At 39.6% G+C, this 60,753-nt stretch overlaps 1 protein-coding gene and 1 pseudogene across 1 annotated transcript; one reads left to right on the forward strand and one right to left on the reverse strand.

Moving 5' to 3' along the window:
* Window positions 1-7,061: 7,061 nt before the first annotated feature.
* Window positions 7,062-41,629, reverse strand: Dctn4 (dynactin subunit 4). Its single transcript, XM_042691913.1, has 13 exons — window positions 41,418-41,629; window positions 38,242-38,312; window positions 35,256-35,434; window positions 32,436-32,479; window positions 28,206-28,313; window positions 26,342-26,415; window positions 25,993-26,105; window positions 25,629-25,738; window positions 23,187-23,260; window positions 16,820-16,874; window positions 14,693-14,800; window positions 11,518-11,615; window positions 7,062-8,294 (listed from the first exon to the last, which is right to left on the reverse strand). Exons 1-13 carry the CDS (start codon window positions 41,550-41,552, stop codon window positions 8,081-8,083), a joined length of 1,383 nt encoding a protein of 460 aa, XP_042547847.1. The 5' UTR covers window positions 41,553-41,629; the 3' UTR covers window positions 7,062-8,080.
* On the forward strand, window positions 15,178-15,596 carry LOC122118067 (annotated as a pseudogene).
* Window positions 41,630-60,753: the final 19,124 nt, after the last annotated feature.

The raw sequence follows: 60,753 nt of genomic DNA on the forward strand, positions 1-60,753 counted from the left end.
GTCACGAGTCTCACCTAATTCTTGAATAATTTTCTAAGATTGACAAAACATGTACTTGAATTCCAATTAAAAAATGCTTTCCCCTCCAGCATAAGTGTGTTTACTGTGCAAATTACACCATAGAGGATTCTACCAAATTCACATTCAAGGCAGCATCCTGTTTTTTTTCCTCCTTAAATGACAACCCTAAGCCCTAGGCAAGTATGTGGAACCCTCTTAAAATTGTTTAAAATTATCTTTAAGTAGTCGTAAAAAAAGTTGCCATTCGGCTGCCGGGCGCTGGTGGCTCACGCCTGTAATCCTAGCTACTCAGGAGGCTGAGATCTGAGGATCGCGGTTCAAAGCCAGCCCGAGACTCCTATCTCCAATAAACCACCAGAAAACCGGAAGTGGCGCTGTAGCTCAAGTGGTAGAGCGCTTGCCTTGCGCTGAAGAGCCGAGGGACAGCGCCCAGGCCCAGAGTTCAAGCCCCACAACCGACAAAAAAAAAAAAAAAAAAAGTTGCCATTCGGGCTGGGAAGGTGGCTCAGTGGTAGAGTACTTGGCTTGCATGCTTGACGCCCTGGGTTCGACTCCTCAGCACCACACAGGCAGAAAAAGCCAGAAGTGGTGCTATGGCTCAAGTGGTAGAGCGCTAGCCTTGAGCTGAAGAGCTGAGAGACAGCGCCCAGGCCCAGAGTTCAGGCCCAGGACCGACCAAAACACAAAACAAAACAAAAAGTTGCCATTCAACAAAGCAGTTTATGAATACAATGTACCTTGGTCAAAGCTGGGGTGGCTCATACAAGTAATCCTGGGATGGCTCCTACAAGTAATCCTATCTACTCAGGAGGATGAGATTTGAGGATTACAGCCTCAAGGCAGTTGAGGCGTGAAAGTCCCTGAGACTAATCCAATTATCAAGCTAAAGTCAGAATGGAGGCGTCTGAACGAGTTTAGGAAGAGGTGGGTGATGAGTTTAGGAAGAGGTGGGTGCGCACATCTTGTAATCCCCTAGCTACTCAGGAGGCTGAGATCTGAGCCAGCCCCAAGAAGGAAAGTCGGTGAGACCCTTTATCTCCAGTAAACTACCACCTCCACCCCCACCTCCACCCCCCCCCCCCCCCAAAAAGCTGTAAATGGAACTGTGTCTCAAGTAATAGTGCTCTATCTGAAGCTGCACAGACTAGGGAAAAATGAGATGTGGTAAATTTACAGCAAATACAGGAGACATACCTTCATTTACACCCCTTAAGATTGAGGGAACAAAGTCATTTAGAGGAAAATGAAAAAGGATAACTTAAGGAAACTGAGGCCTGGGGAAGGCAACTCAGAAACCTGGTATTTAGAAATACAAAAGTGCCATCTTTGCTTTAAAGAGAGTGAACAGAATGCATCCCAAGAATGAACACTTGTGACAGGATGTATGCCTTCCTGAGAAAAATGCTCCTCCAAACTTAAGCCACTTCCTACCCCAAAGTGCAGATAGGAGAGTACCTCCTATCTTCCTATCCTCTCAAGGATAAAGATGTTTTATAGCAGGATGCATTCTGGAACCTCTGAAAGTAAAACCGGTGTGGTTAGAGCAAAGACAAAGCACCTATTTTTATACAGATTTGAAGCCAGACCCCCTGCCTTTACCCTATAAATACCCCAACAGCCCAAGGAGCTGTGTGTGTGTCTCTTTCCCACTGTCTCCCCAGAGAACACCCATACTCTGCTGGCCTGTGCCATTGCCCTTCTGTCTGTCTGCTTGCCTGCAAACTCCAGCAAATTTTCTTACCATTGTGACTTGTCCAGAAATTCTTATTTTATTTATTTATTTTTGGGTCGGGTCGTGGGGCCTGAACTCTGGGCCTGGGCACTGTCCCTCAGCTCTTCAGCTCAAGGCTAGTGCTCTACCACTTGAGCCACAGCGCCACTTCCTGCTTTTTTCTTTTTGCTTATGTGGTGCTGAGGAATCGAACCCAGGGCCTTGAGCATGCAAGGCAAGCGCTCTACCACTGAGCCACCTTCCCAGCCCCAATTGTCCAGAAATTCTTATTCTGTAATTAAAGTCAAGGATCCTAGATGAAGAGTTTCTACCGTTAAAAGGAAAACCGCACCAAATCTCATTTTTGTGTGGTGACATACTCTTGAGCAAAAGAAGCTCAGGGATAGTGCCCAGGCCCCAAGTTTAAGTCCTAGGACCAAATCTGCGCCTGCTCCCCCCCTCTCCCCCCCACACTCTAAGGGATAGCACTCTGGTCTTGAATTCAAGCCTCAGTACCTGCATGGGGAAAAGAAAAATGGAAATTGAAGTTTAGAGAAATTCAGTTACCTCCTTTTGGTTGGAAATCTAAAAAATGATAAAGCCAGAGAGTCCAAAATGAAGATTTTTTTTAACCTGACAAAGAAAGGGTCTTATGGAATAACACATCTTTGTAAAACCCCAATAACACTGCCAATATTTTAAGAATTTCATTCTAACATTACTTTCATATTTGACCTATCATCAAACTTCTTAATATATTTCTTTAAAATGTCTCATTAAATAAATTTATATAAAGCATACTTTGCAAATAGTTAAGAATTTTAAAGCTGGGAACAGGTGATTCACACTTGTAATCCTAGCTATTCAGAGATCTGAGGGTCAATGTTCAAAGCTATCCTGGGCAGAAAAGTCCCATGAGACGCTTATCTCCAATTAATTAGCAAAAAGTCCGTAGTGGAGGTGTGGCTCAAGTGGAAGAGTGACAGCCTTAAGCAGAGAAAGCCAACTGAGACTGATAGGTCTAAGTGCAAACCCCAATCATGGTGTACAAGTGCAAGTGTGAGCGCACACGTGCACACACACAAATTTTACTTTTTAGTTATCAGGAATTTTTGCATACGTTTTCCATATATATAGAATATTTCCATCATCTCAAAGAAGTTCTCTTATGCCAACAGACAATTTGCCTTCCTTACTCTCAGTACATAGCAACTACTCATTTGTGTCCTGTCCCCTATGGAAGCTTCTGGGCTTATGATGGTGTTATGCTTTACTAAACCCACTGCATGGGGAAATTAAGCTGGGGTTTGTTACTGCCATGATTGTCTTTAATGCATCTCAAATATACTATATTCTAACATTGTTTTGGGCATTAGGTTGGGGCCAAAAAACTTTTCTCAAATATTCATGGTTCACCTTCAGTTTATACCTGTCCCGCATATCTGCACAGTGAAGTCAGTCTCTTTCTGTACCTTCCACATCCTCTAGCAACTTGTATTTGTTACTAGCTGCTTGCTAGTCTGTAATAGAGGAGGAATGAAAGGTTCTGTTATAATTCAGTTCAGTTTCAGGCTTTAGTAGATCCTACTAAAGCCTAGGCTTTAGGAATTATTTTTAGTATTCTTTCCTTCTTTTCATGTACCAGTTAAATTTTACTTGTCTTTGGTTTTATCAGGGAGCATTTCCCATCTGAGAAGTACACAACAGTTATGAATAATTAAACTATGGGCTGTGGCTAGTAATGTGGCAGTAGCAAGTGATATGCTGCTATCTATGGCATGTTGATAGTTGGAGTGAGGCACTACATGTGTAGAAGCAAGGAGCAAATAGAAAATCTCTATGCCTTCCACTCAGTTTTGATGTGAAGCACTTTATGTTCTAAAAGAACTATTGAAAATATCAACATGAGATCTAAAGGTCACAGTTCAAAACCAGCTCAGGTAAAAAAGTCCCTGAGACTCTTATCTTCACTTAACCACCAGAAAACCAGAAGTGGCATTGTGGCTCCAAGTGGTAGAATGCTAGTATTGAGCAAAAGAGCTCAGGGATGGCACCTAGGTCCCAAGTTCAAGCCCCAGGGTAGAAAAAAATCAACAAGTATGTAAAGGAAAAGGATGTGAATGTGAACTTATTCAACAAAGATAGGGAGCCTATTATTTGCCAGACATGGTTGTGAGTTTGGCAGATATAGCAATGTAAAAACAAGCTAGGCATGGGGGCACACACCAGCTGTGTGATGGGGCATATCCCAGCTACTTGGAAAGTGGATATAGGATTTTAAGTTTGAGGCTAATGTGTGCAGTTAGTAAGATGCTATAATTCTAAATAAACTAATAAATAAAAGCTAGGCATGTGTCTCAAGTGATGGAATGCTTGCCCAGCAAGCATGAGGCCCTGGGTTTAACCCATAGTACCACCAGAAGTGGGGATAAAATACGCCTGCCCCACAAAAAAGCTTATGTTCTAGAATGATGACTCAGAAAATAAAATGTACAGTAAGTTGGATGGGAAGAAATGATTGACAAGTGCTGTGGAGGTAAAATGAAGCAACAAGGGGTAGGGAATGTGTATGATAGGGAAGGGCAGTTAACAGGGAGTAGTTGGTCAGAAAAAACACACACAAAGGCACTGTGTGTGTGTGTGTGTGTGTGTGTGTGCGCGTGCGCTGATCCTGGGGCTTGAACCCCTGGTACTGTCTCTTAAGCTTTTTCTTTTTTTTTTTTGCTCAAGACTACCACTCTATTACTACTTGAGCCACAGCTCTACTTCTGGCTTCTTAAGAGTCTAAGCGACTTCTCTCTTTGAGCTGGCTTTGAACCATCAGGTATCAAACCTCCTGAATAGCTAGAATTACAGGCATGAGCCACCAGTGCTTGGCAGAAAGGCAACATTTGAGCAAAGACCTAATTGTGGTGTAGTGAGCTATGTAGAGAGCTTTCCAAGCAGAGGGGACAGCTAGTGCAAAGGCCAGAGACAGCTGCATGGGAAGGCCAAGGAAGAGCAGGGAGGCTAGAGTGGCACAGAGGAGGGGGTGGTTAGATGAATTTGGTGAGGCAGAGCTTGGGGAAGCTTCAGGTCCTGTAGGACCTTATATACAAAGGCTGACAGAGCCATGCAGGTGAGGGGAGAGAGGATGTGATGGCTTTGAAAAGGTAAAAGGATGAGGGTGGGTGTCAAGAGGTGGGCCTGGATTAGACAGGAGCATCAAGAAGGCATCTCTAGCCACAGGAGGGGTGGGGTGTGAGTACAGAGGGAGGTGGATGAATGGCTGCTTGTAAAGGTTGGACCACTTTGTATATTTGAAAGGACATGTTTTCAAAAATGACCCAGAAAGAAGTATAACAACATTTATATAATGGTTCTGAGAATATATATAGAAGGAACTCTAACACACTCTACCTATAATACTGTTTAAAGTAAACTAATCTGGTATGATCCTTGGATCATGTAAAGAAATGGAAAAGAACCTGCCTGTTGATTTTCACATACCAAATTTTAAAACTCAAACTGTGATCAGATTTTGAGCCAACCTAGTTCCAAGAAAGTTTTGTGAAACAAAACCAAAGACACAGTCAAGTTTTGTCTGCTTTATTTCACTACATTAGGCAATAAGGCAAAACAGTAACTTGTTACTCAGAAAGATCAAGGAGTATCTTTCATTCCAAAAAGAGACCAAAAATGATGTGTCTTCACAAGTATGCATAACATTTAGCTCATTATACTTGTAATATGCACTTTGGTCAAAAGACAACTTTGGTGTGATCAAATCACAAATCCAAATTAACTTAGCCTTAAGTTTCCACAATTATAGTTTCAAGTGTTACAGCCTCTAAGTCTCCTGTCATAGAGCACACCGACTAGCACTTTGTCTAATACAAAAAAAAAAAAAAAGGGCAACAGATACAATTCCTAATTCACTAGCTGCAGGTGCTGAACCATTCCTACAAATACATATAATACCAGTTTGCACTAAAACCTATCTGGAGGAAACATCAGACCAGCAGCTCTGTTATTCTGTTAGTTCATTTGGTTTCTGGAGAAAAAAGTTATGACTTTTGAAAGTGTTTCGTATTTCTGTTATCCCATGGGAGTGATGAGACCTATTACTTCAACATTATTATTATTATTTTTGGAAACAAAATACCATGCCATAAAGGTATGCAGACACACAACCGAATGCACACCCACAATGTGACACACAAGGCTGTTCTCTACTCTGATCCCTCCTTCCTCCACTGGCAAATATGGAGCAGTGGTTTCATAGAAGGCTCTGGCAGTAGTGAATAAAAATTAATTTGATACTTTGTGGGGTCACAAAAAGTTAAGCTATCTTAATAGTCTGAAAACTATTTTCCTGCTGGAAAGGTTATATCTTAGTTACCATTACCATTATATTAGAGTTGTCCATCTTACATTGCAGCATATATATAACATTGTGGGAATATTGCTTCATAAAACTGGCTTGACCTTAATAATACAACTTAGTGTCTTTCAAAAGCTTCTTATAGTCTCATCTTTCAAGGAAATTGACAAGGACTACATCTTATCTGTACTCTAGATTACATATCTAATTTTTTTAAATTGGACTTAAACAAAAAATCAAGTTAAACAGGAAAGTTGTCTTTTCCTCCAAAGTCAGTTGGCCACTTCCTAAAAATACTTTTAAATAAAAGTGGAGCAGCCGAGTGCCAGTGGTTCATGCCTGTAATCCTAGCTACTCAGGAGGCTGAGATCTGAGGATCAAGGTTCATAGCCAGCCTGGGCAGGAAAGTCCTATGAGACTCATATCCAAATAACCACCAGAAAAACTGGAAGTGGTGCTGTGGTTCAAGTGGTAGAGCACCAGCCTTGAGCTGAAGAGCTGAGGGACAGCTCCCAGGCCAAGTTCAAGCCCCATAACTAACAAACAAACAAAAGTGGTGCAGCTGGTGGTCTACTTTTTTCATTTTAGAAAACTTCACAGAAATAAAGGTTAGCAACTTAGCTCCTGCATCTAAGCATATGTGGTATATCAGCATTCTGGGGTTCCTGCTGAATTCTCACTGTTTACAATCAAAATGGTCTTATTTATACACTGCACAGAAGTCTTAATCTCAGTCAGGGGAAAAGTTCTTTTTGTTACTACCCAGTTGTTTTTTTTGCCAGTCCTGGGGCCTGAACTCAGGGCCTGAGCACTGTTTCTGAGCTTCTTTTGCTCAAGGATAGCACTGTACCACTTGAGCCACTGTGACACTTCTGGCCTTTTTTGTTTATGTGGTGCTAAGCAATTGAACCCAGGGCTTCATGCATGCTAGGCAAGCACGCTACCACTAAACCACATTCCCAGCCCTACTACCCAGGTTTGAAGTCAGGAGATTACAATAATTAATTTCACCTTCAAATAGTGGAAAAAACATTAGTTCAGATCATGTTAAAAATTGAACCTTTACTATGTTTTCCAAATTCCAGAAGTAAATTTGTCCACTTAGGTTTTCTTTGGGCTCTTTCCAGGTCCCAAATACTCAGAACAATTTCTTGAATTAAACAGAGCAAGGCTAGGGAGTGAGATATATAGTCTGCCTCCCTGTGGCATCATTAGCCCCAGATATTGTGGCAATGTTTAAAGTAAATGGAATGTGATGTAACATGTCATTACTTGCTTCTCAAATTAATCTTCAAAGTTCCATATTCTATTGAGGAAAAGTTTAAGAGAACTGGTAAATAAGTGTCCTATACTTACTTAGAAGAAAAGGGCAAAGAGTGTGCCTTAAGATTTTTACAGGTCTCCCCCACCTTAAGACAACACCTGAAGACAACAATTCTATTTTCTGTTAAGCAGAAATCTATGCCAAAATGAGGACCATAAGGGCAAGTGAAGGGACGTGTTCCAGAATGCTAGTTTATATTTAATGGAACACAGAGAGCAGTGTACACCGACACTGAGGGTGTATCATTTACAACAGTTCCAAGTTCAGATTATCACTTAACGTTTCATCTGTTAGACTGTGTGAGATCAGAGATACAGAGAGAGAGAGAGCGAGAGAGAGAATGGTTTCTCAGGTGGTATCTAATGCTACTCTGAGGAACAGCCATCTCTTTCCTGGGATGGAGCTATGGTATTATTGAACGTGCAGGGCTGAGTGAGAGACACAGACTTATTGGTGTAAACAGAGTGAGAGCAAGAGCAAGAGGAACAAAAGTCTTACTGCATTTCCAGTACCTGGCCTATGCTTCACTCGAAGGAACGGGATTCAGTAGTGCATGAGTACATCATTATAAACAAGGCCTAACGAAGCACAAGCTTCCGTGTTTTAACACAGGGTTGTGGTGCCACAGATGCGGTTGAGATCTGTTCACCAAGGGAATCTTTTAAGGAAGAAGTGGGCCCAAGCTGAGTTCCACATGCTGGATGAGCCAGATGACTTCCGTGCCCTGGTCACTTTCCTCAATAGGGCGGATGTGGGCAGCCAGGTTTTTGAAATCATGCTTCATCTTGAAGCACACGGTCACTTCGCCCTCCTCATGCTGTGGGGTAACTTTGATGAAAATGCCCACTTTGTTGGCTTTTCTGAAGGCTATAATGCTGTGGAAGGTAAGCATAGTGTTATATAAGTCACAAGTCTGCCAAGCCACTAAGACTAAGTCATTTTATAATACAATGGTAAATCTGTGACATGACTACATTCTTGTTTCATCAGCAATGGATTTTTTTTTTTAACATTACAAAAATAAAATATAGTCATAAAAAGTAAGTGGGAAAAAGTTAAGACCTTTCCTTGTTCTATACAGCACATAAACTGTAAGGACTCTGGTTCTAAACCTGCCAGGTATTTTCCTATGAGCTTATTTTTTTCTCAATTGTAACCAACATGATTGAGACCTCCTATTCTGTAATGTGACTCTGTTTATTCTATCATAAACAACCTTTACACATTAGTGTATACAAATCTTGTTCATTCTACTTAATGGCTACATAGTATTTAATTATGAATTTAACAAAACTGGTAAGGCTGAGGTCTCTGCCAACTTTTCACTACTACAACTGTGGGCTGCAAACTTCCCTTTACATTTGCCATTGTGTGCCTGTGAAAGCTTGTAATAAAATTCAGATTTCCAGTCCCTGGTGGCCTTGCTAGACATCCTCTGGGAATGGGTCTGGAAATGTACAAAATAACAAAGCTACCAATTGCCCTGGTACCTCTTAAGGTTAACTGAAGTTCAGTAACCACTAATTTTACCTTTGTCTTCACTTTACATTTCTACCCCATCATAAAAGGACCAGTGTAATGAACTATTGCTTTTCTGCTCCAACCCCACTTCTTTTGCTTTGTGACACTGGATTCTGCTAAACCCACATCTGCTTTGGACACTGGCTTCTTGTTAGGTTTGCAACAGGGGACTCTAAAGGTAGACAACCTAAAGGAAGAAGAGCATTGTTCCTCTTTTTTCAGCTTCCTGTTGGTTTGTAATTTGCTTGGGCATCACTCTGGCTTTTCTCCCAGCAAGGGGCAGAATCCAGGATGAGCAGTCCAGTTCTTTTTTTATTTGTTGGTCATAGGGCTTGAACTCTGGCTTGGGCGCTGTCCCTGTGCTCTTCAGCTCAAGGTGAGCGCTCTACTGCTTTGAGCCACAGTGCCACTTCAGGTTTTCTAGTGGTTTATTGGAGATAAGAGTCTCACAGACTTTCCTGCCCGGGCTGGCTTTGAACCGTGATCCTCAGATCTCAGCCTCCTGAGAAGCTAGGATTACAGGAGTGAGCCACCAGCACCCGGCTATCATTCCAGTTCTTGTATGACCTGCTTCACCTTCCCCTGCCGCCCTTAGAGGCCATAGTCAGGTATCCTCTTCCTCATTGCACTGGAGGCCTGAGTTTCAGCCCCATGGGGCTCTTCCTTCAAGCATTTGAATTTTGACAATCCTTTTTTCTTCATTAATTATTAGCTGTGTATTTTATAAGGAGCAGAATAATGACACAAATATACAATGTATAATAATGATCAAGTCAGTATAGCAAGAATTTTGATCTCCAATACTTTAGGAAGTTTTACTACTTCATAGTTTTAACTTTTTAAAGTCTTCAGCTAACAATTCTTCATAGTAATTTCTCTCTGTTTAAATTATGAATATAATTTCTGTTCTTAGAGTGGAAGGTAGCTAATTCCCTGTGCAAGGAAAAGTTTGTGTGTTTTACTTCTTAGATATTAAGTATGAGACTGTGCAATCTACTAATGATAAATCTATAGGGTAGAATCCTCTATGCTGTCTACAGCAGTTAAAAGGAATATACTGGGGCTGGGAATGTGGCTCTGTGGTAGAGTACTTGACTCGCATGCATGAAGCCTGGGGTTCAATTCCTCAGTACCACATATATAGAAGAAGCTGGAAGTGATGCTGTGGCTCAAGTGGTAGAGTGCTATCCTTGAGTAAAAGGAAGCTCAAAGTCAGTGCTCAGGTCCAGAGTTCAAGCCTCAGGACTGGCAAAAAAAAAAAAAAAAAAAGGAATGAGCCGGGCACCCGTGGCTCACTCCTGTAATCCTAGCTTCTCAGGAGGTTGAGATCGAGGATCATGGTTCAAAGCCAGCCCAGTCAGGAAAGTCTGTGAGACTCTTATCTCCAATAAATCACTAGAAAACTGGAAGTAGCGCTGTGGCTCAAGCGGTAGAGCGCTCACCTTGAGCTGAAGAGCGCAGGGACAGTGCCCAAGCTCAGAGTTCAAGCCTCACGACGGACTCAAAAAAAAAAAAAAAAAAATGTACTCAAAACAAAAACCTAAAGCCAAAAAATTCAATCACATACTTGCGAAAATACATATAAGTAAAAAATAAAGGCTAAAAAATTACTTGCAGCCAGGTGCCAGTGGCTCAAGCCTGTAATCCTAGTTATTGAAGCTGGGATCTGAGCATCATGATTCAAAGCCAGACTGGGAGAAAGTCTGAGAGACTCTCATCTCCAATGAACAATCAGGAAACTGGAAGTGGTGCTGTGGCTCAAGTGGTAGAGTGCTAGCCTTGAGCTGAAGAGCTCAGGGACAATGCCCAGGCCCAGAGTTCAAGCCCCACAACTGGTCCCCCAACCAAAAAAAAGAAAAATTACTTGCAGAGTGATCCTAATGATGGATGAAATACCAAAATACTAATAGTGTTTATCTTTGATGATAGGATAATTTTATATTCCTCTTTCTGGTTTTAGATATTCCCAAATTTAGGCAATAATTATTTTTATAAATAGAAAGAAAAAACTATTTAAAAAAGTCTAGATAAGTACCAGGACATAATAAATTATACAGCTCTCTAGGCATTCACACACAGTGGGAGCAAAGGAGAATGCTCTTAGAAGAGGAAAAGAAAGGCACAATGTTTATGTGCATCTGACCATACCAAATAATATCAATCAAAATGAACTTCAGGATGGATATGAGGTTTTTTCTTGATTTTCTTCTCTTTTTGATCTGTTTGTTCATTTATATGTCTTTTAGGGAGTGTAAGAGGAGGCACAGAAATGGAGGTGCAAAGGGTAAACAAATGTAGCCATGGTACTTACTGGACACTATGTTTAAAATGAACTATACAACTTAGGGATAGGGATAGAAGGGAAAAACTAGGGGATAGTGAGGGAAGGGGTGACACTGTCCAAAAAAAAAAATGTACTCTTTACCTGACTTATATAATTGTAACCCCTCTGTACATCACCTTTATAATAACACTTAAAAAAATTACCCCCCAATCTAGATTAGAAAACTGAGATATATATACACAGGCATCCTTAATCAATCAACTGTGGCCTGAAGTCACAAAAAGATCACTCACTCAGGGTCGTCTTGAAAGTCCTGGGGTTCTGCCAACTCATCATACTCTGCTGCTGCATCCTTGCCAGCTAGAACCAGCTCTTTGGGAGGCACCACCACCTGGAGAGCACAGAGAGGCCTGCTTCAGAAGGGATCATGTGTGGTCGGACCATGTCTTCAAAATACACCCAAGTAAAGCTAGCTTCAGGACACATACAGCATCATACTCCTTCCATAGAGTTTAAAAACACTGCTTGGTAATGTAATATAGACATTCCTGACTAAAGTATAAGACCAAAGAAATTTATGGAAAGAATAAAGTCAAGTGATTCCTTTAGCTCACCAAGGCTGCAATGGGAAATTCAACCAGTGAGAAAGAATAACATTCCAATTGTATCTTTAATATATTTTTTTCTTATCTTTTGCTTTGTTTTATTTTCTTATGTGAAGAACACATGAGTGTTTGCTATATTTAGAAAGTATCTTTGGAAAGTCAGGTACTGGTGGGTTATGTCTGTAATCCTAGGTACTCAGAAAACAGATCTGAGGATTACAATTTCAAGCCAGTTTGGATAGGAAAGTCTGTGTGACTCTTATCCTCAGTTAGCCACCAAAAAGCCAGAAGTGATGTGTGGCTCAAGTGGAAAAGTACCATCCTTAAGCAAAAAATCTAAGGGATAACCTTTAGGCCCTAAGTTCAATCTCCTGGTACTGGAACAAACAAATCTTTATAGCTGGGTGTTAGTGGTTGATCTCTGTAATACTAACTACGCAGGAAGCTAAGATCAGAGGATCACAGTTCAAAGCCAGCCAGGACAGATAAAATTTAAGAGATTCCATTTCCAATTGACCAACAAAAAGTCAGACCAGCAGTCTGGCTCAAGTAGTAGACCACTAGGTGTGAACAAGAAAACCCAATGACAGCATGAGGCCTAATACCAGCACATACATCCACAATTTTCTTTGGAGTACTTAAAACTATTCACTTTTCTTTCTTTTTTTTCTTTTTTTAAGAAAATATAAGAGAGGGCTGGGAAGGTAGCTCAGTGTAGAGGTCTTGCCTTGCACACGCATGAGGCTCTGGGTTCGATTCCTCAGCACCACATAAGCAAAAAGAAAAAAAAAGCCGGAAGTGGCACTGTGGCTCAAGTGGTAGAGCACTAGCCTTGAGCTGAAGAGCTGAGGAACAGCAGCCAGGCCCAGAGTTCAGGTCCCATGACCAGACTCTTCCCCCCCCCCCCCCCCAAAAAAAAAAAAAAAAAAAGAAAAGAGAAATGGCAGTTCTAACATAAATATATAGTTTTCCAGCGATACTGAGGTTTGAACGCATGGCTTCACACTTGAGCCACACTTCCAGCCCTTTTAATTTTAGGTTATTTTTCAGATAGGGTAACATACTTTTTGCCCAGACTGGCCCCCAATCATGATCCTCCTACCTATGCCTCTCATGTGTCTAGGATTGCAGGTATGCACCATCAGGCCCTGCTTGTTTGAGATGGTTCTCATTAACTTTTTGCCTAGGCTGGGCCTCAAACTGCTGTCCTTACTATCTCTGCCTCCTTCCTGAGTATCTGGGATTACAGGCTTGAGCCACCACATCCAGTCTCCTTATCTCCTTTTAAAAATTCATATGGCTCTTCTCAATTCCCTCTGACACAGAATATAAGAGACATTAATTAAATATTAAGATGGTGACTTTGTGTTAGTTGAATAAATAAAACACGGCCTGAATATTGTGCCAGTCAATGATTCCTCTAGTACTGGGAATTTTAGAACAAGAACTTTGCTCTATAGATCATGTATTACTGATACATAATTCAGCATGGTACTCATAACAAATATATATCCAAAGAGATAAAACACTTACCCTCTTCTGACTCTTTTCAAAAAATATAGCACTCATAAGCAGTTCCAGTTAGGACAGAGACAGAATAAATAATTTCTGATGCATAGACCTAGCTTAAAGAATTTGCTATCTTTCTCTTCCCACTGCTTTGTCTTACATCTGGATCTGTAACAGGTGTGGTTGATATTCCTATTAGTCTTTCAGGTAACAAAAACCAAGGGCTATTGCAACATAAGGGTCTAAAGAATATGTAACTATTTTCAATGATCACAAGTACATCTAGTGTTCCTATGTCATTATATAGTATATAGTATATAACATTCCTTTTTTTTTTGTCGGTTGGGGGGCTTGAACTCTGGGCCTGGGCGCTGTCCCTCAGCTCTTCAGCTAAAGGCGAGCGCTCTACCACTTGAGCTACAGCGCCACTTCCGGTTTTCTGGTGGTTTATTGGAGATAGGAGTCTCATGGTCTTTCCTGCCCGGGCTGGCTTTGAACCGCGATCCTCAGATCTCAGCCTCCTGAGTAGCTAGGATTACAGGCGTGAGCCACCAGCGCCCAGCAGTATATAACATTCCTAAGCACAAACATTTATAACTGTGTGTGTGTGTGTGTGTGTGTGTGTGTGTGTGTGTGTGTGTGTGTGTGTGTGTGTGTGTGTGTGTGTGTGTGTGTGTGTGTGTGTGTGTGTGTGTGTGTGTGTGTGTGTGTGTGTGGCCAGTTCTAGGGCTTGAACTCAAGGCCTGGGCGTTGTCCTTGAGCTTTTGTGCTCAAGGCTAGTGCTCTACCATTTAAGCCACAGCTTCATTTCCTCGTTAGTTATTGGAGATCAGAGTCTCACAAACTGCTGCTTGGGCTAGCTTTGAACTGCAATCCTCAGATCTTAGCCTCCTGAGTAGCTAGGATTACAGGTATGAGCCACTGGCACTTAGCTTCTTTTACAACTATTGATACAGCAGCATATGGAGAATGCTACATCTGAGAATCTGAAGAATACAGAAATCTTCGATAGGGAGCTCTTAGGTCATGCCTAGGAATTTGGGCTTTTATGCTGAACACAGGAGAGATGATAAATGATTGACATGCTGTGCAAAGTTAGATTTAGATCAGCCACCTTGGTAGCCACAGAGATGAGAGGCTGAAATGGAGATGGGGCTATTCCAGAAACAATGAGGTCAGGTAGGAAGTTACTGTCAAGAGACTGTGGAAGAAATAATGAGACTTTCTAACAGGGTGGGGGTAATATACTTAGGGAAAAAATAAAGCTTAAGAGGTGAAGAGATGAGAGATGGTATGACATCATTTAAGCTAGGTCAAATGAGGCAAAGGCTGGATCTGGGATAAATGCCCCTACCTTAGCAGTGCTGTTGACATTATCAGGGTCCCCCTCTTCACACTCCAACAGAGTCACATGGGTGAGGTTTTCCACGGGATTCGTAAGAGTCAGGAGAACCTGGCTCTCCTGGAGAATAAGCAAAGACTCTCTTAGACATGTTCCAAGCAGCATCCCAATTAGCTGCTATACCAAATATTTCACAAAACCCTCCTTTCATTCCTCCAGAGCAATGACACCTATCTGTACCTCTACACCACTGTACTTCCAGTGTTCACTGAACACTATTCTTTTCTATTTTAAGTTATACATTCTCCGAGGTTATTATTGCACTAAGGAAATAAAACAGATCCCATAAAAAGACTCAGTTTTTAAATCTAGAAATTCTGGGGAATGTGTATTGTATTATCTAAGCAACTCTATTTAAAGTTTGTAGTTCTTTTTCCTTTAGGGTTACCACTTAAGAAATAAAAAGAAGGGTGTGTTGCCTGTCAGCGAGTGGAGTGTCGCTCGTGGTCAGAGCAGTGTAGCCTCTGGTGAAGCATGGCTAAAAGTTTACGGAGTAAGTGGAAAAGGAAAATGCGTGCTGAGAAGAGAAAGAAGAATGCCCCAAAGGAATTAAACAGACTTAAAAGTATTCTCAAAGTCAATGGTGATGTTTTAATGAAAGATGTTGAAGAAATAGCAACTGTGGTGGCACCCAAACATTGCCAAGAGAAAATGGATTGTGTGGAGAAGGGTGAAAATGATGACATGAAGACTGAAATTAAAGAGAAACAAAAAAACTCTTTTAGACCAGCATGGACAGTACCCACTATGGATGAACCAGAGGCAGAGCAAACGGCTGAAGGCAAAGCAAGAGAAAGGAAAGGGATAAAACAAAGCAAAAGCAGCAAAGGGTCTGGCCTGATAGCCTCTTAAAAACTTGAAAATGTATCAATGGGACAGATGTTTGATTAAAATGTATACCTTGATTTCATAGAGTGAAAACTATTTGTTTTTTAACTGGGTTTATTTTCTTCACTTACATCCTCAAATAACTTCTTGAATTTCCTTTGATGCGTCAAAGCTATATTGATGTTTCCAGTGTCCAGGTATTGTAAGACATCACAGTTCAACATGGTTGAAATCATTTTGACAATTTGGTAACATCAGTGAAGATCAAACAAATGATATACTGTTGAACTGACTGAACTCATGTATTTAAAAGGGTATTATAATATTTAAAAGTATGACACCAGATTGTATGAACAGTACTTGCTTGATGGTTTTAATTTATATAATTCAGAATAAAGTATTTTCTATGTAAGAAATAAAAAGGAAACCCTTGTAAACAAAATATATGATCTATGTGCTAGCCTCAATGTGTTAACATACATAAAAAATGAAACATAAAGACTAAAATTTTTTCAAGACTTTTCTTTTTTCTTTTTATTTAGGTCTGAGATTGGGACTCAAACTCAGTACCTGCCACTTTTGCTCACTGGCTAGCTCTATCAACTGAGCCACACCTCCAATCCCTTTTCAAGAATTCTAAAAGCATAATTTACTTTAGTTTGATACTATTGAGACTAGTAAAATACTCTTTCAAATGTACATTTATTCTTTTTTTATTTTTTAATTGTGAAAATACTGTACAGAGGGGTTACAAAGTGTACATTTATTCTTATAAAGTATTCCCTTGAGATTAGAAAATACTCCTGCAAATAAAGAGGGACTATATTATTTTCTAACATGAAAGGAAAGAGCTAAAGAGATTGCCACAGAGCAGTCTACAATTCACTGGTATGCATGTGTGTACAGGAGGAAGGAGCATGAATGATGTCCCAAGGAAGAGAGGGACTATGGTAAGGAGACAAGTTGATTCTTCGTACTGATGCACAGACATGCCTGACACCATGGGACTTCCCTTTTCCCACTTACTGCTGCATCTTTACAGGATGTGCATCCTGCTTCTACATACATTTCAAAAGTGCTCTTGGCAAGATTCCCAGATTAAAATGTATGTCACAGTTCTTTTATCCTTCTAAAAGGCTGTCTTTTCTATACCTTGCTCACTGCATCCCACGGGGAAATAAACATACACAGCCACCCATATCTATATGTTTGGACCAGACAGTTTTTTCTGTTGATAAGCAAAGTACTAACCTTCATGTAGCGAAGGTTTGGAATTGACATGATTCTCACTTCTGGAATATAATTGCTGCCAATAAGTAAAAAAAACAAAAACAAAAACAAAACCATTAATTTCACTGAAATCTCTTGAAATTACTACTTTTAAAAAGCAAGTATGAGGGTGTGGGGGGAGGGGAGTATGGGAAGGGATGGGAAGGGGAAACAACGAGGAGGCAACAATGCTAGATAAGAAATGTACTTGTTATCTTGTCCATGTAATTGTAACTCCTCTGTATGGTATTCTCATACACACACACACAAAGAATCTATATGGAAGAAATAGTTAAGTATTGTCAAAGCTCATAGAATTCACAAACTTTATTGACCATGATAATGACAATTTGCCTTGTGAAGGTTAAAATGTGTTTGTAACTATCACTATCCCACAATACTGTGAAATATGTGAAATTTATGTAATCACCTAATCTCAAAAAAAAAAAACAAAAACAAGTATGACAAAGAATTTATGTGAGACTATGTAGGGACTATGTTTTTGTTTTTTTGGTTTTTTTTTTGGAGGTCCGGTCATGGGGCCTGAACTCTGGACCTGGGCGCTGTCCCTCAGCTCTTCAGCTCAAGGCTAGCGCCCTACCACTTGAGCCACAGCGCCACTTCCGGCTTTTTTCTTTTTGCGTATGTGGTGCTGAGGAATCGAACCCAGGGCCTCATGCATGCAAGGCAAGTGCTCTACCACTGAGCCACCTTCCCAGCTCCTTTATTGTTTTTCATTTGTAGGTCGTGGGTCTTGAACTCTGGGCCTGGGCACTGTCCCTCAGCTCTTCAGCTCAAGGCAAGTGCTCTACCTGAGCTACAGCGCCACTTCCGGTTTTCTGGTGGTTTATTGGAGATTGGAGTCTCACAGTCTTTCCTGCCTGGGCTGAGTTTGAACTGCAATTCTCAGATCTCAGCCTCCTGAGTAGCTAGGATTACAGGTGTGAGCCACCAGCGCCTGGCTATGTTTTTTTTTTTTTTCTTCAGGGCTGTACTCTACCTTTTGAGCCACAGCTCCACTTCTGGCTTTTTCAGTAGTTAATTGGAGGTAAGTGTATCTCGGGCTTTCCTGCCTGGGCTGGCTTCAAACTGTGATTAGGTTTTAGCCTCTTGAGTAGCTAAGATTACAGACATGAGCCACTGGTACCAATGAAAAAAAGAATTTTAAAGAATAGTATCACCACAGTGAGATACAAGACATGAAATCAACTGACAATGGATTCTTTCTGAAATCTTTGGCATAGAACCTATAAGGTATAGAGCTAATTTAGGGCCTTTGACATCATGACATATATTTTCCTTATACATTTATCTGACATATTTTGGGGGGCTCTTATTTAGTTAATATTGTCATTCTAGAAGGTAATTGATTATGGGATGCAATCTTATTTAAAAATAAGTTGTAGACAAACACTAATATAAGTAGCACTACTATGTGCCAGGAAGGTATTGATTAATTAAATGATTGACTGAGCCGGGACTGAATCTAATTTTAACTTAAAACTAGATGCTTTTTGTGGTGTACTACAGAATTATCTTCATAAATGAAATGAAATGCAAGCTTAAGACTCAGTCAGGGCATCTGTATTGAGACTGTACCAGTAGCGTCAGAAAAAAAACACTATTTTTTTTTTTTTTTAAAGTAAGCTAAGAAACTGCAGCTGAGCACAGTCTACCATATAGGATTTTTGTAATGAGCAAAAGAGAGTTTAACCTAGAGTTACTTTCATTTCAGAGATGAGGGAAATAAACGTAGACAATACAGTAAGTGACAGACTCATATCTGACTTTCCTTGCTCCAACTTGCCAGATCCAAGTTTTTTTCTTCTTAATGGTATTTATTTATTTGTTGGTTGTGGGGTTTGAACTCTGGCCCTGGGCGCTGTTCCTCAGCTCTTCAGCTCAAGATGAGCGCTCTCTACCAACTGAACCACAGCACCACTTCTGGTTTTCTGAATGGTTTATTGGAGATGAGAGTCTTAAGGACTTTCTTGTCTAGGCTGGCTTTGAACCGTGATCCTCAGATCTCAGTCTCTTGAGTGGCTAGGATTACAGGCAAGAGCCACCACACCTGACCTTTTAATGCTTTTTAATTGCTACATAATATTCTATAGTAAGACTACAAGTTGACTCCTGAATGCAATCAACAATTTTCCTTGTTAACAGTTAATCAATTTGACAATGAAATTGCTTCTACCTTTTTTCATTACAATATAGTAATATACCTCCTTATAAATGTATATTTAGGGCTAGGAATATGGCTCTGTGTGAGAGCACTTGCCTATGTATGTGAGTAAGTGAGGTCTGGTTTCAATCCCAGCACTATGAAAATAAAATTGAGCCTACTTTTTTTTTTTTTAGAACAATGTATTTTTATCTATTTGTGCTTTTATTTATAGAGAATAGACTTTTAAAACAGACCTCTGAGTAAAAAAGGCCTATATAATTTATCTTGACATTCCCAGACCACTCTCCACAAAGATTCTGGCATTCATGATCCAATAAACCATATATTGAAATATGTCTCATGAGCACTAGATGTTATTTCTTTTCTTTTTTTAACTTTTCTATCAATGCTCAGTATCTTTTCATACCTTCTGGCCAATCAGAACTTCATTTCTTAAGTTGCATGTTCAACTCCTCTGCTCCATACTTCACCAACACTTCCTTTTATTTTTCTACCTGGTGGGAATTCTATAAATCAGGCCATCAAACTTTTGTCTTGAGTGCCAAACATTTTTTCCTGGTCTAAGGTCTGTCTCTGGACTTTGTTGTTAATTTAATCATGCTTCATTTTGACAAGGTCAAAGATTTTTTTTTTTCTCCCTTAATGTATTCACTTTTAGGCTTCTTGCCTTGCTTATGAAGGGATCCTTTACTCTCAAGCAGAAAGGATTTTCCAAAATTTTCAAAATATTTTCCTTAGTAAAACGGGCTCAGATGTGTGTATGTGGGGGGTAATCAGTAGGATGGAAGGATGGAGGAGGACCAACAAAAGAGGTGAAAGAGGACAAACATAATGTAGTTTATTTACATGTGTGAAAATGAAACAGTAAAACCTGTTAAAATTGTTTTAAAATAAACACCTTCAGAACGGCAGAAGGATATAAAATCAATACTCAAAAAAATTAGTAGCTTTCTTATATACCAATGAACAGGGTGAGAAAGAAATCAGAAAAACAATTCTATTCACAACAGCCTCACAAACAATAAAATACCTAGATATTAACCAAGCAAATGAAAGACTTCTATTATAAAAACTATGGCCATACTGTCAAAAGCAATCTGGAGATTCAATGTACTAACAATCAAAATTCCAATATTATTCTTCACAGAATTAAGAGAAATCAGTCTAAAAGTTCATTGGCACCATAAAAGACACTGAATAGCTAAAGCAATTCTAAATAGAGATCACTGTTGGAGTTATCATAACAACAGACTTCAAATTATACTACAGAGATATATTAACAAAAATAGCTTGGTAGTGGCACAAACACAGAACCAAAGATCAATGAAACAGTACAGAAGACCCAGGAATAAAACCACATACGCCAACTAATTCAACAAGGAGCCAAAACATACAGAGGAGGAAAGACTACCTCTTTAACAAATGGTTCTGGGAAAAATGATTATCTACTTGCAAGAGTCTGATACTGGACCTCTGTGTCTGGCTTTTTTTTTAAATGAACTCTACCTGGATCAAAGTGCTCAAGTAAGATCCGATACTTTGCGCCTACTATAGGAAAATGGAGGGCAAACCCTAAAAATTACAGGCAAAGGTAATTGTTTTTGAAATAGGACTCTAATTACCCAGAGGATAGAAGCAAGAACTGACAAATGGTACTACATTTAAAAATATTTTTGCACAGAAAAAAAAGTCACCATAACCAACAGACATCCGGCAGAATGGGGGAAAAAAATCTGTCAGCTATTCAAATAAAGAATATCAAGAAAATATGAAAAGCTCAGAAATCTAGGAAGCAGAATAACACAATTAATAAATGGGCCAGTGAACTGGACAGTCCTCAGAAGAAAAAAAGACAAATGGTTAATAGATACACGAAGAAATGTTCAACATCTTTTTTTGTTGTTGTTGGTCATGGGCTTTGAACTCTGCACCTTGGAGCTGCCCCTCAGCTCTTCAGCTCAAGGTGAGCACTCTACCACTTGAGCCACAGTGCCACTTCTGGTTTTCTGGTGGTTTATTGGAAGTAAGTCTCATGGACTTTCCTGCCCAGGCTGGCTTTGAATCATGATCCTCAGATCTCAGCCTCCTGAGTAGCTAAGATTACAGGTGTGAGCCACCAGCAGCTGGGTTGTTTTAATATCTTTATCCATAAGAGAAATGCAAGTCAAAACCAAGATTCCATCTCAGCTGAGTCAGAATGGAACCCATCAAGAAAATAAGTAATGACAAATGCTGGTGCGCATACAGGAAAAGAGAATGGAAGGCCCAGCGCTGGTGGCTCACACCTGCAATCCTAGCTATTCAGGAGGCTGAGATCTGAGGATTGCAGTTCAAAGCCAGTCCAGGCAGGAAAGACGGTGAGACGCTTATCTCCAATAACACACCAGAAAACTGGAAGTGGTGCTGTAGCTCAAGTGGGAGAGTGCTAGCCTTGAGCTGAAGAGCTGAGGGACAGCACCAGGCCCCTAGTTCAAGCCCCACCACTGACAAAAAAAAAAAAGAGAATGGAATGGTGGGAATGTAAACTGGTGGAACAATTATGGAAATTCCTCAAAAAACTAAAAGCAGACCTTCCCTAGGACCCTCCCATACCATTACTGGGCATATAGCCAAAGGAGACTAAATTAATATATAAAAAGTACACCTTCATATCTATGTTTTCTGTAGCAATTTCAGAATAACCAAATGATGTGATCAACTAAGGTGGGAACTAGGGAAAAGAAAATTGGACTAATGAGGGTGAAAGAGGATAGATATATCAGCAAGTATGAAAACAGAACAATGAAACTTCTTCAAGTTGTATCTGGAAGCAGGGAGGGGATGGAGCACTAATTGGAATACAATGTATACATTGTGTACATGCCTTTGTACAATTAATGTATGCTAATGAGATACTTTTCTTATTCAGTATGTGATTTTTTTTATACTTGAAACTCCCGTCTACTGAAGACCTCCAGTCAGCTGCCACTACATTGATAACTTTTATGCCACTCAATGAGATGTTACCAAAACACAGGTAAATAAAATGAACACTGTTTCACAGATAGGCTTTAAATTTGTTATAGTTAGTTAGTTAATAATTTATTGTGCTGTTACTAGGGCTTACACTCAGGGCTTCAGCATTATCCCTAAGGTTTTTCAAAGTTCATTGTAGCACTTAACTACTGAGACAGAGGTCTACTTTCCACTTTTTGCAGGCTAATTAGAGTTAAATCTCTTGGGCTTTCTACCCTGGCTGGCTTTGAACTGAGATCATTAGATCTCAGTCTTCTGTACAGCTAGGATTACAGGTGTGAGCTATTGGTGCCTGGCTACTTTAATACTTACTAAGATTTTTTGATGTGTGTCTGGTTCAGGGCTTGAATTCAGAGCCTGGGCTCTGTCCCTGAGCTTTTGTGCTCAAGGGTAGTGCTCCAGCTCCACTTCTTGCTTTTTTTTTTTTTTTTTTTTTAAATCAGTCCTGGAGCATGAACTCAGGGCCTGGGCACTGTCCTTAAGCTTCTTGCATCACTTCTGGCCTTCTCTGTTTATGTGGTACTGAGGAATAAAACCCAGGGCTTCATGCATGCTAGGCAAGTACTCTATCACTAAGGCACATTCCAAGCCCAATTTCTGGATTTTTTTGAAAGTTAACTGGAGTCTCACAAACTTTCCTGCCTGGGCTGGCTTTGAACTGTGATCCTCAGGTCTTTGCCTTCTGAGTAGCTAAAATTACAAGCATGAGCCACCAGTAAGAGTTTTTCTCAACTTAGGTACTTAATAATTGTAATAAACAAGTAATGATTCTCTACTTAATGACCAACATACATACTCCACTGGCATAGACCACATACACTCTTTTTTTTTTTTTTTTAATATTTCTTAAGATAAGTCTTTACTTGTTTGTTCTGAGATGAGGTATACCTTTGTAAAACAGGCTGGCCCCAGATTCTCCTGCATCAGTCTCCTGAGTAGTAGGAACTACAGAAGCAGACTGAATACCTTGATTCTATATTTACAGATTTACTTTAAACTTCATGGGATGGGACAAAATTCAAAAGCCCCCAATGGCAACAGAATAGTATAATTGTTCTGACATAGGTTTTGCTTTCCTTTTTGGGACAGAAGTAAATATATGTTATACAAAGTCAATAGCCCAAACATCAACCCAAAGGTACTCACACAGCAACCAATTGGATTTTGAATTTGATGGATGTTGGATTAAATTCTGGCTTGCTCAAATTATGTTCACATTTCTGAAAAGAAAAAGCATGTATCAGAGGAAAACAAGACATACTTTGCTGACCCATATAGCTACTAAATTTAATACGGCATTTACTGTGTGTGTGTGTGTGTGTGTGTGTGTGTGTGCGTGTGTGTGTGTGCGTGCGTGTGCGCGCGCGTGCGTGCGTGTGCGCGCGCGCTAAAAGACCATGTTTTGAAATAGAACACATATTACTGGTAACCAAAATTTATAAAAGATGACATTCAACTTCTAGATATATGCAGCTACACCCTCCATTACTGCTATATCCCTGTGGTGTTTAAAAAATGTCATAGAGTACTGTCTTATATGGATTTAAACATCACAATGACTTTATGAAGGAGCTATTTATTTTTCCATTTTCTGGATGATGAAAATGGGACAACACAAGGGCAAATAAGTTGTGGAATTCATGGAGCTAGAAACTAGGATTTAAATCTACATAGTATAATTCCAAGTTCCATGCTTCAACATATAATAAAAATTATTTACTACATTCTTTTTCATTTTTTTTGGTGCTATTTACACTGGAAAGAATTGGACAAATTGCTAAACAATTACTTTAGCAAAAACACTAAATAAACTGACTACTCCAGCAGCCTCCTGGAATAGTTAGCTAAACAAAAACTACAAGGAAGGAAGCAAAGATTTATTCATTTTTCTAAGAGAAGAAAGAAGCACAGAGCATAAGTAGGGTCAGCTCTGACTGGGGTTAATAAACATCCAAGAAGTAGAGGAAAGGCATTGCAATATGTCAAAATATCCCAGAATTATTTTTCTATTTATTAAAATTTTCTCAAAAGTTTTATGTTTTAAGCCTATGTTATTTGGTATATGAAAATCTAGACTGTGTTATATCTTCCTTTTTGAACCTCTGAGTTATCATTATTTTAAAAAAATTAGTATTTGTATAACATCATTTTTCTGCATAAAATTTTTTAATTTTTTTTTGTCAGTCATCAGGCCTGAACTCTGGGCCTGGGCACTGTCCCTCAGCTCTTCAGCTCAAGGCTAGCGCTCTACCACTTGAGCCACAGTACCACTTCTGGCTTTTTCTGCTTATGTGGTACTGAGGAATGGAACCCAGGGCCTCATGCATGCAAGGCAAGCACTCTACTACTGAGCCAACTTCCAAGCCCAAACTTTTATTTTTATTTTCTCTCTCTTTTTTTTTTTGTGTAATTGAAATAAGGGCTTTACACATGTGAGTCAAGTGTTGTACAACTGAACAACATGTCCAGACCTTAGCTTTTGGAGATAGGGTCTCACTGTAGAGCTCAGGATAGTCTTGAGCTTGTTATGTAATCCAAGCTGAAGCTCAAGATCCTCAAGCTTCTGTTTCCCAGGTGCTGAGATTACAGGTATGACCATCATGCTTGGGTTAGTTTGAAGCTATTTAATGTAAATACTGAAATACTATACTTTTAATCCACGATATTACATGGTAGAAAGCATCTGGAACCACCTGGCCTATGTTCCTTTGCCTCTTATTTTCCTTCCCTAAAGCTGTGCTATTTGGTAATATTGGCTCCTAGAGACATGAAACTTTTTAAATGAGTTAAAGATTTAGTATTGTAGTCATGATATGCATTTTAAGTGTTCAATAGCCACATGTGACTAGTGGATACTATATTGGACTGTTCACATACAAAACACATTCACATTGTGCGTAGTTCTGTAGGATAAGACTAATCTAAAAGGTTTCTTTCCATTCTCTTATTGTTTTTACAATTTCTGTACTGATGAGCCAGAATTTTGCTGATTTTTCTTCTTTCTTGTTTTCTCTTAAATTGTTCCTCCTCATGCTCTACCACTTGAGCCACAGCTTTACTTCTGGCTTTTTGGTAGTATACTTGAGATTGGAGTCTCATGGACTTTCTAGCTTGGGCTGGCTCTGAACCTGGATCCTCAGATCTCAGCTCCTGAGAAGCTAGGATTACAGTTGTGAGTCCCAGTGCCTAACTTTTGTTTTTTGTTTAAAAAAAAACTATCTTACTGGCCTAAAAGCTAGGGACTCTATCATTCTTTTTGGGGCTCTACATTATGCATTTTACCTTTAGATAACTTTCTTTCCACATTTGTAGCATAGAGTTAACAGTAGTTACATCTACAGAGCTATTGAAGCTGGAGTTTAGATGTTTTTTCCAGCAGTACTGGTGTTTGAACCTAGGGTTGTCAATGCTCTACTACTTGAGTAGTCATGCCTCCAGTTTTGAGGCTGAATATAGACAAAATATTTTATAGTACCTGAGTATCTGGCACACTCCTTGTGCTTTCTAAATTTGCTACACTGGTCACAAACTAATCTGTTTATTTGTTTTTCTTACACAAATGGCAACTCTACAGGAAAAAATACTTACCCGGCAACGCAGGGACCGTTTGATGAGAAGATGCTTGTGTCGAGGATAGAGCTGTGAAGCACAGATTGGCTGGAAGTCAGGCTGTAAGAGGCGCTGCTGAAGGGTGGTCACTAGTGTGAAAGGCAAAACCAAATTTAGGTGATAGTGACTTTCAAAATCACATTTATGTGTGGGCAATAATTATATAGAGTAATATATTGTTATTAATATTTCTTTAAAAGTATGAAGTTCTATCACATCCATTTTTCAGCATATTTTACTACTAGCAACTATTCCACACACACAAAAAAATCTCAAATCACAAGGCAAGTAAGCAACAAAAATAGAGTAGATGTAGACTAGAAAGTAGAATGTAGACAATCACCTTCTGTTAAATTTACTGGTCTTGTGTAATAGTCTTCGGGTAGAGGTTCCACTTCATCCACAGCCTGAGCTGGCTCAATCTTTATCTCTTTCTGATCCTCACCTTCTTTAAGGCTTAAAAAGATAAAAAAAAACCAAAATCAGTAACTTCCCAAAGGCCATTCTGATTAACCTCAAGTTTATGAATCACTGAAATATTCTTCCACTGTAGAATATTCATTCAGTTTAGGTCTTGTCTAAGAACTTTTTCCCTATCAACAACTATTCTTTCTCTTTAAAAAATAATTGCTTTTGTTAAACATTTGTTTTGATACTTGCTTCTCTCAAAGTCATTTAATGTCAAAACTTACGAAAGTCCAGCAAGGGTACTAATGGATGCACCCGCTCGTGGCCGTTGAAGCCTGGTTCCAAGACCATATTTGTCCTAAAAAAAAGTTCAGAAATTTTTATTACAAAGTCCATTTTATACTTTCTATTTATTGAAAGAAACAACTTGGGGTGGGATAGCAGGAGAAGCTTAGGGAAATAAGCAAAACAAACAAAAACAGAACCAAAGCAAGAACAAAACATCCCCCAAACCAAAAAGCTATTTGAGGCTACTTTTTACTTGTAGTCTCACATCACTAGTGATTCTGGTCCTAAAATAAAACAACATGGAGACTGAAACTATATAATACAGTAAAAGTGATCCAAGTGTGAGCTTTTCCTACTACCCTAAAACCATCCAAGCTTTAGTCTAGGCAGGAACTGTGTGGAGGGTCTGAGATACACCACGACTTTCCTTTTGGAACACCAATGACCATCTGCTAACTTCTTCAGGGTTAGCAAAAATCATAAAAAAATAACTTACCACTACATGAATAGTATGTTGCTGTAGAGCCCCAAAATAGCAGCAGGTTGCAACAGAGACAAAAAAATGCAGCATAAGATAGAAGCAAACTCATACAGCAGGCAGGTATATGGGAAAGTTGGCAGGATAAAGCATTTAGTTCACATTCCTCTTTTAGAACTATCATACAGTATAGCATATGCTTATTATACCAGTGGGCTGTTTAGGAAAACTTATTTCGCTGGTGAATGTAGTTGCTTTGTAAGTGTTAATAGTTTATTAAATTCAAATCTAGATATTCTTATATGGATCTTACTAAGGCTTAGAGTTTCTATGGCTTAACTCATTCTCATATGGAGGCAAAATGAAAAGTTATTCAGTCTTTCCAGACATGGGAAAGAATTCGGTATCTGTCCCCACAGGCTGGTTGTTAGGATTAAATAATTCTTTAATATTGAAATTATAATATATAATATCATTTTGTAATATTATAAAGTATTTAGCACAGTGCTCAATATGTCATTGTCATTGAATAAATTTGTTTGTTAGATGTCACCCTCTTGGGGCACAAACAAGCACAAAGAAAATTTCTATGAGGGCAAACAGAACTTGGGGACAATAACAAAAACTCAAAGTCCTAATCTTTTGCTTCTGCCTAGTGTATGTAAACTGGTAGAGAACAACACCCACAGATAATTCTCATCAAAAATTCTACTTGAAGCCAAGCACTGATGGCTCATACCTGTAATCCTAACTACTCAGGAGGCTGAGATCTGAGGATTGAGGTTTGAAGCCAGCCTGGGCAAGAAAAATCTGTGAGACTCTTATGTCCAATAAAGTACTGAGAAAAGCTGGAAGTGGTGCTGTGGCTCAAGTGGTAGAGTGCTAGCCTTGAGCCAAAGAAGTTAAGGGACAGTACTCAGGCCCTGAGTTCTAGCTCTAGGACCGGCAAAAATAATTCTACTTGCATGTGTCACCACCTACTTAACCACACAAATGCACTGTGTTAAAGGTCAGAGTTCTCATCTTGAGGAGCTATGGAAAGGTGTCAAAAAAAGAAAAGATGACTACAGTTGGGAAACCTCTGCTACTAGGTTGCGAATGGCAGACTATATTGACAATATGCGTACTATCTACCACTACTTATTTACTTCTTCTTTTTAGACTTTCTGTAACGTGCAAAACCTGTAAACAGGTGTCTGCAGTGCTGATAAAATTAAATTTGTGAGGAATAGTAATAATAATAAAAAATAATTAACAATGTGCAGATTTCCTTGCTCTGTTACCCACAAGTCAGGAATCTGGGAAAATGGCTACTTTCTGAAATAGTCACTGCTCTTAAGCCCCAAAGGGCTCACAAATTCCTTTTTGTATCAAATCCTCACCGAAAAAGCCAGAGGCATGTAGTTTCTACGTCGTGCCAGTTTCTTCCGATCTCGTTCAACCTTTTCTTTCTGGGCAAGTTGCTGGTAATATTCAATTAGCTTGTTCATCTGCAAGAAACCAAAGACTCAGTATTTGTTTCATGAAAAAGCTAACAGAGAATATATAAAATTAATCAATCACGTTGACTAGAAACAAAGCAAGTGTTAAAGTGAGCAAGTTTCCCTTTTTTCTTTAAAGGGAACTTCTCTTCATTACATGGTCTGTTTTCAGAATTAAAAGGAAACAATTAAGTTCAGAAATGGGCAATGAAAAAACTGAAATTACATGGTTTTAGTTCATTGTTTCTCTTTGGAACTGCTCCTAGTTTTGTCTGCAATGCCACAGGACTACAGGTGTTACAACTATGACATTGTATATTTCTCTCCATTCTGCGGCACTTTTTCAATCATAAAAGTCATGTTAGTTATAAAATCCCAATGATAATATGAAGAAAAACAAAACTTTTCCTTTATTGTTTGTGCTTGACCTCAGAGGTATCCACTAGTACAAAGTTAGATGTCTTTCTTATATTCCTTAGAAATATGAGTATATTTTGCATACTCCTGTGTATAGACACATAAAATAAATAGTTCTCTTTTTCATGTGAAGAGAACAAAAATTATAAATCTCTTTAATGCTAGTCCTGGGTCTTGACCTCAGGGTGTTGTACTCGTTTAGCTTGTTTAACAGCTTGCACTCTACTATGTGAGCTACACCTTCAGACTGTCTTTCTGATGGTTAATTAAAAACAAAGGCTTGACAGACTATTCGGCCTAGGCCAGCATCAAATCTCAATGCTCCAGGTATCAACCTCCTGAGGAGACAAGATAGAGGTATGAGGAACTAGTCACCACTAGTTAACTGTAAGGTCCACTCCTGGATGGCAAGCAGACTCTGCCCTCCTCGCAGATAAGTCTCTGCTCAGTACCTGACCTAAGCAACTGGCACACCTAGATCTTCTAGGTCACATCTGTATCCGTTGAGTTCACATCTGGATTCGATGTGGTCACACCTTTCCCTGCCCCTACCCTAGATAAGGCCTAGCCCAGGACCAGATGCCCCTTTTCCCAGCTGCTTTGAGTGCCAATATGGCCTGGTGCCAGCCAGAATGATGAATAAACCTACCCCTTACCTGAATACCACGTGTGTGGTGTTGTTCTTACTCAGCCTCTTAACTGTATAGACTTTGCACAAATACAAAACCATAATAAATAAATCATCGTCCATCTAGTACAAACAGATTTACCTGTTGTTTTTTGGTGCCAGTACTGGGGCTTGAACTCATCAGGGCCTAGGTGCTGTCCCTGAGATCTTTTGCTCAAGATGAGGGCTCTATCACTTGGCCCACAGTTCCAGTTCCATCTTTTTTTTTTTTTAAACTGGAGAAAGGAGGTAAGAGTCTGTCAGACTCTTCTGCCCAAGCTGGCTTCAAACCCTCAGACCTAGGTTTCCTGAGTAGCCAAGACTATAGGTCTGATCTACTGGTACCTGGCTCTACCTGTTTGTTTTTATTTTTTTTTGTCGGTCATAGGGCTTGAACTCTGGTCCTGGGCGCTGTCCCTCAGCGCTCTACCTCTTGAGCCACTTCCTACCTGTTAGTTTTTAAAGGCTGTCCTTTATTGAATTCAACAGAAGTCAAATAAAGAATTTATCTTACAGTAGGACTTATATGGTCTTCTAAAATGTCTTTTTTGTTGTTGTTGTTACTGTTGATTCTAAAGCCAGAACTCAGGGTCTTCTACCCGCTTGCTTGGCTCTCTTGTTCATGGCCAGCACTCTACTACCTGAGCTACAACTCCAGTTTTGCTTTTGCTGCTTCTTTTAGAGATGTAATATTTCTGCCTGGGCTGACTTTGAACCATGATCCTCCAGACCTCAGGCTTCCCGGGTTGGTAGGATTATAGGTGTGAGTCCCTGGCGCCCTGCCCTAGTGTCACCCTTGCACTCTCAGTTTAGCAGCCATTGATTTTAGGAAAACTGAATTGATACTATCATCCATCTATCTGCTTAATTTAAAGGCTTCTCATATTTTTCAGTCTACATAGTCTGCATGGTCATATCCTCCCTCAATTTTTTTCTCCATTTGGCTACTACCACATCCCACTATAATCTCCCTCCCTCCCTTACTACTACATGCTCTGCTTCCTCCATTTATTGCTCTTTGCATATACAGTCCCCGTCTTGAATCATTTCTCCTTTCATTCTCAGATCTCAGTATAATCCTTACATGTGGTCCTATCTAGTTGAAATTCCCCAATGTTCACATGGCACGATTCATCTCACTTTCATATTATTTAATCAGTTTTTATTTTATCTCAGGATTTTTTTTCTTCTAGCAGACTTAAGCTCTATGCTCTATATTTTATTTAGCATAAATGCACATAGGTGCGTTCTCCACCCTCATCATTTATGCATACATGTAGGTGTTTCTGTAAGTGAAAAATCAAAGCAGCAAATATAGTCAAGAGCTTAAGAAGTCTGTACCAAGGTTGAGGGTATGACTTGCTAGGAAAATGCTAGAGCACTTTCCTAGCAAGTATGGGTCCTTGAGTTCAAACTCCAATAGACCACTTGCCTCATATGTACAAGGCCCTGTGTTCAACCCTCAATACCAGACACAAAAACATTGAACAAACAAACGAAAGAGCTGGGTATGGTGGTACAAGCCTGCTAGGCTAGCACAGATGAAGGCAGAGATTTAACCGTATCTCAAAAACAAATTAAAAAGACTCAAAAGGGGCTGGGAATGTGGCTCAGTGTTAAGAGTGCTTGCCTTGCATGCAAAAGGCCCTGGGTTCAATTCCTCATCACCACATAAGCAGAAAAAGCCATAAGTAGTGTTGTGGATCAAGTGGTAGAGCGTTAATCTTGAGTTGAAGAGCTGAGGGACAGCACCCAGGCTCAGAATTCAGGCTCCACAACTGGCAAAAAAAAAAAAAAAAAGACTCAAAAGAACTGGGGACATAGCTCAAGTGTTAGAAGACTTATGTAGCATATACGAAGGTCCTGGGTTCAAGAGTTCAGGTCCCATGACCAAAAAAAAAAAAAAAAAAAAAAAAAAAGACTCAAAAGGATCAGGGACATAGCTCAAGTGTTACAAGGCTTACGTAGCAAGCACAAAGGTCCTGGATTCAACCTCTAGTACTGTTCAAAACAACAACAAAAACCAAAACACAGATAAAGCTGTACCATTCAAAGTAAGAATGGACATTTGAGAAAATTCATTTCCTCCACTATCTTACCTCATAAATAGTACTTCGAATTTTTGCTGATGTCATAGATGAGTAATGTTAAATCACCATTTAATTTCATTTCCATAGCAGTTCATTACTTTGTCTTATTATTCAAGTTTAAGGGGTAAAAAACCCACAAAAACTCAGCTATAACATATACTGTAGAAAACAACTTATAATGAGCACAATGGACACTCCAGTCATCATTCTATAAGCAGCCACTACTGAGGAAGAAATGTCTACATGTTAATGTTTCCAGGAGTACTTGAGAACAAATAGTATGCGTATAGAGAAAAAAACAAAAATTATCTTCTTTCATTTTCTGGTATAATTCAAATACAGTCATATTCAATATAAATTATGTTAAGATGAACTATATAACTTGAAGGTATGGTTGGGAGGGGGAAAAATAGGAGGAGAATGATGGAAGGGGTGACACCTGTGAAGAGGAATTAAAATCTCTACCTATATACAACTACTTAAAAATAAAAATAACAAATAAATAACAATATCAACAAAGAAACTACATGTACACTTTGTGGGGGGAGTGGCTCTAAGATTTGAATTCAGGGCCTTATACCTGCCAGACAGACAGTGTACCATTTGAGCCTTACCCCTAGCCCTGTTTATGTTTTAGTGATTTTTTTCAGGCAGGTTCTCCTGCTGTTTTGCTTGGTCAGGCTCTGACTAAAGTTCTCTTAGCTATGTTCCCAAGTAGCTGGGACCACCTGGCATGCCTGCTAAGACAAGGTCTTGCTAACTTATTTCCCCTTAGGCTGGCCTCAAAACAGATCCCCGTAATCTCAGCTTCCTGAGTAGTTGGGATTACAGTATGCATTATAAGGTGTAGCCTTACATTTTTGATTAACTTAATAGAAAAGAAATGACACTGTGATTTGATGTCTTATAAATTATATTGTTTATTTAATTCTCTATGTCCTATGATCTTTAACTTACCCGTTGTGTGTGAGGATTTTCTGGCTCCTGCCAACCTCCACTAGCTAGAAAATAAAGAAACATTAAACAAAAATATTATCATCTTTTTTCATAAAAGTTGTCTGAAGGCCATGGAATATAACTTTAAAACAAAAGTAATAGAATTTCCAAAATAATTCTAAAAATTTTCTAGTAACCCCCTGCTTAAAACAACTTTTTTCTTTAAATAAATTTGATAATAATAATAATAATCACCATGACTACTACCCACTACTACCACCACCAACAGCATATGGACAGCCTTGTGTCAGGTACTTGATATGTAGAGTGTTAGCCTTGAGCAAAAGAAACTCAGGGAGAGTGCCCAGGCCCTGAGTTCGAGCCACAGGACTGGCAAAACAAACAATGATCCTCTCTGGATCTTTGCCTTCTGAGCAGAGAAAAACTGGGGTTTGAATTTAGTTAGGCCCTCTCCCTTCCTAGGTAAATGCTCTACCATTGGAGACATATTAGGCCCCAAAATGAGACTACCTTGTTGAAAATAGTATTTTTCTTCTTGTAAGATATGGCTGAATTAGCATCTTTATAATTACATTCATAGTTAAATAGATCCATATGCCCATTTATATTAATATGAATACATCTTATATTACACAAAGCCATACGGCCTTAAGGCAACATCTGAATCTTTTACCTAATTGTTTCTTTAGAACCGGTAATTTATTCTAAAATGCAATTTGGGAAACTAATGATCTTACTACAGTTTTCTCTATACATTATGGGAAAGTGCTTATAAATAAGGAAACAGATCTAACTGAAATGGTTTCAGGGCTTCTTATACAACAATGACATCATGGAGGAAATGGAAAATTATCTGTGTTCCCGATATTCAATTATTAGTTGGAAGATACCCTTGGGGAGACAGGTTTTTAGAAGCCACAGTAAGTTTTAAAATTCAGAAGTATAAATTTTTAGTCTTATGGTTCATAATCCAAAAGATATAAAATATTCAGTTATAGAGTAACCAACTATGACATCTATCTGGATTCTGAGCTTTACTTCTTTTACTTGGTAAACGAAACAAAGTATAAATATAGAAAAACACTGCCTTAACTCATGGTATATACTATACACCACTGAGGTTGTTCTTAACATAAACTTAAATTCTTGGCAAATCGTAACAACTTATCTGCTATATTCAAGTTAACACATTCAAACACATTTGTTGGTACTCTAAAAACATGGAATCCTTATTCTAATAAAAATCATAAAGGCTCTGGGCACCAGTGGCTCTTGCCTGTAATCCTAGCTACTTAGGAGGCTGAGATCTGAGGATCAAGGTCCTGAAGCCAGACCAAGCAGAAAAGTATGTGAGACTCTTATTTCCAATTAACTACTAAAAAAGCTAGAAGTAGAGCAGTGGCTTAAATGGTAAAGTGCTAGCTATGAGCATCAAAATTTGGGGACAATGCTCAGGCACGTAGTTTAAGCCCCAAGACTGGCACACAAAAGGAAAAAACAAAATCTCAAGGACTAGGGTTATAGCTCAGTGGTAGAATACTTGCCTAATATCTAGTATGAATGAGGTCCTGAATTTGATTTGCTATACTTCACAAGAAGAAAAAAAAATTCATCAACAAACTTTTTTTTTTTTAAGCTGACTCCCTTCCTCCCTCCCTTTCTTGTTATTTTTGTGTGTGTGCCAATACTGAGGCTTGAATTCAGGTCCTGGGCACTGTTCTTAGCTTTTTCACTCAAGGCTGGTGTTCTACTATGCACAGCTCCAGTTTGGCTTTTTGGTGGTTAACTGGAGAGAAGAGTTTCATGGACTTTCTGCCTCTGAGTAGCTAGGGTTACAGACATGAGCCCCAGAAAACTGGCAAACTCTGTTTTCAAAAGAAATACAACTAAATGTACAAAGCCAAAAAAATTAATCAAGAGGACAAGTACTCTAAACTAAAAGGAAACAGCAAAATCAATGATTAAAGATGAATGTATTTTTATATATATTACACACACACACACACACACACACACACACATCACATCACATGTTAATTCTCAGGAATAGGTAATTAAACATGGAATTGCTAGGCAAAAGATGAAAACATTTAGAGGTCTTCAAAATGATAATGTATAAAGAAAGCTATGATCTGAATTTTAGCTAGCATGCAATATAACCAGAGTTTCCCAACAGATCAAGTTGAACATAATTCAGCATATTTACAGAACATTTTTATTTCTAGTTATGAGAACTGCTGCTCATACCCTTTGTAATTTTCCTTCTGATTCTTTTCCATATTGATTTATAAATGTTCCTCAGTTTTTTTTTTTGTTTTGTCAGTCTTGGGGCTTGAACTCTGGGCCTGTGTGTTGTCCCGGAGTTCTTCAGCTGAAGGCAAGCACTCTACCACTTGAGTCACAGTGCCACTTCCAGTTTTCTGGTGGTTAACTGGAGATAAGAGTCTCATGGACTTTTCAGCACAGGAGCTATGAACTGCGATCCTCAGATCTCAGCCTCCTGAGTAGCCAGGATTATAGGTGTGAGCAACTGGAGCCCGACCCTCACTTTTGCCTATTCATCTTTAGTCTGTTATACATGATCCAACCTTTTCCTTAATTTGTCATTTTTATCTCCTAATTTTGTTCATGTTCCACATCAATAATGACAAGTTTTTATGAAGAGTATTAGCAGTTACAATTTTAGCAAAGTATCAGGAGTGTTAATAGTAACAACGCATTTTGAATTTCGGTCCCACTACTGTAACTGGTTACAGAAACAACAGTCTAGGGACAGTTGCAGCACGGATTACAACACATGCCCAACTCCACCTCACTCACCTGCAGATTTGTCTGCCACGCCCACATCTCTAGATGTCCAGCGACAAAACCCACAGGCAAGGTAATAAGCTTTCTTCATGGTGGTTTTAGCTGGGTCATCTGGAAGCGGTGTGGAGATGCTCGTTGCACGGGTAGAGAGAGTATGCGTGCAGCCAGGACAGTCAAAGCAGTTGGCGCACCTGTGACATGACAGACACAGCACTTGTTCAACGAATACTTACTAAGTACCTCACATGTGACAAGCCATTGTTCTACAAGTTAGAAATTCAATAGATAAGGGTGACTTGCAAAATGTTCCTGGGGTACAAGTTGTCATGTCCAAAATGAGCTTTACAACGTCGGTGCGCTGGGGGGGGGGGGGGGGGGGGAAGAAGGATTAGGGGGGAGGGCGGAGGCTGGGAAGGGATGTGAAGGGTAAACCAAAGGAGGAGGCTGCAATGCTTGGTAAGAAATGTATGCATTATCCTGCCCATGTAATTATAACCCCTCTGTACAGTATGTTCACAAATAAAATTAAATTAAAAAAAAAAAAATGCAAAATGTTCCTGGGTACTCAACAGTTTGAACATTTCAAAAATATTTTTGTTTATCTTAAAAAAAAAAAAAGCAATTGCCACCAAAGCTCAAGAAGAATTGGAACCCAATTTCATAGAGGGTCACTCTTTTAACAAGTGAAGTTTACTAGTAAACTTTAGAATCCTAATATGTAGGGCAAAGATTTCTAAGAAAAAGATATCATATCTGATGCCTTTGGAGAGGACTGACCGATGATAAAATGAGAGACGGATTCAGGAACGTAAGAAACTATGAAACTGGATTTGTGTAACAGTTACTTTAATTGCTGTCTCAGAGTTGAAATAGATACCAAAATGTTGTCAAAATGAAGTGGTTTAGAAGTGGTATACTTTCAGGGTTTTTGTTTTCTTCTCAGATGCTACTTTTCCTATCCTTCAGCTAACACTTCCCTCTTAGGCACTCTGTCCTGGTGCTTTTAATTCTCCTACCATCTCAGATGTTCAAGCTTTTACTTCAGACTTAAAATATTTCCCATCTGGGTGTTTTTTGTTTGTCATCTGGATATTATCCTCAAATGGAGGTAGTAATAGTAACCACCCCAAGGAGATAAGTCTGAGGATTAAATGATAAAATTAATGTGTAGAAAACATACAAAACAGTATATGGTTATCAGAAGGTGTATTTGGGGCAGGAAAAACAAATAATAGTGGTACATCCATGAAGACGTTGGGGTGTGACTGGAAGCAAAAATGACTTTCACACCAAGCTAAAATGCAAATGACATCCAGTAGCAATGAGCCCATCTTGAAGCCAGATCTTGGCTTCTAATACCATTCTCCAGCAAATGGAACCATGGCTTCTTTGAAAAATAGCTACTTCTAAGACTGAGTCAGAAAAATGTACTAACCAAGTATGGAGTATCTTACAGTACTGAAATAATCAAGTGCTCAAATTAACGAGAATACTACCACCTTCTGACCCACAATATTAGAGGTATATTTAAGGGCTTCAGGAATAAACTGAAAGGGCTCCCAATGTCCAAATCTGGAATCCTACGAGCAAAAATAAGTAAATAAATAAGGTGGTATTAAATAATAACAAAGTAAATGTATTGAACTTGGGAGGCTGAGTCAGGATGATTCTGAGTTCAGGACCAACCTGGGCCATATAGCAAGACCCTGTTTCAAAACAAAAACACTTGACAGAAACAATCCCAATTTCCCCATATATACATATGTTCATGAGTCCATAGTCTTTTTTTTTTTTTTGGTGGGTTGTGGGGCCTGAACTCTGGGCCTGGGTGCTGTCCCTCAGCTCTTCAGCTCAAGGCTAGTGCTCTACCACTTGAGCCACAGTGCCACTTCTGGCTTTTTTCTGCTTATGTGGTGCTGAGGAATCGAACCCAGGGCCTTATGCATGCGAGGCAAGCACTCTACCACTAAGCCACCTTCCCAGCACTAGTCCAGTCTTATAAGTAATTAAAGAAATAATTAGATCTTCCATGAAAAAATCAACCTAAATAATTTATGCAGAAAGCCTTCAAGGAGAGGAGAGTCTAACTCCCTCTCTAAGTATGGACTTTGATGGTGATTTTTCTTTTCAAGACTATGGCTCAGAAAAGGAGGTGAAAAGCTATGCATGGTGGCCCTGGTCTGTAATGCCAGCATACAGGATGTTCAGACAGGAAGATCTGAGGATTCATGCCAGCCAAACCCTGTCTCAAAAAACCAGGAAAAGAGGGAGACAGAATATAAACCACAGAAAACAAAGGAGATGGCACTTTATCTCTGTGGCCCTCTTTCCCAAACTCTCTGGTCTGATGAGAAAAACACCATGCAAATACTTATTGAGGGATATTCTATAAAATACCAGTACACCTGAAAACCATCAAAGACATCAAAATCAAAGAAAGTCTAAGAAGCTGTTGCAGCCAAGAGAGGCTAGGGAGACACGACTAATACAATGTAGATTCTTAACAAATAGGGAGAATGTGGGGTAAATGGGAACTCTGCATGATCTTCACAAGTCTTACTTGTAAACCAGTTATGAATTTATTAACCAATACTGGTTAATACAGAAAATTTATTTTAACAATTCAAAGGTACTTTGGCACTGATGATGCTAAAAAATGAAAAGAGGTGTTGTTGGTTTTTTTGTAAAGAGTCAACTCCATGTGTCTTATTAACAGCTATTAAAAAACAGACAAGAGCAGGGCATCAGTGGTGTCTCACACCTATAGTCCAAGCTACTCAGAAGGCTGAGAGCTAAGGATCGGGCAAGAAACTCTGTAACACTCTTAAGTCCAATAAACTACCAGAAAACTGGAAGTGGCACTGTGGCTCAAGTGGTACAGTGCTAGCCTTGAGCTGAAGAACTGAGGGACAGCACCCAAGCCCAGAGTTCAAGCCCTACCACCACCACCACCAAAAACAGTAAGGAAGGAAAACAGTAAAATTGATCCTGTTCTTACCTATTTTTCTTTAATTTAGCTTCAGCTGATGGCATATTCTCTAAGCAACTGGGACAATAATGGGAGTCCACCTAGGAAGAAATAAGGGGGGAAAAAATCAGTGAAGACGTCAAGTTTAACTTGTGTAAATGACAAGCAGTGAAAGGTAAAATATGTTAAATCTCAGCAGAAGGTGAGAAATCACTTATGGGGGTAAAAAAAACCCAAGTGAACTGTTTTAGGCTTATGGTTTATTTTTCAGTTACCTTTTGTTTTGTTGTAGTTTTTTTTTTTTTTTTTTTTGGGTCCAGTCGTGGAGCCTGAACTCTGGGCCTGGGCACTGTCCCTCAGCTCTTCAGTTCAAGGCTAGTGCTCTACCACTTGAGCCACAGCGCCACTTCCAGCTTTTTTTTTTTTTTTTTTTTTGCTTATGTGGTACTGAGGAATCGAACTCAGGGCCTCATGCATGCAAGACAAGCGCTCTACCACTGAGCCACTTTCCCAGCCCTGCTTTGTTGTTGTTTGTTTTTGACTCTGCATTTAAATTTTTCCTACATATTTCCTATCTGATATTTTTTGTGTATCTCTCCTTGATAGGTCTTTTGTCTTTTAGATGGTTACCTACTCCTGCTCTACCCCTAGAACTTGCTGGACTAGTGACTTATTGCTAGGGTTTTATATGCTAGCTGTGTTAAAAGTTGTCTATATAACTTAAAGTTTCCAACTGAAGTGCTCTATAATCTAATGAGTAGATGAATAACCCATAAGTAAAACTGTATCAAGTATCTTCCTGTGTAGTTCAGCTTTGGGCAGTACTGGGGATTGGATTCAGCACTTTTCTCTCCTTTGTGAGCACTGAGTCACACTCCCTATTCCTAAAGGAAGATACCAAGAAGTTTTCTCATTAATGAGCTAAAATATTTACTAAGCCTAAGTTAATATAATTACAATGGCAAGCTACGGCCAACCAATCAGAGATTTTTAAACAACAAACTAACAACATAATTTTCCTTTGTTGTTGTTGTGCTGGTCCTGAGACTTGAACTTAGGGCTTCGGGACCATTTTGCTTAAGACTAGCACTCTACCACTTAAGCAACTGCTCCACTTTCAGGTTTGTTTTTTATTTTTTTATTTTTGGTAGCTAATTGGGAGATAGGAGTCTCACAGTCTTTCCTGCCTGGACTGGCTTCAAAACGTGATCCTCTGCACTTCTCAGACTCCTGAGTTGTTAACATCACAGGTGTGAACTACCAGCATCAGCAATTTTACTATCTGTAATAAAAACACAGTCTAAAAGTTAAATTTACTGCATTTTTAAAGGTCTGAACAATCCAGGCAGATAATCCTTAATAGTCTTTAATCCTATTTATAGTATTCTAATCACGTGCATAAATACTATGGTGGACACTGGCTTCTTTGTCATCTGCTATAAACAGGACCAATTTGAAAAGATGAATAAAGTTGCTATGCAAAAGTAACACAGTATTGCTAACTAATATTTTCATTGACAAACATAAAATGTAAAAAATATAGTTCATTCCTTCTTACTTTTCAAATTGTTTCTACTTTCATGTGTGGCTTAAGAACCAGGTTTTCCATTAGAGCTTTCTGCACTGCTCTAGTTCTCAGAAGCCTCATCTTTTGCAAGATTTAATAGACTACATATTATTGATACAAACCAGGCTGTAAAAGATGCTGGTACAGGGCTGGGAAGGTGGCTCAGTGGTAGAGCGCTTGCCTTGCATGCATGAGGCCCTGGGTTCGATTCCTCAGCACCACATAAGCAGAAAAAAAAAGCTGGAAGTGGCACTGTGGCTCCAGTGGTAGAGCGCTAGCCTTGAGCTGAAGAGCTGAGGGACAGCACCCAGGCCCAGAGTTCAGGCCCCATGACTGGCAAAAAAAAAAAAAAAAAGATGCTGGCACAGACAAGAGTTATAGTGGAAGAGGTCCTCAGAGATCACAGAGATTCAACTCCACAATGCCCACCCACATCTAAAAGAGAAAAGACCTGCAAAAAGATATACTTCAAGTGCTAATGGAGAGTACAAGAAAAAACATATTGAGAGAATATGTATATATTTGGTATATATTCTGATATATACACTTACATATAGTGCATATATAAGCATGGCATTGATTTTTCATGTATCATTTGCTTTCCTTGACTATCTCTAATATTCTGAAAAGTATTGCCAATAAAATAATTATTGTGTAAATGGGTTATTGTATAGGATGTTTTCACAAGTGCTTTTAACGTTCTATAGGATCTTTGGTAAAATTTCCTGAGTCAGACTGTTTAAACTAAAAATCTGATCCACCCTCTCCCCCCCAAACTTCTGTTTCTTTCTTTCCCTGTATTTTTTGGGAAGGATAAAGAGCATTAAAAAGCCCTACCGCAAGCAATGAATACTCCCGTTATTACGGTAAGTTTCAGCTTCCCTAGACTGTGAGTTAGTCAGCAGGAGTAAATGCTGTTTCTCGACATCAGCAGTAACTCAACACTTATCTTTTAATCAGTGAAACGAACGAGTTGTGTCAGGTGCTTACGTTCCGAGGTTCTGTTAATTTGCTGCTTTCTTGCCGACTTGGGTGATCTCAATTTTGAGCACTCCTATTTGCACGCGCGTTTGTGCCTGTGAACACGGCGCCAGTATACCCCGGGGAGCGCTGTGCAGGTAACCCTGAGGGTCCTCCTTGACAGACAGTTCCAGGCCGGGTTTACCCCCCACCCAGCCCCGCCCTGCCCTGCCCCTTCCCGCAGCAAGACGAGGGCCCAGTTCGGGGCAAGTCGAGGCACAACTTCCAAGAAAGGCAGGCCAGGAATGGGGAATGCCTGCCCCTTCCTTCCACCAATTCTGGAAAGTCAGACATTTTGGCCCTCCAGCGGCCTTTCTCCCGAGCCCACCCCGATGAGCAAGCCCCACAGCAGGCGGCCGGAGAAGAAGTGCAATCCGCCCACCCAGTCGCAGCAGTGGGACCGGAGCCTCCCAGTCCCACACAGGCCGCCTCTCTCTCCAAGTGACAAGTCATTAGCAAATTAAATCCCAGGCACAGTTGAGTGACGGGAGCCACAGCCAGTCAGCAAGCTAGGAAAGTGACTCCCCGCCTCTGGCAGGCGGGACTTCCCCACCGGTCGCAGTGACTAGGGCGAACCCCCCACAGCGACACACACCCTTTCCAGGAGACGCCCCCTTACCTCGTGAGACACACATTCCAGCGACCGTAGCTCGCTACAGTAACGGCAGAAGTAGAGCTGCGACAGCGGCGCCCGAACTTTCTTCTCTCCCTGAACCAGGTAGAGAACTCGCTCCGACTGCAGCAGAGACGCCATCTTGGGGAGGGAGGAGCCAACGGCGCTCCCGCCGCATCACGTGATTCAGATCTCCCATTCCACGCCGCCTTCCGTACGTCTTTTACGCAGACGTTGACGTAAGATTCCTGATTTGGTGGGGCTCCGCTCAGGGTTAAAATCAAACTGCTCATGCGCAGTTGGGTTAGAAGGTATGTATGTATGTATGTATGTATGTATGTATCTGTATGTGTGTGCGCGTGTATATGTATGTATGTGTGCGCAGGTATGTGTGCATGTATATATGTATGCATGTATGTGTGGGTGTATGTATGTGTGCACGTATATGAATGTATGCATGTGTATGTATGTGTGGGGTTATGTATGTGTGCATGTATATATGTATGCATGTATGTGTGGGTGTATGTATGTGTGCACATATATGAATGTATGCATGTGTATGCATATGTGGGGTTATGTATGTGTGTATGTATTTTCTCCTACCCTCGGCGGATCCTCCAGCATTTTAGCAGGGCCAAACTCAGTCCTTTCTAAAATATAGATTCATCGGTCAGACCCAGAGGATTAGTGCCCGCCCTTTCTTGGTTTCTTACAGAAAGGAAAGTTGGTCTTTTATTTACTCCCACCTTCTAGGCAAAATTCAGACAGAGGGGAGGTCTCCATAAAGCTGACTCACCCCAACACTTTCTTCCAACTGTCTTGCCTGTGACTCTTGCTCCCCCCCCCAAAAAAAACCCTTTCATGTATACCTCATTTGAAATGTCCTAGTGAGTTCCTGCACACAAAGGCAGTATGTCATTCATTCATTTCCAGGTTTTGCATTAAGTGTAAGTCTATATTGTTGGCCTACAGTAAGTGTAATTGGATGGTGAAAGGAAATTAATGCAGGGAACAATGTTGGTAGGGGTCATTCATATTTTGCTAATGCATAAACTAAGGCTTACAAATACGCAATGATGGTCTGAAGTAACAGGAACTAGATTCCATGTTGCCTGCCATCATGTGTGAGCCTTTCCTTTTTGCCAGTCTTGGGGCTTGAACTCAGGGCCTGGGCTCTATCCTTGAGCTTCTTTTGCTTGACACTAGTGCTCTACCACTTGAGCTGCAGCTCCACTTCTGGCTTCTTCTGGTGAGATAAGAGAGTCTCCTAGACCTTCCTGCCTGGACTGGCTTTGAACCGTGTTCCTCAGATCTCAGTCTCCTGAGTAACTAGGATTATAGACCTAAGCCACCAGCATCCTGCTTGGGTTGTTGTTGTTGTTATTTTTTAACTGTATATATGTTTTTCTTTTCTTATTTGGTACTGGGGATTGAACCCAGGATGTTACACTTACTTGCTAGGCAAGCACTTTGCCATTGAGCTTCCTCCCAGCCTGTGCCTTTCCTTTTGTACTGGTGTTGTATTATTTCTGACATCTGACATTGGTGATCCAGCAGAAAGGGAACAAAATATTTCATCCCAGCTACCATGGAATCAGAGAACTGTGATCTGAGGCTGCCTATCTTGCAAAGGTGCAAGAGGCCCTATCTAACAATTGGAAGAGAGCTTGCCCCAGTGAACACATACATACAAGAACTGAAAGCTATGAATAAACATTTACTGAGAACTTGTTAACTTAAGGAAACTGTCAAAATTTTACAGATATTGTCTCATTTAATTATCACAAAATTCCAAAAGACAAGTAGTAGCATCATTTCAATTTTGCAGGAAGAGAAACCATGGTTCAAGCGGGTGCTAGTGGCTCATGGTTGTAATCCTAGTTACTCAGGAGGCTGAGATCTGAGTATTACAGTTCAAAGCCAGCCTGGTTAAGGAACTTCCTTGAGACTCTTTAAATTTTTTTTTATTATTATCATTAAGCCATGAGACTCTTATCTCCAATTAACTGGAAGTGGCACTGTGGCTCAAGTGATAGAGCAATAGCCTTGAGCTGAAGAGCTCAGGGACAGCACCCAAGCCCAGAGTTCAAGACTCATGACCACCAAAAAAAAAAAAAAACCCAAAAAACCATGGTCCAGAAAAGTAGTGACTTTTCCTAAGGTTTCTAGAGACTCCAGAACTTACACATGTTGCCCATATATAATGCCTTCAGCATGTTTACAAATAGGATGATATTATACATTGCTTTCATATGAATTGTCTCACAAATTATGTCACTTTAACAATTTAAGCCTAAAAGTTGTTAAATTTTATTTACTTTGATTTCTTGTTTCCCAAGCAAACAGCCTAATATTTAGTTTCATAGGGACTTTGTACTTATGAATTAATATATTATTATATAGTACATTCGAAGTTATTTCCTTCGAATGAATTCCTTGGCCTAATGCTTTATAAGTTAGCCTCTACTAAGTGAATAGCTTTTCCTACCTTAATCTCCCATAGTAAAATTAAGTTCTATCCTGTAGTTAGAGAAGCTGTAGTCTTGAACTAACCCCATGTAAAACAGATTTTTTTGGGGCGGGGGGGGGGGAAGGAGGACTGATTTCGAACAATTCAATGGACAATTAACTGGCCCTATGATGTATCAGATATGGGGAAGTGACTAGGGATAAATAAAACACTTTGTCTGGGCTGGGAAGGTGGCTCAGTGGTAAGAGAGCTTGCCTTGCATTCATGAGGCCCTGGATTCAATTCTTTAGCACCACATAAGTAGAAAAAGCTGGAAGTGGCGCTGTGGCTCAAGTGGTAGAGCGCTAGCCTTGAGCTGAAGAGCTGAGGGACAGTGCCCAGGCCCAGAGTCCAAGCCCCACGACCAACAAAAAAAAACCAAACAAACCAAAAAACCCCCACTTTGTCTTCTCTCAGGGATCAGTCTAGGCCCAGAGGAAGTGTTCTTCAATTGTGGTTGCAGATCAGGAATTAACTTGACTTTACAATATTCCCTGTAATATAAGTTACCATATTTTTGCGGCTTCTCATATAAATCTTGAGTGCAATACACCAGAGCAGAAAAGTTGGCATTCACAGCTTGATCAATAGTGGAACCAGCAACTATATCTGTCTTTGGGGCCTGTTTTCTACATACCTGTATGAATCCTTTGAACAGTTCTGAATTTGGCCCACAGAAGTTCTGAGCAGACTCTGACTGGGCAAAATCAAGGAGAAAATGCCAGCAAGAATCGTCAGGGATTTTCTTAAGCTGGGAACAGGCTATAAATGCAGATTAAAGAAAAATCCAAGTTGGAATTGCCAAGGGAAGACCTAAGGAATGTAAATTTATAGCAAATTTGCTGGTAAATTTCCTATTCATTAAATTGGACAGCTTCTTTTTGGTAATCATTTGTTTAATTTACTGTCTTTGACCTTGAGTCTTGTCTTTGCTTCTCTTTGTAGACCTACATCAGGCATTCTGTGGCCATTTTGCTATGGAATGTGAAGAGTCCCATGGCAGAAAACTAATCACTTTAAAAAGTGATCACTTTAAAAAGCAAAAGAGATCTCTTGCCAAGCTCCTCTTCCCACCTCCAAGAGGCCTGGATTTTGTTCTTTTTTTTATTGTGAAAATACTGTACAGAGGGGTTACAATTACATGGGCAAGATAATGAGTACATTTCTTTTTCTTTTTTTTTTATTGTGAAAATGCTGTACAGAGGAGTTACAATTACATGGGCAAGATAATGAGTACATTTCTTATCAAGCATTGTAGCCTCCTCCTTTGTTCCCCTTCCCATCCCTTCCCATCCTCCCCCTGCCCCCCCAATCCTCCCGGGGGGGGGGGGGGGGGGGGGAGGGCCACGAAAGTTGTAAAGTTCGTTTTCAACATAACAAACATTTCTCATTGATTTCTCATTGTTGCAATGGGCCCACCTGTATCCCTATTTAAACGATTTGTTTTTCCCCTTCCCCTCCATAAATTATACCGACATCAAATACAGTGAAAGCAGGGGTTATACTGTGGGGGAGGGTGGATTTTTGTTCTTGTTAGTTCTATGGGAACCTAAATAACAGACTCTGAAAATTAGATTTGACTTTGGGCACTGATGTCCCAATGCCAACAGAAGTGTCCACACCCAGGCTCACTTTCAACCTTTTTAAAATTTAACAGTATAATTAATACTTCAATACACACTGGGATTCTTTTGGGAATCCACTTGGCAAACCTGGAAATTAATATTCTGTGTAGTAACCTTTGACTAATGTAAATATTCTTCTCTTCCTTCATTCAGACATTATCTATGTTCCTGAGAGAGTCCAGGAGGAGCATTCCCTCATGGCACACAATGACAGTTGGGTTGATAAAGTACCCATATACTGTCTTTTTCTTCCCCTGATACTGGGATTAGGGATGTGTATATGTGTGTGTGTGTGTGTGTGTGTGTGTGTGTGTGTGTGTGTGTGTGTGTGTGTGTGTGTGTGTGTGTACCAGTCCTGGAGCTTGAATTCAGGGTCTTGGTGCTATCCCTGTGCTTTTATGCTCTAGGCTTGCACTCTACAACTTGAGTCACAGCTCCACTTGTGGATTTTTTGGGGGTTAATTGGAGATAAGGCTACAGATTTTCCTGGTGATTCTGGCTTTGACTTGTGACCCACAGATCTCAGCTTCCTGAGTTGCTAAGATTCCGGATGTGAGGCACAGGCACCTGCATGAGCTCAGTTCTTCATGATGCCTGCTCTCATTTCCAGTTCTGCTTTCTAGGGTGAACTCAGGCTAAATAGAGAATAATGAGCTGAACTGCTAGGTCAAAGGATAACCACATTTAACACATATTGAAAATGTGTGAACATTCAAATGAATTTACTACACTCTTCCATTTCCCTGATCTTTTGTTAACATGAAATAGTATATAATCTTTGTCTCTTCCTAGCTTTGTACCCTTGAAAGGCCATTTACAACACTGAGGCTTGTTTCTTAATATAGATTATGAGGAATAATCCCTATCTTGTTTTAAAAAAAACCAAAAATTATCATGTCTGTGAAAGCACCATAAACCATGAAATGCTAGGCATATGTAAGAAATAGTAAGTACCTAAATGTCCCAAGTATGAAAACATAGAGTGGTTTTCATTTTTCCCCCTAATCCTTCAGAGTCAATTCACAGTAACAACTGGAAAAAACTTGATGTTATGCTTATGCAAGCAAACGCTTGGATTCTCTTCAGACCTGGAGAAGTTCTTTGACCAGTGCTGGCCAGCTGCTAGCACTGCCTTCACCACTCTTGGTTTTTCATTTTGAAAATGGCAGTAATCACAAGGTTTTACTGCATTGAATCTGCAATGTCATCAAAAAGTCTACAACAGAAGGGGAAGGAAAAAAGCCACTGTCTCATCCAAGTATATCTTCGCCCCTCTTGGCATCTTGACCAGGTGGTGATGTTGGCTAATATCTATTCCCCAAATGTAAATGTGGTAAAGTGTGACAGACAAGCTTCATACTGGGAAAAATCCTTTTTCCATGGTTCTAAGTTTGAAGCTTTCTTTCTTTCTCTCATTTGTTCTTTCTCCCTCCCTCCCTCCCTTCCTCCCGTCCTCCCTCCCTCCTTTCCTCCCTCCCTCCCTCCCTCCCTCCCTTCCTTCCTTCCTTCCTTGTCTGTTCTTTTTCACCAGTACTTGCTTCTCTCTCATTGTCATTACATTCTTACTTGTACTTACATGTCCCAGCTTAGGAACCTAAACAGCTACAAACTTCTTAGATGGCTTCTTCCTTTTGATTCTATCCCCTCAATAGTTCTAACAGCTGCCTCTCTTCATTTTCACAGTTACTGTATTAGTTCAAAGTTGTGCCATTTTCCTCCTGGACTTAAAAAGCTTCAGGTTTGTAACTAACATCCGATTTGCTCACTACAATGAGCCAGAATGGTCTTTCTAAAAACTAGCTGTATGTAATACTCAGGAGGCTGAGAGCTGAGAATCACCATTGAAAGCTAACCTGGCAGAAAGTCTGTGAGACACTTACCTCCCATTAACCATCAAAAATCCAGAAGTATGGGCTGGGAAGGTGGCTCAGTGGTAGAGTGCTTGCCTTGCATGCATGAGGCCCTGGGTTTGATTCCTCAGCACCATCCACGCAGAAAAACCTGTTAGTGGTGCTGTGGCTCGAAGTGGTAGAGTGCTAGACTTGAGCTAAGGAGCTGAGGGACTGTGCCCCGGTACAGAGTTCAGGCCCCACAACCACTACCACCAACAACAACAAAAAAAATTCAGAAGTGGAGCTATGGCTCAAGTGGTACAGTGTACAGTGCCAGCTTTGAGCAAAAAAGCCCCAGTACTGGTACAAAAACAGCAACCCCCCAGCAAACAAAACCCCAAGAAAGTAAAAATCGCATTCTGGATTTTTTTTTTTTACTATCTTGAAGTAGTTATGCAGCATTTAACAAAGCAGTTTATGAATACAATGCATCTTTATCATTGTCACCCCCTTCAACATTCTCAGATCCCTTTAACCAATCCCTTTCCCTTATTTTTCTTAGTTTTGTGGTATATACAATGAATTCTTGACTGTATTCTCTCCTCCCCCCTTCATTTGTCTATCCCTGTCCCCTTTGCACCTCCCCACCCCTTCCATGCATTGTTTCCTAGTGCTTATTTTGTTGGGCTTTTACCTTAGCCTTTCTAAAAAAAAATACTAAACAAAATAGCTATATTATTTGAGCTCTCATAGGGTCTAGTTTCCATCAGTGACTCTCCATCACCCGCAGGATAAATCTCTAAAGTCTTGGGATAGTGAGTAAGACTCCCCAGGATCTGGGACTTGCCTGCCTGTTAGTCGCATCTTTCAGAAACCTGACACTGCACTCAAGACCTATCTAAATTTTGCTGACCCACTAATGAGAATATGCAGTGCCCTTTTATGCCTTAAGTACCCAGCACATGCAGTTCCTTCAGCCAGAAATAATCTCTCCACTGCTTGCTATTTCCCTCTGTGAAACCATGTCTATCCATAAAACAAGGGACATGGCTATATTTGCTTTTATCCCACAACCATGTCCTGTTAGAAAACAACTATAAACTACAAATTTTAAACTTCATTTTAGAAACCAATCTGTCTTCTGGTCAGGGCATGGAGTCTGTGAGGGCCTGGCTGAGGGCTTGGTCCAGAGTAGGTTCACAGTGAATTATGTTTGATGACTTTTATCTCTGAGTCTATTTATTATATGCAGACCTCACTAAATTTTTTACCCAAAAGTTTACAAACAAGACCACACTAAAGCTACCAGCACTACTATGTTTATTGCAGCACTATTTACTATAGCTAGCTGGTAGTTGCTTGCCAGCAACTAAAACATTCAATTTATTTATTTATTTATTATCTTTTATTTTTGCCAGTCCTGGGGCTTGAACTCTGGGTCTGGCACTGTCATTGAGCTTTTTTTTTGCTCAAGGCTAGCACTCTACCTCTTGATCCACACCGCCATTTCCTTTTTGGATGTGGGAGCCACTGCACAATTTCAAGCAGAACAGTGATGTCCTGGGTACTGTTTGGGGAATGAAGAGACAGGTAAAGATGGAAACAGAGGTCAGCTAGGAGATTGATAGAGTGATCCTGACATAGCATGGCTGTGTCATGGACCTGGAATTCTAGCATATTTTCCAGTTGACTCTATCAGGTTTTGTGAGTTAACTTTTGGGCATTTTGGACATAGACTGTCACATGAAAAATGTAGCTTGGAAGCCTATGGATAGGTTAGGGAATAGTTTGTTTCATGATTTGCTGGACTCAATCGCTGGGCGTTTATTTCCTCAGAAATCACTACTAATATTATGTCTTTTCTCCTTGACGTCAAAATAAAAACAAACAGGAAAGGGACATGAAGCTAACTTGTTCAGTCTTTGATATATGTTGTCGCAACTTACAAAGCATGATGAAAAAGCATTACCACACAGGAAAGCATATTTCACAAGAGCCCAGAGAAGAAGCACAGTCAGTTGCAAAAACATTAATCAACTCCTCAGAGCTCCAATTGGGCTGAGAAGAAGCTGTTGTGTGAGGGCCCAGCCCATTTGGATTGGTGCCAAGTTTTGCCCCTTGCTGGGAGGGTAACAGCAGTTAATTAAAATAAAATGGGTAGAGCATAGCACACGATCATTACCTTCTTGTATTTGTTTGTCTCCAGTGTGGTCCATTCCCTTTGTGTACAACTAGAAAACAGGCTCAGAGAAACAAATGATCTGTCTCAAGTTTCACTGGGTCTCAAGATTACTTCTTGAACACTTTTTTGGTTGTTATTTTGGATGATCTGTTCATCTTGGGCGTCTGCTAGCAATTCATTTTTAGGAAGTTCGTTTAGTGTATTGGCTACCTTGTCCAAGAGGGTTTCTGTTCCACAGGAATGTCTGGTTGCTCCTGAGCACCCGTGAAGTTCGCCTCTAGGTTGGCTCTTGGTGGTCTTTGCCCAGTGGTATTTGTACCCTTGTGACCAATAGTATATAAGAGAAAACACACAATAAAACAGAACATACACTCACTGCCTCTTATATTGCTTTATATTGTCTTGTGTGGGAGAAGCCAGCTGTTATTTGTGAGCAGCCCTGTGGCTTTCCTTCCTATGTGGCAGGAAGCTGAAGCCCCTGGACAAGAGCCAGGGAGTGACTCAGAAGCAGATTCTCCATCTGTACTCCAGAATGGCTAGAAATCTGGTTGACCATCCGACCCTGAACTGGGAGACCATGAGCTAGACACAGCTAATTAAGCAGCCCTGGAATCCTTGATTCTCAGAAATTGTGAGATCATAAATTTCTTAAGCATTCTTATTAGCATATCTAAAATTGTTTAAGGGTAAGTTTTGTTGCGATTTTTTGTATGCATATAATGTTGTTATCCTCCTCTCTTTTTTGAAAAAAACTAATTTATTTTAATCTACCTTTTGATGATAGCCAATACAACATCTTCACTTCCACTACGTATATGTTTACCTCTATTGTGTTGTGTACTTCCTCCATCTCTGCCCCCTTCCACTGTCCTTGTCATTGCCTGTGTCTGCTCCATGTATCCTCAAAGCAACTATCTTGGTTGAGGCCAAACTCAAATGTCATCAAAACTGCTGAATTAGTCATGGTACCAGCAGGAAACAGATGCTGGGCTAAAACTGGCAAGTTGAGAAAAGTTTGATGTAGAGACTGTTTGCAAAATTGCAAGTAATCAAAAGGAGTGTTGCAGTACTCTAAGACTAGTAAAGGAAGGGTGCTGTTTATGGCTGGGGCTGGACAGGGCAGAGGAAGGAGCAGAGGTGTGGAAAATACTCCTCTTCTGCGCAGAAATCAAGACTCTGGCCCAAGCCATCTCTGTTTGTGTCTATGTGTCTACATTTTTTAATATTTGGATTTTCAAATGATATAGATAAAACAGTTGGGCAGGTTACATTCATCTTGCAAACAGTCAACTTTGAACCTCAGATCTGGCTCAGCATTCGCTTTTTTATAGGTGAAGTAGTAGATCCATAAGAAAGTAATCTATTATATATAGTAATAATATATAATAAAATATATAGTAATAAAGTAATATATATAATATACACATATACATATATATATATATATATATATTTGTATTGGGAATGGGCCTTGAGCACAGAGCTTCCCACTCTTGTTTAGTTTTTTCATACATGATTGGTACTCTACCCCTTGAGCCATACCTCTACTTACAGCTTTTTGCTGGTAAATTAGCGATAAGAGTCTTACAGATTTATCTTTTTGTACTAAGTCTGAATTTTTTTTCATTTTTTTTTAAAGTCTGAGACTATTACTCGAACCTGCTGCTTTCACTTATTGGCTAGTGCTCTACCAACTGAGCCATACCTCCAACCCCTAGGTCTGATTCTTGATCCTCAGATATCAGCCCCTGAGTAGCTAGGATTACAGGCATGAGCCACTTGTACTCTACCTAAGTGCATATTTAAAGTAGATTACTAAAATTGACCAATATTGTAAAGTTGACTAAAATTTAACAGTTTAGGCTTCAAAACATTTTTTTCTTTATTTTCTTTTTTCCTCCCAGTCCTGGGGCTTGAACTCAGGGCCTTGAACTTCTTTTGCTCAAGGCTGGCACTCTACCACTTGAGCCACAGCACCAATTCTGGCTTTTTCCACCCTCTGTGTATGTTAAACTCAGGGCTTCATGCATGCTAGTTAGGCAAGCACTCTACCACTCAGCCACATTCCCAGCTCACAGTCCGATACCTTTTTAATATAGCCACAGTTCTCACTGTCTGCTTCTGCTTGTTCTCTGAGCCTGGGCACTGTAGATTTGGGCTGTGCTGTGTGTTTGGCAGCTGGCAGAGTCCATGTCACAGGGCAGAAAGCAGAGGCACTTCAGGACTAGCCTACGAGAGCCAGGGCACTTAGAACCTGCTCTGCCACTTCCTGGTTGGGTAATCCTTCAGATAAATACTTCTTCAAGCTTCGGTTCTCCACTGTGTAAAATGAAGTTATATAACTTCATGGCATTGTTGTAAGGAGTAACTGGTATAATTCATGTAAGATAGATGTACTACAGTGAGTATAAATGTTTTTAAACGAATCTTTTATGAGAAAATAATAAATGCAAGTGCCTTTAGTACATGTTGTATTCTTTGTACTACAGTTTACTTGGAAAATTGGACGGACTGAAGTAATGCATTCTCTCTTAGCTACATAGTTGTGTAACTGAACACTGTAAGTAAGCCATGATAATTGACTCAAATAATTACAACCATACTAATGAGACAATGTGTCCATCACTGCTTCAAACTGTAAAATGGAATCTTTCTATTGCCATTTCTTTCTTCCTGTTTAGCATCTTGTTTCATCTAAAATTCTACTGTGTTTGAAAAGTTCTATGATTTCACCTTCTTGCCTAATTGTTAATTTGATGTGGTCCTTTAGCTACAATTAAAAAACAAACCAAAACAAACTTTGATTGATGCACAAAAAAATCCTGCACATAGTTTTCAGGGTAAATCCTTGTTTCTGGTGAGAGTTAGCCAGCCAATGGAACTTCTTCAAAGAGTAAGAGGGCATTTTGTCCAAGGATCTGTGGAACAATGACAACAACAAAAAACCTTGGGAATTTTCCAGGATAAAAGGGAACATAGAGAAACCAATAATTTCAGCAGTCCTGGTGCTCAGTATCTTAGTTTTGGGGAAGAATTGAGCTTTTAGGGACTAAAACATATTTATCAGCAAGACAAGATAGATCACATATACTTTTAATATGTTAATATACATATTTTAAAATAATTTTACAATTAATTTATAATTATAATCACTTAACATAATTTTAATATACATATATTCAACTATAAATTCTTGGCCCTTAGCTTTAAAAAAGTTTTGGAGGCCCAAGTGACTTCAGAGAATAATTAATTCAGCTTCTTTCTCTTTTGTTACTGATGACTAATGGCCTACAAAGGAGTAGAGATTCACTGAAGGTCACATGGCAAACTAGGGAAAAAGCCAAGATAAGAAGCTATAGTTTATTTATTTATTTATTATTTATTTGTCTGAACTTTGGGCCTGGGCGCTGTCCCTCAGCTCTTCAGCTCAAGGCTAGTGCTCTACCACTTGAGCCACAGCACCACTTCTGGGTTTTTCTGCTTGGTAGGTGCTGATGAATTGAACCCAGGGCCTCATGCATGCAAGGCAAGCACTCTACCACTGAGCCACCTACCCAGCCCAAAGCTATAGTTTAAGTGCTGTGATACTGTGCCACATTCCAAAGGATTCCCTATGCAGTATCACTCTGATCACAAGCCTCTGGTGTAGGCTGCTCATGACTCCCTAGGATGGCTCATCATTTAGTTTTCAGACAATTTTACAAAATCCCCTTCCCTTCCCTCCCCTCTCCTCTGCTCCCTTTCCTTCACTCTTTGCTTTCTTTCCTCCTTTCCTTTTCTTTTCCCTTCCCCCTTTCCTTTTCCTTTCCCTTTTTCTTTCCTTTCACTTTCCTCTTTCTTTCCCCATCTCTCTTTCCCCTTTCTACTTTCCCTTTTCTGTTTCCCCTTTCTCTTCTTTCCCATTCCCCTTTCCCCTTCCCCTTTCCCTTCCCCCCTTTCCTTTCCTTTTCCCTTCCCTTCCCATTTCCTTTTCCTTTCCTCTTTCCTTTTCCCTTCCTTTCTCTGTTTCCCCTTCCCTTCCCCTTCAACTCAGGGCCTGGGCACTGTCTCTGAGCTTTTGTGCTCTATTATTTGAACCACAGCTCCACTTAGGGCTTTTTGGTGGTTAATTGGAGATGAGTCTTGTAAAATTTCCTACTTAGGCTGGCTAGGAAACTCAAGCCTCAGATCTCAGCCTCCTGAGTAGCTAGGATCACAGGCATGAACTACCATTGCCTGGCCAAAGTTCTTTCTTAAGGTGAACTGAGATCTGCTTCTCTTCAGCTGTCACTCTTTGGTTCTGTCTTCTCTTTCTGCCCTAGAACATACTTTAGAGTTTTGCCAAGAGTGCCTGCAGCCAACAGGAGCCTCCCTATCTTCAGACCAAATATCCTGGGTTTTTGCAACTCTGTCTTTTTGCTTCTGGTTTTAGAAGCACTTTATATTCTGGACACATCATTACCTAGTTAAGATTTACCTCAGACAGTAATGGCCAGATAAGAACAGTGCGATGGTTAATTTTATATGTCAGTTTGGCTAGGTCATGGCGCAGGGCTATTTGATCAAATTTGTCTAGATGTTGCTGTGAAGTTATTTGTGAGATGAGATTAACATTTAAAGCAGTAGGTTTTTTTTCTCTTCCATGTATATTTTTTTATTGTAAAAATGCTGTAAAAAAGGGGTTACAGTTACATGAGTAAGGTAATGAGTACATTTCCTATGGAGCATTGTTACCTCCTCCTTTGTTTATCCCCTACCATCCCTTCCCTCCCCACCTCTCCAACTCCTCCCTCCCCACCACCACGAAGTTGTAAAGTTCATTTTCAACATAGTGTCTTGTACATCTCATTGTTACAATGGGTGAACCTGTATCCTTATTTAAGCATTTTGTTATATCCCTTCCTCTCCCCAAATTAGAAAAATGTATATACAAGATGCAGAACACTGGAATCAGATACAGTGAAAACAAGGGTTATGCCATGGGGGAAGAACGTACAAAAGAAACAAGAGAATCACAAAGTGAATCATAAATACGTTAAAAACAATAGCAAGCAAGAAAAAAACCACTTGTGTCCCTGTCTTGGGGTTCATTTTGCTTAGCATCATCTTATATGGTCATATGTACATAGCTTTTGACCTTTTTTGCTTGTCCTAGACATGTACTAGTTATTGCAAATAAGGGAAACCATGAGACCTATGATTCTTTGGGTCTGGCTTACTTCACTTAGTATAATTTTTTCCAAGTTAAAGCAGCAGGCTCTTGAGTAAAGCAAATTGCCTTCTATAATGTTGCTTGGCTTCATCTAATCAACTGCAGGTCTTAGGCAACCTTCCCTGAGGAACAGAGAATTCTGCCAGCAGACTGCTAGAATGGCTCTAGCTGTAAACATCAGCTCCTCTTGAGTCTTTAGCCTGCTGACTTACCCTGCAGATTTTAGATTTGCCAGCCTTCACAGTCATATGAGCCAATTCCTTAAATCTTTCTCTGTGTCTCTGTCTGTCTTCCTCCATATTAAACATATACATGTATCCAATTGGTTCTGTTTCTCTAAAAAATTCTGGTTTAATATACTCAGGTTTCAAGTATATAATGTTAGGCAAAAGAATCAGAAAAAAATCTAGTGGGTGACCTTTGCTTCTTCTGGTTAATTAATTAATTAATGGCACGAGTTTAAGGAAACATTTAATTAATTAATTGAATATAGCATTTATTCTGCTCCCATGTGCTGGTAATGGAAAGGACAATATTGCAACCAGGGTTTTGAATGTAGTAGGACTTTGATAAAATCAGACTGCTCAAAATTTGCAAAGAGGAATAGAATATCAGTTTAGTGAGATAATTCTGGGTTCATATTCTGGCTCCAACAATTAGCAGCTGATGACAATGTTATGTAGCTTAATCTCATTGAGCCTCAGTTTCTCATCTATAAACTGAGGATTTGGGGTTAGATTTTTAATTCTTCCTTTAATTTTAGACATACAGTGTCTCAATTTAGTGAAGATTCAGGGAAGCATTGTACATATTATGAAGACTCTAAGGTACAGGAAAAATCTTATATATTAATGTAATTCATATATTTTATGTACACAAGTAATATTCACATCCATAATTTCACTTGATCCTATTTCATCCTTATTGAAACCTTCAGAGTAGGCACTAACATCCCCCCCCCCCCCCCCGCCCCCATCATGGGGCCTGAACTCTGAGCCTGGGAGCTGTCCCTCAGCTTTTCAGCTTAAGGCTAGTGCTCTACCACTTGAGCCACACTGCCACTTCTGGCTTTTTCTTCTTATATGCTGCTGAGAAATCGAACCCAGGGCCTCATGCATGAAAGGTAAGCCCTCTATCACTGAGCCACCTTTCCAGCCCTAACATCCATATTTTATAGGAGGAAAGACTTAGGCTTATACACATTAAACATTTTGTTCAAGGCTATGAATTGTAAGTGCCAGAATCAGAATTCAAATTAGATTTTCAATAATTCTGAACCATGCAATCTTGATTTACTTTGTTTTGCTTGAGAATTCTTGGCATTTGGGTAGAATGGCACGAGTTCAAGAAATCTGGGATTTGTTTGAAAAAATGTTCTTTTCAAAGTTTGTCAACATAAAATTTTCAAAGTAAAAAGATAATTTTATAAATTTATAAACAATAGGTAACAAAATTTTATTTACATGTTTTTAAATTTTTATTGTAATTATAATGGAGATGTATAGAGGGTTTCACTTATATAAGTCAGGTAAAGAGTATATTTATTTTTGGACAATATCACCTCTTTTCCCATGCTCTCTCACAATTTTTCCCTTTTGTCCCCACTTACAAGTTGTATAGTTCATTTTCTACATAGTGTTTAATGAGTACCACTGCTGCATTTGTTTACCTTTTATCCCTTCATTTCTATGCTCCTCCCTTGCCCTCTCAAGACATCTAAGTAAAAAACAAGACATAAGGATTACAAAACAAAACAACAACAGAGAAAAAAAATCTCTTGTTTGTATTTCCTGGAGTTCATTTTGATAAATATTATTTTATATGATCAGAGGCACACAGGCATTGCACAGTTGGTTCCTCCCCTGAAGAGTTTCCTCCTCTGGTCTCACATGTTTAATGAAGGAGCTAGTAGGATGACAAAGGCTGAAATAAAACTGATGAACTAGATACAAAATTAGTTAATGAGCCTTTAACTTTTGAGGTTACTTTCTCGTTTATAACAAATCATTTTTACTGGACACAAAATGAAAGTCTACAAGTTACAGGCTCATAAACTATCTAGATCTTAACTAACAGTAAGTGATAATTCAGACAAAAGCACATATCCCCAAAGTCAGGTGGTCTTTAGGCTATGCTCTAGTATGACGTAGGCAGGACAGCTCATTATCCTGATTTATTTCCAAGTTCTGGTTAATTTTTCTCATCAGTCTATCACTGTGATCATGAACCTTCGTTTCCCAGAAATGACGGGTTTCATCATATTTGTGAGTTATTTGGCTTGATTATCCATAGAAGATTATCCTTTTTGTTATATAGTCTGTAATATAACCTAGACTAGATCCTTTTGGTGTTGTGAAGCTACTATAGCTAGAAAATAAACTTCTGTTTGGAAGTTTCACAATGAATTAGTATTGGATGTTAATACCTACTGTCATTCCAGATATTCTCAACTTACAATTGTATAAAATACATGTCATATATATATATAGTTGATTCATTTAAAGTATATAAGCCAATGGCTTTTAATCTCTTCATGGAATTGTATAACCATCACACCAGTCAATTTTAGAAGATGTTCATTGCTCCAGGAAGAAATTCTGTACTCTAAACATCATTCCACATTCCTTTCCTTCTACTGTCCCTCATCCTAGGAAATGACTAATCTTTTCTGTCTCTATTGATTTATCTGTTTGGGATATTTCATATATATGGAATTCAATTAGGTGTGTTCCTTTGTGGTTGATTTCTTCTACTTAGTGTAAGGTTTTCAAGTTTAATCCACATAGAAGCCTGACACAATATTTTTCCTCTCTCCTTCCCTCCTTCCCTCCCTCTCTTCCTTTTCCTTCATCTTGTTGCATGCTAGACTATTGAGGTACATCCCACCCACATATTTCTTATTTCTATTGAAGAACAACATTTCTTTGTATGCCAGTGAAAAGAGAATCCATGTTTCTTCAAAGAGTTTTATAGTTTTTGTTCTTGCATCCATCTTGAGTTAATGTTTTCTCAGATGTGAGGTAGGAGTGGATATCTAGTCCAGCACTTGTTAAAGACACTACTTTTTCTTTGTGTACCTTTCTAGAAAATTAATTAACCAGGGCTGGGAAGTTGGCTCAGTAGTAGAGTGCTTGCCTTGCATGCCTGAGGCCCTGGGTTTGATTCCTCAGCACCACATAAGCAAAAAGAAAAAAGCCGGAAGTGGTGGCTCAAGTGGTAGAGCGCTAGCCTTGAGCTGAAGAGCTGAGGGACAGCACCCAGGCCCAGAGTTCAGGCCCCACGACCGGACCCAAAAACAAAAACAAAAACAACAACAACAAAAAGAAAATTAATTAACCAAAAATATGAAGGTTTAATTCTGAACTAATTCTTTTCTTTTCTGTTTTGTTGGTGGTTGTAGGGCTTGAACTCAGCATGGTTCCTGTCCCTGAGCTTTTCTGCTCAAGGCTAGTGTGCTACCACTTTGAGCCACAGAGCCACTTCTGGTTTTCTGGTGGCTAATTGGAGATAATAGTCTCATGGATTCTTCTGCTCATGCTGGCTTTGAACCACAATCCTCAGATCTTAGCCTCTTGAGTAGACAGGAATACAGGCATGAGCAAGCAGGGTCCAGCTAAAACAATCTTTTAAAATGAAACAAGTTAGCTGGGTGCTGGTGGCTCACACCTGTAATCCTAGCTACTCAGGAGGCTGAGATCTGAGGAAGGTGGTTCAAAGCCAGCAGGGGCAGGAAAGTCTGTGAGACTCAGGTCTCCGATTAACTACCTAAAAACTGGAAGTGGAGCTGTGGCTTAAAGTGGTAGAGTGCTAGCCTTGAACAAAAAAGCTCAAGAACAGTGCTCAGGCCCTGAGTTCAAATGTCATGACCAACACTACCAACAAAACATTGTTTTAGCTCCTTAGGGCCCCTTGCATTTTCATATAAATTTAGTATCTTGTCCATTTCTGCAAGAAAGGTAATTGGTGTTTTGCTAGATATTACATTCAGTCTGTAGCTATTGAGATGATCATGCTATTTTTGTATTCTATTAATATAATATATAGAGTTTTGAATATTAAACATTGCATTCTGGAATAAATCAAGGTTGGCTGTATGATCCCATTGTTATGCCTAGGTCGCAGGACCCCCACCAAGAAGACCACCGAGAGTCAGACTTTATAGCTGTTTTAAAGTTTTATTTAAACGGGCTGCAGCTCGGGCCTCGTCCTACACTCCGACACAGTGGAGCCTAGGAGGAGAGCCCCTAGGATTTGCAGGTCTTACAAAGGCACACAGCCAGGTGGTTTAGCATCACGTGTTGCTCTGCTCTGAAACAAGCAACAAATGGTCACTGCCTCAAGTACTTTAACCCTTCACCATTTGGTCTATAATTCTTACGTAGTTTTTAGATTCAAATTGCTAGTTGTTGAGGAGTTTGTGACTATATTTATAAGAGATAATAAACTACAGTCTTCTTATATCTTTGGTATCTGGGTAATACCGACTTCATATAATTAACTGAGTTTGGTCTGAAATACCAGGTATCCAGCAGAAGTCAAAACAGCTCAGGTCTGGTGCAGAGACTGGAGCCTTGGAGTATACAGAAGACCCCATGTCAAAGAAAAATGAAGGGCAAAAGCAATCATTACAAAACTTCCTACAGTAACTTCCTGTTTATTTTTCTTAAAGTGGTAAAATAGGGCATATACATCATTATTAACCAAAACTTTCCCACTCCCAAATGCAGACATTAAGAGATGAAAATATGCATGTGTGTGTAGGTAAATTATGCTTGGTCAACACTACAAAATATTTTTCCTTTTTTAACTTTTTAAACAGTAAATAAGCCAGATGGTAACAGTTTGTGGAAGTATGAAGAAAACCAAACAAGATGTGGAGAGTATTTGCACTTAATCTGCATTTTGTAGATGTAAGTATGACCAATAAAGATAATTTGTTTTCTTCATGATTAGAATATGAAGAATCAATAATTTTCTTTCTTTTTTAAATCATACTTTTTTGTATCATTTTAAGCTTTTTAAAAATACAGTCTCCTGTCTCTAACTCCAAGTGCTGCGATTATAGGCATGTTCTACCATGCCCAGCCAATGAATAGTTTTAATGAATGAAATCATTACTCATAATGATTATACTAAACATAGAGAACAGTTTCTGTTTTACTATTTTACAAGTGAAATAAGTGAGAGACTAATGAATCTTTAGCTACTTGGTGAAATTTGCTTTCCTAATTTCCAATCTAGTGTATATGTTATCCTTCATCACTGAGAAAACATACTTCTATAAGTGAAAATTAAATGTCCTATGTAGATGGGATTCAGAATCCAATGAGGGCAACAATTCTGTTTGCTTTTATTAGGGCATTCAGGTTTTTTGTTTTGTTTTTTTTTGCTTACTTTTGGGGTCTCTGTGAAGAAAAGGCAGACAGAGTATCTGTGACAGTGGCTCCAGTCCTCAATTTCTGCACTATTCAGGAGGGAAGACAACTCTCAGAGCACCGTGCATTCAGTCTTGTTAATACTGTTGGTGACCTCCTCCCATTCCACTAGCCAAAGGACAGTTTGTATTAAATAAGGACCTCCAATATTTTTTCTTTTTCTGTCGGAGGTGAGCGTTGTCTTAAGGTATTTGGAATGCCCGTATTTTCAGGATCCTGTGTTTTCTCTTTTAAAACAGGCTATTATCAGCCTAACAAGTTTTCGTCAAATCACTTCTCATCCTCATTGCGCTCTCTCTAAAACAGTGGCATCTGGTAATGATGATTTGATGTCATTTGTTGATCTCATCCCTGAGTCCGAGGAAAGAAAGCCTGTGTGTTTGTGGGAGAGGGAGAGGTAGTACCTCGTTCAAGGCTTATACCCCATCACCGCAGAAGCAAGGCCTGTACTCCTTTCCCAGACTTGCCAAGAGTAAAATCAGAGGAAACCACTGCTAAATTAAAATATATGAGTCTTCTCTCCAAGAGGGGAGCAGGGAATTGGGAAGTTGACCCTGGTCTGTGTGGA

The sequence above is a fragment of the Dipodomys spectabilis genome, unplaced genomic scaffold (genome assembly GCF_019054845.1).
Source record: "Dipodomys spectabilis isolate Male_0828 unplaced genomic scaffold, ASM1905484v1 ptg000147l, whole genome shotgun sequence".
In the NCBI taxonomy this organism is placed as follows: domain Eukaryota; kingdom Metazoa; phylum Chordata; class Mammalia; order Rodentia; family Heteromyidae; genus Dipodomys; species Dipodomys spectabilis.

Coding starts and splice junctions, on each gene's coding strand:
- Dctn4 (XM_042691913.1), bottom strand. CDS start 41,552: ATGGCGTCTCTGCTGCAGTCGGAGCGAGTTCTCTACCTGGTTCAGGGA. Junction 28,314..32,435: donor AAAATCCTCACACACAACGG/GTAAGTTAAAGA, acceptor GGTTTCTTGCAG/ATGAACAAGCTAATTGAATA. Junction 8,295..11,517: donor GACTTTCAAGACGACCCTGA/GTGAGTGATCTT, acceptor TACCTTCCACAG/CATTATAGCCTTCAGAAAAG.